The 72089-nt window shown below is 31.8% G+C and overlaps 1 protein-coding gene across 1 annotated transcript; it reads right to left on the bottom strand.

Annotated features, from left to right (window-relative positions):
* Positions 1-35968: 35968 nt before the first annotated feature.
* On the bottom strand, positions 35969-45867 carry LOC138695239 (cytosol aminopeptidase-like). The gene is made up of 3 exons (XM_069819692.1): positions 44891-45867; positions 41749-42189; positions 35969-36261 (listed from the first exon to the last, which is right to left on the bottom strand). The coding sequence occupies exons 1-3, from the start codon at positions 45824-45826 to the stop codon at positions 36010-36012; spliced, it is 1629 nt and encodes a 542-aa protein (XP_069675793.1). The 5' UTR covers positions 45827-45867; the 3' UTR covers positions 35969-36009.
* Between the last annotated feature and the right edge of the window lie 26222 nt (positions 45868-72089).

Below are 72089 nucleotides of genomic sequence, written 5' to 3'. Positions count from 1 at the left end.
GGAGCGCACGGGTACGGCTAGTGAAGAAATGAAGTTGTTCTTTCAACAACGCTTAACATACTACATTGGTATAATTTCGCAATACCACATTTTTGGGCATGGACAATAATATTTTGAGAGATATTTTAGAATGAATACAGTGTTATTAATATTGGGCTTACGTATATTCACATACATTAGGAACATGACAAAAGTCACATAAAATTGCTTTTTGATAACGCATAAAATTCATTATCCCCTCTATTGCATAAATGTGTGTCTGTCTATATACAGGGACATCACTTTATTTTTACCAACATTTTTAACATTAAGCTGGCTATACTCGGAAACACTGTTGCCCCCTTCCATTAAAGGAGTTTGATGTTACTAGTGCAATATGTAAACAAATCATTTTACTAAGTATAGGAGGAGAGAAAAGTAGTGTATCCATTTATGTTGTAGGGAAATGCGATATTATGATTTTCAGCTTGATCATCACTTTTACGAAATTTATCGAAATACAGTAGAGTAGTAATTTTTTTTTTTCTAAAACTCAACTTTTCATGCGGCTATGTTCGTTATGTAATGTGTACTTTATTTAGCATATTAATTATTGATGTTAACATACAATATAGAGAGTGCATTTAAATTGGGGGGTCATAAGTAAAGGGATGTAAGTGCACATAAGTTATATCCCTTTGCCACTAAAATTTTAGATACTTTAGCTTGCACTGGATGCACTTAACTCATGTTATTACAAATGTCACTAGCATTCCTTTGCTTCTAGCCACCTCAATTCAAAATAAGCTAATCTGAATTTTTAAACAAGTTGCTGAAAATGGTTGCCGTTCATTACAATGCAGGCTTCAATTCTTTACCGCATATTATTAAAAACATTTTGAAGCATATTCTCTGAAATTGAATTTATCGTTTCTTGAATATAATTTTTTAGTATGATATTATTAATATAGGTTCTTTCTTCTATAGAAAACGCAATCATATTTATGAAACACACTATACACTGCAGTGTTTACTTGACTGCTTGAAGACTTCGAATGGAACAGCGGCCGTAAGTTTGTGTGTCTGACGGGAGCAAGGACATTAGTGAAGGGGTGAGAGTGAAGTACATTCAGAAATGCAGGTACAATAAAAATGCAAGTAAAAATAAAATGATGTCCCTGTATATATATATATTTTCACTTAAAAGCAAGTTACGTAATTATTGACAATGTGAAAAACACGGAGTTTCTAAATGAATGTCTGGAACTTTGAACGACTATCCTTGAGATTTTTATTTTCATACGGTCATTATTATGGTACTTGTGAGGTAAGTGCTGACGCCTCGTGCTTAAATCTTTCCACTCGCGCAATAAAGATCCATACGTAATTTCATCAATGACCATAACCAAAAAGTTATGTTTTATAAAAGAAAATATGTTGAAAATAAGTCCTCATGTAATCACATATCATGGCATGGATTTTAGAATCGATACGTGTACTAGGCAGGTCATGATGTAGGAGGCCATGATCAGTGAACAATGGTATCTAAGGCGTTGGATAAATAACAAATTATAATTAATTATATAATTTTAATGTATATATATATATTTTTTTTTCATTTTAAATGTGTATTTTCATCTTTTTGAAGTTTCAGGGATTATTTAGAAGTGTTCACGGGACTAATGTCATTAAAATAATTTCACATTTTACTTCTGTAAACTTAAGAGGAATTTTAAAACGTAATTAATCATCGCGTGTTGTTATAAATTCCTATAAAACCAACTTCGCAGGTTCAAGTCATCTCGCCTCCCAAAAGGTAAATTATTACAAATTAAAAAAAAAATACATATTACATATGGATGCAATGCACAAATTACAACGTAGTAGATAGAGAAAAGAGAAGGAGATTGAGTGTATGCATATTTAAGAAATGGTAATAAAGTGTAGGGCTCTGAGTTCTGCAGGCACACCTGGCCTACGTCTGTGTTCATGATACAACGGAGTGGGCTATGGAAATTCAGCTCTCCTTGGCAACGGTTTTGTTGTGAATTTTTTTGTATCTTTTCTGACGAGAAATAAAAACTGTTCTTGAGTTTCATTTACTCAGTATATTGTGTTCTAGCTACAATATTGGTGACCCCGACGTGATATGAACACGCACGAAGATACAGAGCAAAGTTCTTTACCAACTAGTAGTGGTGACACACAACGTATTGAGGAGCCTCCTACATTCTAAAAGGACGATCCAGATCTGTGGTTTGCAGTAGTGGAAAATGCTCTCAGTTTCGCAGGGATTACTCGAGATCAAGCAAAATTCCAATATATTGTAAGTAACGTTGACCATACGTTTATTCCAATTATAGCTGATTTAATTAAATCCCCACCAGCCACGGGCAGGTATGACGCTATTAAAACACGTATCATTGCCGCTTCTGCTGAACCAATCAACAAAAGACTCAATAGATTATTGAGCGGCATACCTATAGGTGAGAAATAACGGCGGGTCGTCATCCGATACCCAACGAAGTAAACTTTACAAACAGAAGAAAGATAAAGTTTGCTACTATCATTTTAAGTTTGGAGCTAACGCGAGACGATTTGTACAGCCTTGTTGCTGGAGCTTAGAGAAAAATTCGGGAAACTAGTGACGTCGTCTGGAGTCGAGGCGGTCCATGACGAGAGATTTAAAAATCGTGCCAGTTGTGACTGCAGAACTCAGAGCCCTACAAAAGAAGTAGAGGTAGTGACATCTAGTAACTAATATATTAACTTCTTGAGTAATTGAATAGTTCAATGGAAAAGTATACGTGTGTACCCGGGTACTGGGAAAATACTAATGAACTGTGAGATAAAGTTCAAACTGTGAGGTAAAGTCTTTATCTCACTAGTGGAATAAAGTAATGTTGAATAAAAGCCTACTTTACAAACGCAAAAGTATTTAGTAAAGGCATGTTTTTCGTTATGGTCATGGATAAAAACATCTTTCGTTTTGTCAGTTAATACTATCACTCCGATTATATCTTGCAAGAGCTTTTTCACACAAATTATTCTTGTTCCATTGCATAATTTTGGTAGGTCAATATTTCGCAATATATATTTTTATTGGGTTATTTTACGACGCTGTATCAACATCTAGGTTATTTAGCGTCTGAATGATATGAAGGTGATAATGCCGGTGAAATGAGTCCGGGGTCCAGCACCGAAAGTTACCCAGAATTTGCTCGTATTGGGTTGAGGGAAAACCCCGGAAAAAACCTCAACCAGGTAACTTGCCCCGACCAGGATTCGAACCCGGGCCACCTGGTTTCGCAGCCAGACGCGCTGACCGTTACTCCACAGGTGTGGACGACTTTTATATGTAAGATTTATTCCTCCGTTAGACAGCCATCTTACGTACTGTACATTTTGTGTATTGTCGTATAGTTTATATTTAATGTTACCTGTATGAGATTCAGGCATGCGATATTTTGTATAATAGGCTTATATACACGATATTAAAACAATATTGCATATCGACGGCTAAAAAGTAATACCTCGTATCTGTACATTTGCAGACAAAAAAAAAATCTGTTTTAGAAAATATTTTCGTAAAATAAACTTCTTTATATATTTCTGCTTTGCAAGAAATTTTCGAGAACAAAATATTATGAGTGCACAGTCCAATTTTGTGAACACAATAATAATGTAGTTAATCTAAATAATAATGTAGTTTAGAAAACAGTCGTTCACAAATATAAATGTTGAGCCAAACATAGCAATCATTTTCACAGCAGCTTGTGTAGTCTGAGATCATTAAATTAAGTGTCATTAGGTAGATAAAATTCCAAGCTAGGTAAAGAATGAAAAAAACATACTCTCTATGTAACAACAAATTCGCAACATTTGTATAATTTATATCTCTCACGTATTCTACGCGTAGCCTAAAATTACTATATAAACGCCAACTATATAGTGTTGTGAATGTCAGGATGGTCTTGCTAGGGTTCTAGCGACGTTTCGTGAAAATGACGCGTTGGGACGTAATACTTAGGAACGATCGATATTCATTGAGTAGGTGTGCTCTGTAGGACGGAATTCCTACTGTGAATATGTATTGGTAGCCCTGCTCCTTAGAACGTATTTCACTGTGGTAAATATCCATCTCTGAGTAGCCCCTGTTCTCTAGAATGTTGTAATTCTTGGAGGAGTTTGTCACCGAAGTCTACTATACACTATACACTATACGCTATACATATACACACAAAACATATGGCCTTGGTGATATTCATCTCTCAGTCTCATTGAGATGTTATAAGCGTTAATCCTCCATCTCTGTTAGACATGTCTGAGGTAGCTGGCGCTTTTCACGGATCTTAGCGGAAGCCAAGTATAGACGACTTGTTCACCCTTGACCATTTTTTGCATTGTGTATGATGAATGACTGTCCGAAAATCATGTCACACTACTAAGGCCGGGACTACGATCGACGTTAGTTTGCGTTACGTTACATTGCATTCATCTGTACGTTGAATTTCTACCGAACGTTCAGAGGGTGTGTATTATGATCGACGTTCGTGACAACTATCACGCTCTGCCGGCCATAATGCGTACTGAAATGCACACGTCAGTCAGTCAGTCAGCTGTTTATGATAAACATTGAATTTTATGGTAACTTTGAGACAAATAAAATAGGTCTACCGGTATTACAAAAATATTTTACGACAAAATAATATAGAATGACAATAATAATAATAATAATAATAATAATAATAATAATAATAATAATAATAATAATAATAATAATAATAATAATACTTACTTACTTACAAATGGCTTTTAAGGAACCCGAAGGTTCATTGCCCCCCTCACATAAGCCCGCCATCGGTCCCTATCCTGTGCAAGATTAAGCCAGTCTCTATCATCATACCCCACCTCCCTCAAATCCATTTTAATATTATCCTCCCATCTACGTCTCGGCCTCCCTAAAGGTCTTTTTCCCTCCGGTCTCCCAACTAACACTCTATATGCATTTCTGGATTCGCCCATACGTGCTACATGCCCTGCCCATCTCAAACGCCTGGATTTCAAGTTCCTAATTATGTCAGGTGAAGAATACAATGCGTGCAGTTCTGTGTTGTGTAACTTTCTCCATTCTCCTGTAACTTCATCCCGCTTAGCCCCAAATATTTTCCTAAGCACCTTATTCTCAAACACCCTTAACCTATGTTCCTACCTCTAAGTGAGAGTCCAAGTTTCACAGCCATATAGAAGAACCGGTAATATAATAATAATAATAATAATAATAATAATAATAATAATAATGATAATAAAAAAACATATACCGGTAGTTGGAAGACTGTTGTACCTTGAAACACTTTTCACCTTTTTTTTTTTAATTTTGAGAAATGAAATATTTCAAATGAAAAATGCTTGAAATAATTATTGAAGTTTCCTTTACAACTTTACTTTACAAGATTTTATTTCTTGATTTTGTGTTATAAAACATAATATCATTGAACGAAATGTGTTTAAACCTGTACTAAAAAAATTGTTTCGTCCACAGAACTCACACTTTGCAATAAATGAAACCGAAATTACGACCAGAGCTACTGAGAGACTTTCTCTACAATCTACTTCAGTTCGAGTCCTCTAGGTAGCAAAAAAAAAAAAAGTTATACTATACTGAAGGTACATAGTCTTCCCTACTAAATAGCTGCACTAGTGCGAATTACGAATATACTATTTGTGAGGTAAAAGCCCCTTTATTTTGAGTTAAAATAAAATAACGTATCTAAAATAATGTAAATAAATTATTAAAAAGATAAAAAAAAATAGGTTTACCCTAGGCTCGAACCAGAGCCCATCTACACCACGAGCAGTCTCTTTACCATTACACTACGGAGATATAGAAAATGCAATTGTTGAATTACGTGCTATGAAGGCTTTCATGTTTGCTGCCTATAATGTTTAATCTTAAACAAAATGTGTTTTATGCCATATACAGGAAATGTATTCACGTGACGTGAGATATTCAATCAAAGATCGTTTCTCGTATTATGCAATTTTTAATTAATATGATTTTATTTAATATTTCAGTAGCAATATGGCGCATCTACAACTAAAGAAGAGGTGAAAATATATGAAGGGCTTCTGTTTGGTGATTGGTTGACGTTCAGGTTACGTTTCTTTGCGTTTGTAAAAGCTTGTCCTTGGCAATGTTGAATCAACGCCGTCAGCGTTCTTTCATTCTAACGTTGATCGTAATGAAATACACGGACAAATAATAGACACACTGAAAAGTGTTTTAATAAACTTAGTTTAGGACTATGCAGTAAAAGTAAAATTAATAAACTCACGTTTACTATCCTTGGAGTTTTTTTTTACTTGGTTACATAACGACGCTGTATCAACTACGAGGTTATTTAGCGATCATGAAATTGGTGATAGTGAAATGATATTTGCGAGATGAGGCCGAGAATTCGCCGTAGATTACCTGACATTTACCTTACGGTTGGGGAAAACCTCGGAAAAATCCCAACCAGGTAATCAGCGCAAGCGGGAATCGAACCCACGTCCGATTGCAACTCTGGATCGGCAAGCAAGCACCTTAGCCGACCGAGTTAAGCCGCTGGCTCTCCTTGGAGTTTCCTCGAACATTTTTAGTCGTTTTTTTCTTCAAATATTATATGGTTGCAAAAATAGTTATGTTTCTTGGCTGCCTTATAAATATTATTTAAATCTTCATAGCCATTGGTATTGTGTAAGACTCACTTTCATAAATCTTTACATTAAAATGTCTTACACACTTTTTTTTATGTTCGTAGTGATATTCAGTATACTGGTTTTGAAGGGCCTGCTTTAATTACGTCTTCTTTTTCACAGAACGTTAAATTCTGGAAGCTCCTTACCTTCAATTTGTCGATTATACAACAATTTGTTTCCATATTTGATGCATTGCGACAATGGCCCTCTGCAAGTTGGATATGATCGAGCCATATCGTCCATATATCTTGGTTGCAGTCTCGAGTGCTGGCGATGTAAAATCTCACAAGATCCTGTACTTGGTCAGTTCTTACGAGTATGTGGAATTTTTATATTATGAGTTGAAATCTAGAAGCAGAAAAGATGTCTTACAAAGTAATGCCAACGAATATGAAAACATTAACTTATTGCAAACAGATAAAATTCTCTTTTACTTTCTACATCAACTGAATAACGTGAGTGTATGATTACAATCTTGTGTTTTTATTTTCGTTTCCATGGAGATATTATATTTGTATGATTGCAATGAAGCAAATCCACATATCGGAAACAAACTTATCTTGCCGTTTAGTTTTCGTTGCCTTAGCAACATTATTTATAGGTTAGTTTCTGTCAGATGCGTTTCCAATTCACTGAAAGCTAAAGCAAGGAGATGCACTATCACTTTTACTTTTTAACTTTGCTCTAGAGTATGCCATTAGGAAAATCCAGGATAACAGAGAGGGTTTGGAATTGAACGGGTTACATCAGCTGCTTGTCTATGCGGATGACGTGAATATGTTAGGGAAAAATCCACAAACGATTAGGAAAAACACGGGAATTTTACTTGAAGCAAATAAAGAGATAGGTTTGGAAGTAAATCCCGAAAAGACAAAGTTTATGATTATGTCTCGTGATATAATATTATACGAAATGGAAATATAAAAATTGAAAATTTATATTTTGAAGAGGTGGGGAAGTTCAAATATCTTGGAGCAACAGTAACAAATATAAATGATACTCGGGAGGAAATTAAACACAGAATAAATATGGGAAATGCCTGTTATTATTCGGTTAAGAAGCTTTTATCATCCAGTCTGCTGTGAAAAAATCTGAAAGTTAGAATTTATAAAACAGTTATATTACCGGTTGTTCTGTATGGTTGTGAAACTTGGACTCTCACTTTGAGAGAGGAACATAGGTTAAGGGTGTTTGAGAATAAGGTGTTTAGGAAAATATTTGGGGCTAAGAGGGATGAAGTTACAGGAGAATGGAGAAAATTACACAACACAGAACTGCACGCATTGCATTCTTCACCTGACATAATTAGGAACATTAAATCCAGACGTTTGAGATGGGCAGGGCATGTAGCACGTATGGGAGAATCCAGAAATGCATATAGAGTGTTAGTTGGGAGGCCGGAGGGAAAAAGACCTTTAGGGAGGCCGAGCCGTAGATGGGAAGATAATATTAAAATGGATTTGAGGGAGGTGGGATATGATGATAGAGACTGAATTAATCTAGCTCAGGATAGGGACAGATGGCGGGCTTATGTGAGGGCGGCAATGAACCTGCGGGTTCCTTAAAAGCCAGTAAGTAAGTAGCAACGTGATTAAAACGAAGAGAAATGCATAATATTATACACATTGCATACAAACAACTCTTCTGCATTTGTTTTATTTCCCATAGCAACGTGGCAGTATGATTTCCAGCAAAATAAGACATCTTCATATCTCAAACGAATTTGCTTCTTTCTTTTCGTTTCCATAGCCATCTGTATGATTGTAAGGAAAAGTGACAGGTGCGTATCTGTAGCAAACTTTTTTCCTGCTTTTGTTTCTGTCTCCATAGCAACGTGATTGTGTGACCGAAAGGAAAATAAGACGCGAGCATAATTATATATGAAACCAAGTCTCGTGTTTTTGTTTTTCTGCCCATAGTAGCTGCAGTCTGTTTGAAAATTTATTGTTGTTCTTTTCTAATATGCCAGTCTGCAGTAGTTTTATTGCCTGTAATTGTTGTTATTATTATTTAAATATCACGTGACGTTTAATCTCTCTCGATAATTGACGAACTTGTTTTAGTACTTGCGGTAATTTTTTCGGAAAATACTCTATGAACATCGTACAAAGAATATCGGTGCTGTTGCAGAATCCTGTTCGAAAAAGGGAAAAAACACGCTTCCTATCCGTTAACTCAACAAAAACGGGACGCAAAATAGTTTCCATTATACAGGGTGGGTCAAAAGTCGCTTTCCCCAAACACTTCCTTACATTTAATTATATTCAATTTACATTTGAATACACATTCCTTTACAGATTCTATTCAAAATGGAAGCCCTGTTTCTCGATACACAATTCACAACGCTTAGACACTGATTCACAGATGGCAGAACATAACTCAGGATTTTGATAGATTTTCACAAATGACTGTTCGATCATCTGTCGCAACTGATGCAGATCCTGCGGTTTCTGAACAAAAAAATATAATTTTTCAGGATACCCCACAGAAAAAAATCACATGGTGTCAGGTCGCATGATCTTGGTGGCCATTTTGTCGTGTCACGACGGCCAATCCATTCATGGAATTTCTGGTTCAAGAAGTCCCTCACTCCTACACCAAAATGAGGTGGTGCTCTATACTGTTGCCATATCAACTGCATATCGGCAAAACGAGAACTATTTTCAAGACATGACGTCGGAAAAACAGTTGACGCAGAAATATGATTGTCAACCCACCACTTATTATACCAGATACTCGTTTGTTCAAGTTATGACATCTGTGTACGTGTACAAGTGTCAAACCTAAGAACGAATATTGGGGAAAGCGACTTTTGACCCACCTTGTACTTTTACTCATCAATATAATACATATTTTTAAATAAGAGGGCCTATTATCTTCTAGTATAATATTCGAAGATAGAATTATCAGTATAAGTATATGGCCATCTCGTTACCCCGACTTAATTCCTTGTGATTTATAATTTGGGAACTTTGAAAGCTAAACTGCAGAAATACTCCACGTGCATATGCTCCTAATCTCATTATGTAATTATTTTCGATATCTTTCAAATTTATTTCACTTGACAACGTGCAAAACATCGACCCCATTGCAATTAATTGCAAGTGATTTTTTTTTTTAATGTCCCGGATTTCGAAGTTTCTAGAGCAGTGTACATTAACGTAGAACGTACATTAAGAAATAAATTTGCGAAATATTCCGCGATACCCATATTAAAACGCGCTTTGAAACAACATGCGTGTTGTGAGACTCAAACCCTGGACCTTATGGGACTAGTGTGTCAGGGTCAGCATTGTTTTAGCGTTTTAGATTTGTTATATGTACTGTGTGTGCGAAATCAAATGTGATTCTGCGGGGTTGCATAACTTTGTATTAAGGAGCCTCAGATGAATCACCCGGTATATGAATTGATACACGTATGAAGGAAGTTATGCAGTAGTAGTTGTTTCAGATACAAGTAATCGAAATTGCTGCGAACTGTACTGCTTGGGAACTCCGGTGTCACAGTGTAATTTGATTGTCACTAGAAGTGACAACTTCACTGTCGCATGTCTTAATGTCCGTGCTGTGACGCAACGTCTTCCGGCCACGCAAGCGCAGAGACATCACTTTTATGACATGTTGTCTCACTTTGCTGTGTCATCATTTCTGCAATGTACTGATGAGTTCTCCTGCAGAATAAAGTCAGTAGTAAATCTGAAATACTTTTATTAATATATTTATTTGTCGTTGTCATCTTGCACGACCTGAAGTGATTGGACTTAAAACATTTAGTTCTTGCTGTATGTATATATATGATTATATATTTACTTATTTATATATTTCTATTCACTTATGTATTTACTCATTTATTTACTTATTTGTTGTATATTTCTTCATTTATTTAGTTATGTATTTATTAACTTATTTATTTGTTCATATACTCGTATTTACCTATTAATATATTTCGACAATATTTATCAGTTTCTTTAATAGTTGATTTATTTACTCTGTTTCTTTATTCAGTTATTTGTTTATTTATCCACACACATATTTGTTTATTTATTTATATATTTATTTACCTATTTTTCCACTTATGCATATATTCACTTATTTAATCAATAACCTGGTTGTATATTCTTCCAATCATATATTTATTTATTCTTTAAATTATATTTTTTTCACAGATATATTTATTTATTTAGGTATTTATTGATTCGTTTATTTTCTATATTTATTTACTTGTTTACATATTTATTTAAATAGTTATGTATATTTAATTATTTATTTTAATATTTGTTTACGTATTTATTTTCATATTTATTTACTTATTTACATACTTATCTACTTGGTTACATATATTTATTTATTTATTTTCATATTTATTTCCTTATTTACTTGGTTAGATATATTTTACTTATTTATTTTCATATTTATTCACTTATTTGCATACTTATTTACTTGGTTACATATATTTACGTATTTATTTTCATATTTATTTACTTATTTACATACTTATCTACTTGGTTATCTTAAAGATTTGAAGAACAACGAGAAAAGGTTCAGAAAAGAATTAACCAAATTTCTACATACTCATACCTTCTACACAATTGATGAATTGTTTATGCTTGTGAATTGAATTATTCTACTTAAATGACATATACAATTTTATATAGCTCAACTAAAATATGTTTTTATATTGACTTAATCTGTTTACTATGTATTGTATTTTTTGTTTAGCATAACTGATGAATTGTATGTACTGTATAGGTCAACTGATGAATTGTTTAAGCTTATAAATTGAATTAATCTACTTCATATGAATTGTATAGCTTAACGAAAATAAGTTTGTAAATTGAACTAATTTGATTGTATATGTTTGTATAGTTTGGCTGATGAATTGTATATGTTCTTGAAATGATTACTAGTCTGTGTAGCTCTACTGATGAATTTTATATAGACCTACTGTAAATTGAATGGTAATATGTATAGCTCAACTGATGAATTGTTTATGATTGTAAATTGAATTTATCTACTTGATATTAATTGCACAAATTTGTATAGCTTAATGAAAGTATGCTACTTTGTATTGTATATATTTGTATAGATTTGGCCGATGAATTGTATATGCTTTAAATTGAATAGTAATCTATATAGCTCTACTGATAAATTGTTTGTGTTTGTAATTTGAAGTAGTTTGCATGATATGTATTATCAATTTCTGTGTATCACAACTGGTTGAATTGTTTATGCCTTAAATTTAATTAAATTGTTTTGTATTATAATATAGCTCAACTTATGAATGATCGTTTGCGTTTGTAAATTTAATAATCTGATTGGCTATGTATTGTATACTTTTAGTAGAGCCATCGATGTAGCTCAGTCGGCAGACTCGCTGGGCTGCTGATCCGGAGCTGCGTTCGGGCGTGGGTTGGATCCCCCTTTGGACTTTGGTTTCTTCGGAGGTTTTCCCCAGCCGTGGGACTGAAGCCGGATGGTCTATGGCGAGTCCTTGGGATCAACCCTTTTGATTTGATTACCTGGTTGGGTTTTTCCGAGGTTTCCCCCACCGAAAAGGCAAATGCCGGGTAATATTTTGGCGAATCCTCGGACCTCATCTCATCTCACTACATCTCGCCAAAATGTAAAAAAATGTAAAAAAATTGTACAAAATTGTAAAAAGTGTAGAAAATTACTAAATTGTAAAACTATAAAAATTTGTAAAAATTGTAATTGTAATATTATAAAATGTTGACATGTTCCACATCTTAAAGCTTCATTGCTCATGTAAGATCTATGGAATAAAATAAATGAATGAATGAATGAATGAATTTATTTTCATATTTATTTCCTTATTTACTTGGTTAGATATATTTTACTTATTTATTTTCATATTTATTCACTTATTTGCATACTTATTTACTTGGTTACATTTATTTATTTATTTAATTATTTATTCATTTATTTTCATATTTATTTCCTTATTTACTTGGTTAGATATATTTTACTTATTTATTTTCATATTTATTCACTTATTTGCATACTTATTTACTTGGTTACATATATTTATTTATTTATTTTCATATTTATTTCCTTATTTACTTGGTTAGATATATTTTACTTATTTATTTTCATATTTATTCACTTATTTGCATACTTATTTACTTGGTTACATATATTTACGTATTTATTTTCATATTTATTTACTTATTTACATACTTATCTACTTGGTTACATATATTTATTTATTTATTTATTTATTTTCATATTTATTTCCTTATTTACTTGGTTAGATATATTTTACTTATTTATTTTCATATTTATTCACTTATTTGCATACTTATTCACTTGGTTACATATATTTACGTATTTATTTTCATATTTATTCACTTATTTGCACACTTATTTACTTGGTTACATATATTTACGTATTTATTTTCATATTTATTCACTTATTTGCATACTTATTTACTTGGTTACATATATTTACGTATTTATATTCATATTTATTCACTTATTTGCATACTTATTTACTTGGTTACATATATTTACGTATTTATTTTCATATTTATTCACTTATTTGCATACTTATTTATTTGGTTACATATATTTACGTATTTATTTTCATATTTATTTACTTATTTACATACTTATCTACTTGGTTACATATATTTATTTATTTTCATATTTATTTCCTTATTTACTTGGTTAGATATATTTTACTTATTTATTTTCATATTTATTCACTTATTTGCATACTTATTTACTTGGTTACATATATTTACGCATTTATTTTCATATTTATTCACTTATTTGCATACTTATTTACTTGGTTACATATATTTACGTATTTATTTTCATATTTATTCACTTATTTGCATACTTATTTACTTGGTTACATATATTTACGAATTTATTTTCATATTTATTCACTTATTTGCACACTTATTTACTTGGTTACATATATTTACGTATTTATTTTCATATTTATTCACTTATTTGCATACTTATTTACTTGGTTACATATATTTACGTATTTATTTTCATATTTATTTACTTATTTACATACTTATCTACTTGGTTACATATATTTATTTATTTATTTATTTATTTATTTATTTATTTATTTTCATATTTATTTCCTTATTTACTTGGTTAGATATATTTTACTTATTTATTTTCATATTTATTCACTTATTTGCATACGTATTTACTTGGTTACATATATTTACGTATTTATTTATTTTCATATTTATTTACTTATTTGCATACTTATTTACTTGGTTACATATATTTACGTATTTATTTTCATATTTATTTACTTATTTACATACTTATCTACTTGGTTACATATATTTATTTATTTATTTATTTATTTATTTATTTATTTATTTTCATATTTATTTCCTTATTTACTTGGTTAGATATATTTTACTTATTTATTTTCATATTTATTCACTTATTTGCATACTTATTTACTTGGTTGCATTTATTTATTTATTTATTTTCATATTTATTTCCTTATTTACTTGGTTAGATATATTTTACTTATTTATTTTCATATTTATTCACTTATTTGCATACTTATTTACTTGGTTACATATATTTACGTATTTATTTTCATATTTATTTACTTACTTATTTACATACTTATCTACTTGAATACATATATTTATTTATTTATTTTCATATTTATTTCCTTATTTACTTGGTTAGATATATTTTACTTATTTATTTTCATATTTATTTACTTATTTGCATACTTATTTACTTGGTTACATATATTTACGTATTTATTTTCATATTTATTTACTTATTTACATACTTATCTACTTGGTTACATATATTTATTTATTTATTTATTTATTTATTTTCATATTTATTTCCTTATTTACTTGGTTAGATATATTTTACTTATTTATTTTCATATTTATTCACTTATTTGCATACTTATTTACTTGGTTACATATATTTACGTATTTATTTTCATATTTATTTACTTACTTATTTACATACTTATCTACTTGAATACATATATTTATTTATTTATTTTCATATTTATTTCCTTATTTACTTGATTAGATATATTTTACTTATTTATTTTCATATTTATTTACTTATTTGCATACTTATTTACTTGGTTACATATATTTACGTATTTATTTTCATATTTATTTACTTATTTACATACTTATCTACTTGGTTACATATATATATATATTTATTTATTTATTTATTTTCATATTTATTTCCTTATTTACTTGGTTAGATATATTTTACTTATTTATTTTCATATTTATTCACTTATTTGCATACTTATTTACTTGGTTACATATATTTACGTATTTATTTATTTTCATACTTATTTACTTATTTGCATACTTAGTTACTTGGTTACATATATTTACGTATTTATTTTCATATTTATTTGCTTATTTACATACTTATCTACTTGGTTACATATATTTATTTATTTATTTATTTATTTATTTATTTATTTATGTATTTATTTATTTTCATATTTATTTCCTTATTTACTTGGTTAGATATATTTTACTTATTTATTTTCATATTTATTCACTTATTTGCATACTTATTTACTTGGTTACATATATTTATTTATTTATTTATTTATTTATTTTCATATTTATTTCCTTATTTACTTGGTTAGATATATTTTACTTATTTATTTTCATATTTATTCACTTATTTGCATTCAGGAAAATTCTTTGTCTCTTTTAACAACAGTAACAGAAATTCTGTGTCAGATTTAGTACGTTACGAAAGCTGAAATTAGTATCACATATATATGAAGTTCTTAATATGCATTTCAAAGTTAAATAATATAATTTACGTTATTACACCGACATAAAATTTCACACATTATTAATATGAAGTAGTGTCCGCCACTAGCAGAAGACAACAGACGAGAATGCGAAGTGAATCAGTGTATATTTTCACTTTGTCCAAGCCGTATACTGTATGGCTGGACAATATTGGCCAACTTACTTCAGCTGTGAGTTTGTTGTCCTTATACATTGCGATCCCTAGGATTCGCTTCGACAAAACCTCACCTAGGTACTATATCACCAACCACACAATAATTTTTGTGTGGGTATTTGCTTGGTTTCCGCACATAACCAATCCGCGGAAAGTCTAAAATTCCACATTCAGTATTCCCAACCTAACACACATAACAATTTCCCTCTTCTTACCGCTTAAGTGACATATTGATTTTACTGCTTTAGGCTTTTAACATATAATTTTTAGAGACGTTCAATATAGTAATAATTATAAATTGGAAACTTACCACTGCAATTTCACCTAAATTGCACTGTTAATTATTTTTTTTTTCCTCGCTGTTATTTATACTTGCTTTAACATCTTTGGTCATATCGCGAGTTAATCTTTGGTTGAAATCCGAAGGCCTGTGTACTATTGTTGAGACTGGTTCTATTGTTGTGAACTAGATGGCGACTGTATATGTATTACTGATTTGTTATGAATATGATTTCGGTGATGAATGAGGTCTGTGATTTTCAGGGATGTTGTGGCCCGAATTTCCTGGCATTTGCCTTACGGTTGAGGAAAAACCCTGAAAAACCTCAACCAGGAAATCCAACCCGACCGGGAATCGAACCCGTTCCCTCTGCGTAAGAGACCAGCATGCTGACCCCTATACCACAGAAGTGGTCTAATTATTGTTTTTAAATATTTGCAAAAAATAAGTAAACTCTGCAACTCCACTAAAGTTACTGCATTCGTGATGCAAGTAACATTAAGGAAGCCGTGAAAAAAAATCAACAAGATTCCAGACTCATCATGACGGCTACTTTGAACGAAGAAGATGTGGATCTAATATAATATAATATTGTTAAAATATTAAAATGAAAAATAAATCATTACATAACCTTACCGTTTGTTTTAAGTTCGCATTTATAGACTGGGGGAAAAAAGACAGACGTATATCACGGCCTGCTGGAGTATAGTAAACACAGAAAACATTTTAAAACAACAATGTTGAAGATAGGTATTTTTGGTTTGCAAATTTGCCGTCATTGAACGGAAACCAAGATAGAGATTTCATTACAACTAATTAGAAATTCCTCTTTCAGGTATGTAATGAACGATCTTCGCACAAAATAATGTACGATACACGAGCGGCATGTTTTCTTTCAATTCTCGGAAATTAAAAAAGCTCAACTACGTTTCGCTTTTTCAAACTTTTCCTCGAACATGAAAATTTCAACATACCGCTCTTGTAACGCATATTACTAATACAGCGCCATTAAAAACAGGCGATAAAAAGCTGCTTTTAATCCTATTATTCTTGTTTTATTCCATAATCCCAATGAATGATTCCCTTATCACTCCTTTCCGTATCCCAAAGAAGAGCGTTTCGAGCTGTTTTTAGAAAAATTTCCACACCACACATAGTTTATTAATAACGAAGGGTTTACTATTGAGGGAGAAGATACCTTTGTATGGGACCTGATCGCTAAACTGGTTGATGATGATTTATTGATGTCATGTGACCCCGGAGACGAGCTAATGAGTGAGGCCCGACCTCCGTGAAAACACGCGGCGAGCGGGCTAGGTCCGCACACAGACCCAGACTACGGTCGATTCCCTTTTGTTATTTCGCAACAAAGGTTACTAACAAAACACAAATCCATGACATGGCGAATCCACATTCAGAGCAGCTGTAATATTATCAGATATGTGCTATCAGCGCAAATACAGCCAATGCAAATTGCAACCATTGTACTGCCTGTATGTGCATTGCCATTTCCTTCCTCTACATTATGCAAACTGAATGCACTGCTTATCTGTTCCTATAGTAACGAACGTGCATTTTTATATCGCTGTGACAGAAGAGATTTCAATAAAACTGCATACTTTCAGCCAAATATTACAGAATAACTGTATTTTACAAATACCAATGAACTTGTACAATATCTATTTTAAAAGGAAAGATATATAAAGAATTACGATTACAAAAATCATCTTATATCGTCTATGAATAACCTCTGTAGTTTAAAAGGAACGTTAAATAAAGAATTACAATTACAATTATCATCTTATCGTCTATGAATAGCCTCTGTAGTTTAAAAGGAACGTTAAATAAAGAATTACAATTACAATTATCATCTTATCGTCTATGAATAACCTCTGTAGTCTAAAAGGAACATTAAATAAAGAATTACAATTACAATTATCATATCGTCTATGAATAGCCTCTGTAGTTTAAAAGGAACGTTAAATAAAGAATTACAATTACAATTATCATCTTATCGTCTATGAATAACCTCTGTAGTCTAAAAGGAACGTTAAATAAAGAATTACAATTACAATTATCATCGTATCGTCTATGAATAGTCTCTGTAGTTTAAAATTAACGTTAAATAAAGAATTACAATTACAATTATCATCGTATCGCCTATGAATAGCCTCTGTAGTTTAAAAGGAACGTTAAATAAAGAATTACAATTACAATTATCATCCTGTCGTCTATGAATAGCATCTGTAGTTTAATAGGAACGTTAAATAAAGAATTACAATTACAATTATCATCTTATCGTCTATGAATAACATCTGTAGTCTAAAAGGAACGTTAAATAAAGAATTACAATTACAATTATCATCGTATCGTCTATGAATAGTCTCTGTAGTTTAAAATTAACGTTAAATAAAGAATTACAATTACAATTATCATCTTATCGTCTATGAATAGCCTCTGTAGTTTAAAAGGAAAGTTAAATGAAGAATTACAATTACAATTATCATCTTATCGTCTATGAATAGCCTCTGTAGTTTAAAAGGAACGTTAAATAAAGAATTACAATTACAATTATCATCTTATCGTCTATGAATAACCTCTGTAGTCTAAAAGGAACATTAAATAAAGAATTACAATTACAATTATCATATCGTCTATGAATAGCCTCTGTAGTTTAAAAGGAACGTTAAATAAAGAATTACAATTACAATTATCATCTTATCGTCTATGAATAACCTCTGTAGTCTAAAAGGAACGTTAAATAAAGAATTACAATTACAATTATCATCGTATCGTCTATGAATAGTCTCTGTAGTTTAAAATTAACGTTAAATAAAGAATTACAATTACAATTATCATCGTATCGCCTATGAATAGCCTCTGTAGTTTAAAAGGAACGTTAAATAAAGAATTACAATTACAATTATCATCCTGTCGTCTATGAATAGCATCTGTAGTTTAATAGGAACGTTAAATAAAGAATTACAATTACAATTATCATCTTATCGTCTATGAATAACATCTGTAGTCTAAAAGGAACGTTAAATAAAGAATTACAATTACAATTATCATCGTATCGTTTATGAATAGTCTCTGTAGTTTAAAATTAACGTTAAATAAAGAATTACAATTACAATTATCATCTTATCGTCTATGAATAGCCTCTGTAGTTTAAAAGGAAAGTTAAATGAAGAATTACAATTACAATTATCATCTTATCGTCTATGAATAGCCTCTGTAGTTTAAAAGGAACGTTAAATAAAGAATTACAATTACAATTATCATCTTATCGTCTATGAATAACCTCTGTAGTCTAAAAGGAACATTAAATAAAGAATTACAATTACAATTATCATATCGTCTATGAATAGCCTCTGTAGTTTAAAAGGAACGTTAAATAAAGAATTACAATTACAATTATCATCTTGTCGTCTATGAATAACCTCTGTAGTCTAAAAGGAACGTTAAATAAAGAATTACAATTACAATTATCATCGTATCGTCTATGAATAGTCTCTGTAGTTTAAAATTAACGTTAAATAAAGAATTACAATTACAATTATCATCGTATCGCCTATGAATAGCCTCTGTAGTTTAAAAGGAACGTTAAATAAAGAATTATAATTACAATTATCATCCTGTCGTCTATGAATAGCATCTGTAGTTTAATAGGAACGTTAAATAAAGAATTACAATTACAATTATCATCTTATCGTCTATGAATAACATCTGTAGTCTAAAAGGAACGTTAAATAAAGAATTACAATTACAATTATCATCGTATCGTCTATGAATAGTCTCTGTAGTTTAAAATTAACGTTAAATAAAGAATTACAATTACAATTATCATCTTATCGTCTATGAATAGCCTCTGTAGTTTAAAAGGAAAGTTAAATGAAGAATTACAATTACAATTATCATCTTATCGTCTATGAATAGCCTCTGTAGTTTAAAAGGAACGTTAAATAAAGAATTACAATTACAATTATCATCTTATCGTCTATGAATAACCTCTGTAGTCTAAAAGGAACGTTAAATAAAGAATTACAATTACAATTATCATCGTATCGTCTATGAATAGTCTCTGTAGTTTAAAATTAACGTTAAATAAAGAATTACAATTACAATTATCATCGTATCGCCTATGAATAGCCTCTGTAGTTTAAAAGGAACGTTAAATAAAGAATTATAATTACAATTATCATCCTGTCGTCTATGAATAGCATCTGTAGTTTAATAGGAACGTTAAATAAAGAATTACAATTACAATTATCATCTTATCGTCTATGAATAACATCTGTAGTCTAAAAGGAACGTTAAATAAAGAATTACAATTACAATTATCATCGTATCGTCTATGAATAGTCTCTGTAGTTTAAAATTAACGTTAAATAAAGAATTACAATTACAATTATCATCTTATCGTCTATGAATAGCCTCTGTAGTTTAAAAGGAAAGTTAAATGAAGAATTACAATTACAATTATCATCTTATCGTCTATGAATAGCCTCTGTAGTTTAAAAGGAACGTTAAATAAAGAATTACAATTACAATTATCATCTTATCGTCTATGAATAACCTCTGTAGTCTAAAAGGAACATTAAATAAAGAATTACAATTACAATTATCATATCGTCTATGAATAGCCTCTGTAGTTTAAAAGGAACGTTAAATAAAGAATTACAATTACAATTATCATCTTATCGTCTATGAATAACCTCTGTAGTCTAAAAGGAACGTTAAATAAAGAATTACAATTACAATTATCATCGTATCGTCTATGAATAGTCTCTGTAGTTTAAAATTAACGTTAAATAAAGAATTACAATTACAATTATCATCGTATCGCCTATGAATAGCCTCTGTAGTTTAAAAGGAACGTTAAATAAAGAATTACAATTACAATTATCATCCTGTCGTCTATGAATAGCATCTGTAGTTTAATAGGAACGTTAAAAAAAGAATTACAATTACAATTATCATCTTATCGTCTATGAATAACATCTGTAGTCTAAAAGGAACGTTAAATAAAGAATTACAATTACAATTATCATCGTATCGTCTATGAATAGTCTCTGTAGTTTAAAATTAACGTTAAATAAAGAATTACAATTACAATTATCATCTTATCGTCTATGAATAGCCTCTGTAGTTTAAAAGGAAAGTTAAATGAAGAATTACAATTACAATTATCATCTTATCGTCTATGAATAGCCTCTGTAGTTTAAAAGGAACGATAATAAAGAATTACAATTACAATTATCATCTTATCGTCTGTGAATAACCTCTGTAGTCTAAAAGGAACATTAAATAAACAATTACAATTACAATTATCATATCGTCTATGAATAGCCTCTGTAGTTTAAAAGGAACGTTAAATAAAGAATTACAATTACAATTATCATCTTATCGTCTATGAATAACCTCTGTAGTCTAAAAGGAACGTTAAATAAAGAATTACAATTACAATTATCATCGTATCGTCTATGAATAGTCTCTGTAGTTTAAAATTAACGTTAAATAAAGAATTACAATTACAATTATCATCGTATCGCCTATGAATAGCCTCTGTAGTTTAAAAGGAACGTTAAATAAAGAATTACAATTACAATTATCATCCTGTCGTCTATGAATAGCATTTGTAGTTTAATAGGAACGTTAAATAAAGAATTACAATTACAATTATCATCTTATCGTCTATGAATAACATCTGTAGTCTAAAAGGAACGTTAAATAAAGAATTACAATTACAATTATCATCGTATCGTCTATGAATAGTCTCTGTAGTTTAAAATTAACGTTAAATAAAGAATTACAATTACAATTATCATCTTATCGTCTATGAATAGCCTCTGTAGTTTAAAAGGAAAGTTAAATAAAGAATTACAATTACAATTATCATCTTATCGTCTATGAATAGCCTCTGTAGTTTAAAAGGAACGTTAAATAAAGAATTACAATTACAATTATCATCTTATCGTCTATGAATAACCTCTGTAGTCTAAAAGGAACTTTAAATAAAGAATTACAATTACAATTATCATATCGTCTATGAATAGCCTCTGTAGTTTAAAAGGAACGTTAAATAAAGAATTACAATTACAATTATCGTCTTATCGTCTATGAATAACCTCTGTAGTCTAAAAGGAACGTTAAATAAAGAATTACAATTACAATTATCATCGTATCGTCTATGAATAGTCTCTGTAGTTTAAAATTAACGTTAAATAAAGAATTACAATTACAATTATCATCGTATCGCCTTTGAATAGCCTCTGTAGTTTAAAAGGAACGTTAAATAAAGAATTACAATTACAATTATCATCCTGTCGTCTATGAATAGCATCTGTAGTTTAATAGGAACGTTAAATAAAGAATTACAATTACAATTATCATCTTATCGTCTATGAATAACATCTGTAGTCTAAAAGGAACGTTAAATAAAGAATTACAATTACAATTATCATCGTATCGTCTATGAATAGTCTCTGTAGTTTAAAATTAACGTTAAATAAAGAATTACAATTACAATTATCATCTTATCGTCTATGAATAGCCTCTGTAGTTTAAAAGGAAAGTTAAATGAAGAATTACAATTACAATTATCATCTTATCGTCTATGAATAGCCTCTGTAGTTTAAAAGGAACATTAAATAAAGAATTACAATTACAATTATCATCTTATCGTCTATGAATAACCTCTGTAGTCTAAAAGGAACATTAAATAAAGAATTACAATTACAATTATCATATCGTCTATGAATAGCCTCTGTAGTTTAAAAGGAACGTTAAATAAAGAATTACAATTACAATTATCATCTTATCGTCTATGAATAACCTCTGTAGTCTAAAAGGAACGTTAAATAAAGAATTACAATTACAATTATCATCGTATCGTCTATGAATAGTCTCTGTAGTTTAAAATTAACGTTAAATAAAGAATTACAATTACAATTATCATCGTATCGCCTATGAATAGCCTCTGTAGTTTAAAAGGAACGTTAAATAAAGAATTACAATTACAATTATCATCCTGTCGTCTATGAATAGCATCTGTAGTTTAATAGGAACGTTAAATAAAGAATTACAATTACAATTATCATCTTATCGTCTATGAATAACATCTGTAGTCTAAAAGGAACGTTAAATAAAGAATTACAATTACAATTATCATCGTATCGTCTATGAATAGTCTCTGTAGTTTAAAATTAACGTTAAATAAAGAATTAGAATTACAATTATGATCTTATCGTCTATGAATAGCCTCTGTAGTTTAAAAGGAAAGTTAAATGAAGAATTACAATTACAATTATCATCTTATCGTCTATGAATAGCCTCTGTAGTTTAAAAGGAACGTTAAATAAAGAATTACAATTACAATTATCATCTTATCGTCTATGAATAACCTCTGTAGTCTAAAAGGAACATTAAATAAAGAATTACAATTACAATTATCATATCGTCTATGAATAGCCTCTGTAGTTTAAAAGGAACGTTAAATAAAGAATTACAATTACAATTATCATCTTATCGTCTATGAATAACCTCTGTAGTCTAAAAGGAACGTTAAATAAAGAATTACAATTACAATTATCATCGTATCGTCTATGAATAGTCTCTGTAGTTTAAAATTAACGTTAAATAAAGAATTACAATTACAATTATCATCGTATCGCCTATGAATAGCCTCTGTAGTTTAAAAGGAACGTTAAATAAAGAATTACAATTACAATTATCATCCTGTCGTCTATGAATAGCATCTGTAGTTTAATAGGAACGTTAAATAAAGAATTACAATTACAATTATCATCTTATCGTCTATGAATAACATCTGTAGTCTAAAAGGAACGTTAAATAAAGAATTACAATTACAATTATCATCGTATCGTCTATGAATAATCTCTGTAGTTTAAAATTAACGTTAAATAAAGAATTACAATTACAATTATCATCTTATCGTCTATGAATAGCCTCTGTAGTTTAAAAGGAAAGTTAAATAAAGAATTACAATTACAATTATCATCTTATCGTCTATGAATAGCCTCTGTAGTTTAAAAGGAACGTTAAATAAAGAATTACAATTACAATTATCATCTTATCGTCTATGAATAACCTCTGTAGTCTAAAAGGAACATTAAATAAAGAATTACAATTACAATTATCATATCGTCTATGAATAGCCTCTGTAGTTTAAAAGGAACGTTAAATAAAGAATTACAATTACAATTATCATCTTATCGTCTATGAATAACCTCTGTAGTCTAAAAGGAACGTTAAATAAAGAATTACAATTACAATTATCATCGTATCGTCTATGAATAGTCTCTGTAGTTTGAAATTAACGTTAAATAAAGAATTACAATTACAATTATCATCGTATCGCCTATGAATAGCCTCTGTAGTTTAAAAGGAACGTTAAATAAAGAATTACAATTACAATTATCATCCTGTCGTCTATGAATAGCATCTGTAGTTTAATAGGAACGTTAAATAAAGAATTACAATTACAATTATCATCTTATCGTCTATGAATAACATCTGTAGTCTAAAAGGAACGTTAAATAAAGAATTACAATTACAATTATCATCGTATCATCTATGAATAGTCTCTGTAGTTTAAAATTAACGTTAAGTAAAGAATTACAATTACAATTATCATCTTATCGTCTATGAATAGCCTCTGTAGTTTAAAAGGAAAGTTAAATGAAGAATTACAATTACAGTTATCATCTTATCGTCTATGAATAGCCTCTGTAGTTTAAAAGGAACGTTAAATAAAGAATTACAATTACAATTATCGTCTTATCGTCTATGAATAACCTCTGTAGTCTAAAAGGAACATTAAATAAAGAATTACAATTACAATTATCATATCGTCTATGAATAGCCTCTGTAGTTTAAATGGAACGTTAAATAAAGAATTACAATTACAATTATCATCTTATCGTCTATGAATAACCTTTGTAGTCTGAAAGGAACGTTAAATAAAGAATTACAATTACAATTATCATCGTATCGTCTATGAATAGTCTCTGTAGTTTAAAATTAACGTTAAATAAAGAATTACAATTACAATTATCATCGTATCGCCTATGAATAGCCTCTGTAGTTTAAAAGGAACGTTAAATAAAGAATTACAATTACAAATATCATCCTGTCGTCTATGAATAGCATCTGTAGTTTAATAGGAACGTTAAATAAAGAATTACAATTACAATTATCATCTTATCGTCTATGAATAACATCTGTAGTCTAAAAGGAACGTTAAATAAAGAATTACAATTACAATTATCATCGTATCGTCTATGAATAGTCTCTGTAGTTTAAAATTAACGTTAAATAAAGAATTACAATTACAATTATCATCTTATCGTCTATGAATAGCCTCTGTAGTTTAAAAGGAAAGTTAAATGAAGAATTACAATTACAATTATCATCTTATCGTCTATGAATAGCCTCTGTAGTTTAAAAGGAACGTTAAATAAAGAATTACAATTACAATTATCATCTTATCGTCTATGAATAACCTCTGTAGTCTAAAAGGAACATTAAATAAAGAATTACAATTACAATTATCATATCGTCTATGAATAGCCTCTGTAGTTTAAAAGGAACGTTAAATAAAGAATTACAATTACAATTATCATCCTGTCGTCTATGAATAGCATCTGTAGTTTAATAGGAACGTTAAATAAAGAATTACAATTACAATTATCATCTTATTGTCTATGAATAACCTCTGTAGTCTAAAAGGAACGTTAAATAAAGAATTACAATTACAATTATCATCGTATCGTCTATGAATAGTCTCTGTAGTTTAAAATTAACGTTAAATAAAGAATTACAATTACAATTATCATCGTATCGCCTATGAATAGCCTCTGTAGTTTAAAAGGAACGTTAAATAAAGAATTACAATTACAATTATCATCCTGTCGTCTATGAATAGCATCTGTAGTTTAATAGGAACGTTAAATAAAGAATTACAATTACAATTATCATCTTATCGTCTATGAATAACATCTGTAGTCTAAAAGGAACGTTAAATAAAGAATTACAATTACAATTATCATCGTATCGTCTATGAATAGTCTCTGTAGTTTAAAATTAACGTTAAATAAAGAATTACAATTACAATTATCATCGTATCGCCTATGAATAGCCTCTGTAGTTTAAAAGGAACGTTAAATAAAGAATTACAATTACAATTATCATCTTATCATCTCTGAATAGTCTCTGTAGTTTAATAGGAACGTTAAATAAAGAATTACAATTACAATTATCATCGTATCGTCTATGAATAGTCTCTGTAATTTAAAAGGAACGTTAAATAAAGAATTACAATTACAATTATCATCGTATCGTCTATGAATAGCCTCTGTAGTTTAAAGGGAACGTTAAATAAAGAATAACAATTACAATTATCATCTTATCGTCTATGAATAGCTTCTGTAGTTTAATAGGAACGTTAAATAAAGAATTACAATTACAATTATCATCTTATCGTCTATGAATAGCCTCTGTTGTTTAAAAGGTACGTTAAATAAAGAATTACAATTACAATTATCATCTTATCGTCTATGAATAGCTTCTGTAGTTTAATAGGAACGTTAAATAAAGAATTACGATTAGAATTATCATCTTATCGTCTATGAATAGCCTCTGTTGTTTAAAAGGTGCGTTAAATAAAGAATTACAATTACAATTATCATCGTATCGTCTATGAATAGTCTCTGTAGTTTAAAATTAACGTTAAATAAAGAATTACAATTACAATTATCATCGTATCGCCTATGAATAGCCTCTGTAGTTTAAAAGGAACGTTAAATAAAGAATTACAATTACAATTATCATCTTATCATCTCTGAATAGTCTCTGTAGTTTAATAGGAACGTTAAATAAAGAATTACAATTACAATTATCATCGTATCGTCTATGAATAGTCTCTGTAATTTAAAAGGAACGTTAAATAAAGAATTACAATTACAATTATCATCGTATCGTCTATGAATAGCCGCTGTTGTTTAAAAGGTACGTTAAATAAAGAATTACAATTACAATTATCATCTTATCGTCTATGAATAGCCTCTGTTGTTTAAAAGGTACGTTAAATAAAGAATTACAATTACAATTATCATCTTATCGTCTATGAATAGCCTCTGTTGTTTAAAAGGTACGTTAAATAAAGAATTACAATTACAATTATCATCTTATCGTCTATGAATAGCCTCTGTTGTTTAAAAGGTACGTTAAATAAAGAATTACAATTACAATTATCATCTAATCGTCTATGAATAGCCTCTGTTGTTTAAAAGGAACGTTAAATAAAGAATTACAATTACAATTATAATCTTATCGTCTATGAATAGCCTCTGTAGTTTAAAAGGAACGTTAAATAAAGAATTACAATTATAATTATGATCTTATCGTCTATGAATAGCTTCTGTAGTTTAAAAGGTACGTTAAATAAAGAATTACAATTACAATTATCATCTTAACGTCTATGAATAGCTTCTGTAGTTTAATAGGAACGTTAAATAAAGAATTACAATTACAATTATCATCTTATCGTCTATGAATAGCCTCTGTAGTTTAAAAGGTACGTTAAATAAATAATTACAATTACAATTATCATCTTAACGTCTATGAATAGCTTCTGTAGTTTAATAGGAACGTTAAATAAAGAATTACAATTACAATTATCATCTTATCGTCTATGAATAGCCTCTGTTGTTTAAAAGGTACGTTAAATAAAGAATTACAATTACAATTATCATCTTATCGTCTATGAATAGCCTCTGTTGTTTAAAAGGTACGTTAAATAAAGAATTGCAATTACAATTATCATCTTATCGTCTATGAATAGCCTCTGTAGTTTAAAAGGAACGTTAAATAAAGAATTACAATTACAATTATCATCTTATCGTCTATGAATAACCTCTGTAGTCTAAAAGGAACATTAAATAAAGAATTACAATTACAATTATCATATCGTCTATGAATAGCCTCTGTAGTTTAAAAGGAACGTTAAATAAAGAATTACAATTACAATTATCATCCTGTCGTCTATGAATAGCATCTGTAGTTTAATAGGAACGTTAAATAAAGAATTACAATTACAATTATCATCTTATCTTCTATGAATAACCTCTGTAGTCTAAAAGGAACGTTAAATAAAGAATTACAATTACAATTATCATCGTATCGTCTATGAATAGTCTCTGTAGTTTAAAATTAACGTTAAATAAAGAATTACAATTACAATTATCATCGTATCGCCTATGAATAGCCTCTGTAGTTTAAAAGGAACGTTAAATAAAGAATTACAATTACAATTATCATCCTGTCGTCTATGAATAGCATCTGTAGTTTAATAGGAACGTTAAATAAAGAATTACAATTACAATTATCATCTTATCGTCTATGAATAACCTCTGTAGTCTAAAAGGAACGTTAAATAAAGAATTACAATTACAATTATCATCGTATCGTCTATGAATAGTCTCTGTAGTTTAAAATTAACGTTAAATAAAGAATTACAATTACAATTATCATCGTATCGCCTATGAATAGCCTCTGTAGTTTAAAAGGAACGTTAAATAAAGAATTACAATTACAATTATCATCTTATCATCTCTGAATAGTCTCTGTAGTTTAATAGGAACGTTAAATAAAGAATTACAATTACAATTATCATCGTATCGTCTATGAATAGTCTCTGTAGTTTAAAAGGAACGTTAAATAAAGAATTACAATTACAATTATCATCGTATCGTCTATGAATAGCCTCTGTAGTTTAAAAGGAACGTTAAATAATGAATTACAATTACAATTATCATCTTATCGTCTATGAATAGCTTCTGTAGTTTAATAGGAACGTTAAATAAAGAATTACAATTACAATTATCATCTTATCGTCTATGAATAGCCTCTGTTGTTTAAAAAGTACGTTAAATAAAGAATTACAATTACAATTATCATCTTATCGTCTATGAATAGCTTCTGTAGTTTAATAGGAACGTTAAATAAAGAATTACAATTACAATTATCATCTTATCGTCTATGAATAGCCTCTGTTGTTTAAAAGGTACGTTAAATAAAGAATTACAATTACAATTATCATCTTATCGTCTATGAATAGCCTCTGTAGTTTAAAAGGAACGTTAAATAAAGAATTACAATTATAATTATGATCTTATCATCTATGAATAGCTTCTGTAGTTTAATAGGAACGTTAAATAAAGAATTACAATTACAATTATCATCTTAACGTCTAGGAATAGCCTCTGAAGTTTAAAAGGAACGTTAAATAAAGAATTACAATTACAATTATCATCTTATCGTCTATGAATAGCCTCTGTTGTTTAAAAGGTACGTTAAATAAAGAATTACAATTACAATTATCATCTTATCGTCTATGAATAGCCTCTGTTGTTTAAAAGGTACGTTAAATAAAGAATTACAATTACAATTATCATCTTATCGTCTATGAATAGCCTCTGTTGTTTAAAAGGTACGTTAAATAAAGAATTACAATTACAATTATCATCTTATCGTCTATGAATAGCCTCTGTTGTTTAAAAGGTACGTTAAATAAAGAATTACAATTACAATTATCATCTAATCGTCTATGAATAGCCTCTGTTGTTTAAAAGGAACGTTAAATAAAGAATTACAATTACAATTATCATCTTATCGTCTATGAATAGCCTCTGTAGTTTAAAAGGAACGTTAAATAAAGAATTACAATTATAATTATGATCTTATCGTCTATGAATAGCTTCTGTAGTTTAAAAGGTACGTTAAATAAAGAATTACAATTACAATTATCATCTTAACGTCTATGAATAGACTCTGTAGTTTAAAAGGAACGTTAAATAAAGAATTACTATTACAATTATCATCTTAACGTCTATGAATAGCTTCTGTAGTTTAATAGGAACGTTAAATAAAGAATTACAATTACAATTATCATCTTATCGTCTATGAATAGCCTCTGTAGTTTAAAAGGTACGTTAAATAAAGAATTACAATTACAATTATCATCGTATCGTCTATGAATAGCTTCTGTAGTTTAAAAGGTACGTTAAATAAAGAATTACAATTACAATTATCATCTTAACGTCTATGAATAGACTCTGTAGTTTAAAAGGAACGTTAAATAAAGAATTACAATTACAATTATCATCTTAACGTCTATGAATAGACTCTGTAGTTTAAAAGGTACGTTAAATAAAGAATTACAATTACAATTATCATCTTAACGTCTATGAATAGCTTCTGTAGTTTAATAGGAACGTTAAATAAAGAATTACAATTACAATTATCATCTTATCGTCTATGAATAGCCTCTGTAGTTTAAAAGGTACGTTAAATAAAGAATTACAATTACAATTATCATCTTATCGTCTATGAATAGCCTCTGTAGTTTAAAAGGAACGTTAAATAATGAATTACAATTACAATTATCATCTTATCGTCTATGAATAGCTTCTGTAGTTTAATAGGAACGTTAAATAAAGAATTACAATTACAATTATCATCTTATCGTCTATGAATAGCCTCTGTTGTTTAAAAAGTACGTTAAATAAAGAATTACAATTACAATTATCATCTTATCGTCTATGAATAGCTTCTGTAGTTTAATAGGAACGTTAAATAAAGAATTACAATTACAATTTTCATCTTATCGTCTATGAATAGCCTCTGTTGTTTAAAAGGTACGTTAAATAAAGAATTAGAATTACAATTATCATCTTAACGTCTATGAATAGCCTCTGTAGTTTAAAAGGAACGTTAAATAATCATTATTTTTTATTGAGATTCTGAATTATTTAATTTCTTATATCCGATAACCAATGAGGTTATTTTCTGCTGTATCCATTCTTTCGTGTCCTTTGAAATTTATGATATTTAATTGCTTGAAGATTTACGCAGAGCAGCTCTTCCTTTAGATATTATCGCCGCTCTCTTCTTTGCTAGACTCTTCATAATTCTGTGGCCCCCTCTGGAACGATCTGGTTGTGCGTCGGAATTGTAGGGCTTGTCTCTTTATGAAAGACGCTTCTTCGCTGTTTCGAGAAGTGCTCCAAGAGAGAGGAAAGCTCTTGTACTCGACCTTACAAGCTTTGGAGTAAGCAAACAGATCGGTGATTATCTCGTTCTTCATTGTGGCTCTTGGAAATTTAAATGCTGTGTCACCTTCCTACGGAAACATTAAACAGCCCGTTGGAAATGACCTAGTCACCTTGAAAACGTGTCTCGGTATTTCTTCCAATACAGAATTTTACATCAGTTGCACAACACAATGGACTTTCTTTTGTTTCAATGCATTAGTTTGTAGTTGCTATGGAAACGGTGTAGCAAAATGATTGTGAAGTAATGGTACCGATATCCTTGTCTTTCCCTATTCTTATTTTCCCCTCTTCTTATTGTATTCTATTTGTTTTCTTTACCTTTCCATTGTTCTTCTTGTCTTCCCCTGCCTTCCCCCATTTTTTCTTCCCCTCGTTCTCCTTGTCTTCCCCTCGTTCTCCTTGTCTTCCCCTCGTTCTCCTTGTCTTCCCCTCGTTCTCCTTGTCTTCCCCTCGTTCTCCTTCTCTTCCCCTCGTTCTCCTTATCTTCACCTCGTTCTCCTTGACTTCCCCTCGTTCTCCTTTGCTTCCCCTCGCACTCCTTGTCTTCCCCTCGTTCTCCTTGACTTCTCCTCGTTCTCCTTGTCTTCCCCTCGTTCTCCTTGCATTCCCCTCGTTCTCCTTGTCTTCCCCTCGTTCTCCTACTCTTCCCCTCGTTCTCTTTATCTTCCCCTCGTTCTCTTTATCTTCCCCTGGTTCTCCTTGTCTTCCCCTCGTTCTCCTTGCCTTTCCCTTGTTCTCCTTATATTCTCCTTGTTTTTCCTGCCTTTCCCCCTGTTCTCCTTGTCTCCCCTCGTTCTGCTTGTCTTCCCCTCGTTCTCCTTCCCTACCCCTCGTTCTCCTTGTCTTCCCCTCGTTCTCCTTCTCTTCCCCTCGTTCTCCTTCTCTTCCCCTCGTTCTCCTTATCTTCCCCTCGTTCTCCTTGTCTTCCCCTCGTTCTCCTCGTCTTCCCCTCGTTCTCCTTGTCTTCCCCTCGTTCTCCTTCCCTTCCCCTCGTTCTCCTTCTCTTCCCCTCGTTCTCCTTATCTTCACCTCGTTCTCCTTGACTTCCCCTCGTTCTCCTTGACTTCCCCTCGCACTCCTTGTCTTCCCCTCGTTCTCCTTGACTTCTCCTCGTTCTCCTTGTTTCCCCTAGTTCTCCTTGCATTCCCCTCGTTCTCCTTGTCTTCCCCTCGTTCTCCTTCTCTTCCCCTCGTTCTCCTTATCTTCCCCTCGTTCTCCTTGTCTTCCCCTCGTTCTCCTTGCCTTTCCCCTGTTCTCCTTATATTCTCCTTGTTTTTCCTGCCTTTCCCCCTGTTCTCCTTGTCTCCCCTCGTTCTCCTTGTCTTCCCCTCGTTCTCCTTCCCTTCCCCTCGTTCTCATTGTCTTCCCCTCGTTCTCCTTCTCTTCCCCTCGTTCTCCTTATCTTCCCCTCGTTCTCCTTGTCTTCCCCTCGTTCTCCTCGTCTTCCCCTCGTTCTCCTTGTCTTCCCCTCGTTCTCCTTCCCTTCCCCTCGTTCTCCTTCTCTTCCCCTCGTTCTCCTTATCTTCACCTCGTTCTCCTTGACTTCCCCTCGTTCTCCTTGACTTCCCCTCGCACTCCTTGTCTTCCCCTCGTTCTCCTTGACTTCTCCTCGTTCTCCTTGTTTCCCCTAGTTCTCCTTGCATTCCCCTCGTTCTCCTTGTCTTCCTCTCGTTCTCCTTCTCTTCCCCTCGTTCTCCTTATCTTCCCCTCGTTCTCCTTGTCTTCCCCTCGTTCTCCTTGCCTTTCCCCTGTTCTCCTTATATTCTCCTTCTTTTTCCTGCCTTTCCCCCTGTTCTCCTTGTCTCCCCTCGTTCTCCTTGTCTTCCCCTCGTTCTCCTTCCCTTCCCCTCGTTCTCCTTGCCTTTCCCTTGTTCTCCTTATATTCTCCTTGTTTTTCCTGCCTTTCCCCTGTTCTCCTTGTCTTCCCCTCGTTCTCCTTGTCTTCCTCTCGTTCTCCTTCTCTTCCCCTCGTTCTCCTTGTCTTCCCCTCGTTCTCCTTATATTCTCCTTGTTTTTCCTGCCTTTCCCCTGTTCTCCTTGCCTTTCCCTTGTTCTTCCTGCCTTTCTCCTGTTCTCCTTGTCTTCCCCTCGTTCTCCTTGTCTTCCCCTCGTTCTCCTTGCCTTTCCCTTGTTCTCCTTATATTCTCCTTGTTCTTCCTGCTTTTCTCCTGTTCTCCTTGTCTTCCCCTCGTTCTCCTTGTCTTCCTATCCTTGTCCTTCTCTTTTTTCTCGTGTTCTTCTACTATTTTCTTTGTTCGCCTTCTAGTCCCAATTTCCTTTTATCCCTCTTGTTTGCCTTCTATTCTCCTTCTCCTTGTCTTCCCCTTGTTCACCTTTATTCCCCTTGTTCTTCTTGTATTTTTAATTTTTTATCCTTCATTCCCCTTGTTCTTCTTGTATTATCCTGAGCTTCCCTTTACTTTCCTTTTTCTTCCTGTATCCCTGTTGTTCTCCCTTTATCCCCCTTGTTCTCTCTTTATTCCCCTTTTTTCCCTTTTTAATGTACGCGCTGTCCGTGTGCCGTCCTTGTACGTAAAGGTATGCAGCACAGTGCAGTTATAGATCTCTTGATTCTTGTTCTCCCATGAATTCTAATCCATTCTCTTCTTCTTCTTCTTCCAATCTTCCTTGCGTGTTTCCTGACTCATCTTCACTTCGTTCTAACCCATCCTCAACTTCTTTCAACCATTCTTCTGTATATCCTAACCCACCCTGTGTTTTTTTCTAAATGTTGCTCCTCCCGTTGCAACTCATAATCTTTTTCTAAAAACGTTTTTGATTTCTAACACATTCGTGTTTCTTCCACATTTCAACTGCCTTTTCGAACCCTTGCCCCTCATAGGCCTATTGTCATCCGTTATGACAAATTCCACTTGGGCTAAAAAAAAAATTTTTAACCTTCATGCACGACATGAAGCATCGATTAATTATCTACCCCTGTTTTGCTGGCAATATACTTATCTACAATTAAAAACATAACTAGGCAACCAAAACTCGAAAACTACATATAATAACACTCTGTTAACTAAATCCTGTCCACTCTGCACGCAGTAGCTGTTATGTTTTTAATCCGTGTTTCTCATTTGTTTTGTGCATCGGGTTTTTATAAAATTCTGTTAATTATTATTTTTTTAATATCCGGATTTGTTCGGTTTAGTTATACTATTTTATTTATTCGTTATGGAATTAAATTTTGATGTTCTTTTTTTTATATTTACATCGAACGCAATACGCAGATATTAAAGCGGATGTTCATATAGAGGAGGCTTTCAAACATGGCGCACAAAAGCATTTGAACAGGGATTTTTAATTAAATTCGAAATGTAAACATCGGTTCAAAGTGATTCAGTTGTCTGCTCCAAGCCTTGCATCTCAAATAGAGCAGAAAAACTTTTAAATTCAATTCATTTTGAAGAGTAGAATTAATACGTTTTTTTATACTGGAAATGTCTGTCTTTTTTTTTTTAAACCAATCAGTTAGTTAGCCTGGTTCATATGTAAACCTGGTGATATTTTGTATTTGCATATGCAATAATTCTACTATCTGTGCTGTAAGTAGGTTTTTTTATGCTACCGCCTTCAGTTGTTTATATTTCTCTATTACCATCTTTCGTCTTTTGTTTCTGTGATTGTATTTTGTTCACTGTTAATATTATTCAGTAGTAGCCGTACCCGTGCGCTCCGCTGCACCTGTTAGAAATAAATATAAAGTAATTACATAGTTAAAATAGGACATTTGATGCAGGGAACATTCGTGTTTGATAGAAGGATAAATCGTTTAATATGTTACTTAATTTAAATTGTATTAAAAAAATTAAAATTCGATCATTTTGATCCAGAGATCACTCATTTCGTCATAAAAATTATTTTAGGAAATACAGAAAACGAATTTACAGAATAGCCTATCAAGTTTTCTGTCCATAAGAAGCTATTTCAATCTTACCTGGCCTCGATTCACTCAGAAGTTACTGTAATAACATTATAGCATTATGTCCATCTAGAGAAATTACACTTTCCAATGGTGAATTAATAATTAATTATACAAATCGGTTAATTTAGCTTCTGATATTACTTCATACAAACACAGAAACATTCTCTGTAGGCTATGTTTCATAGCTTTCGATTGTTGTTGTCCGAGGCCCCTTATAGACGAAGTCATTTGTTTTTTATTTCATTGCACCGCCTTAGATGGCGTTATTGTAATTTTGAAACTCATTTATCTCATTAAATATCAGTCCTATGGAAATTTTGAATAGAATAAAACTTATCGGAAATTATTTTTAAAGAAACTTTTTTATGTAATATTTTTCATGAAAATTAATAATAAGGGAGATATTTCGATTTATTTACTTCAAACCCCCTTATAACCACCCTTTTAAATAAAATTTTTTGAATGCCATATAGCCTAAAATCTAAGTTACAACGAACTTAATTTATATTCCAATTTTCATATAAATCGGTTCAGCCATTATCGCGTGAAAAGGTAACATACATCCAGACAGACAGACAAAAATTAAAAAAAAAAAGCGATTTTCGGTTTCAGGGCGGTTAATTATAATTATATGTTAGGACCAATTATTTTTGGAAAATCGAAAATTATCAGAAAAATTTCGGCTACAGATTTATTATTAGTATAGATGACTATATTCATCTTCAGGCCAGGAAGCTACTGTAACTATGGCAACATGAAATGCCTTTATTTTTTTCCCCATAAGATTAACATTAGGCTATCTTATTGGTATGATTTTGAGTATATCGTCTTTCATTTGTTTTCATGTAAACGTCTTATATTTCGGTAGATAGGAGGAAAATGTATTGGCTATGAATAAAAGTGACTGACATTCTGAAGGATTTATATAATTTATTTTGCGACACAAACAATATATCACAGAGTTACTTCCGCTGCCCACAATCTTTGCAGACTAGCTGCGATATGAACTCCACCAGGGTGCGGGTGGGTCGACCAGACATCCCCTGCCTGAGGTAGGACTCGTCCACCCCGTTGGCATACATGACTCCGAAGTTGTCCAGGTGAATCCACTCACCGCACGGCACGAACTGGCGCAAGAAGGCCGCGGCTTTGCAGGCACCGCCTCCGCGCCCCGAACCCACGTTCCTTACGTCCACCGACCTGCTTACTGTTACCTGCAGAATTAGATTAGTTTTAAGACTCGAACCGTCAGCTTTCACGTAGAAGTACGCCTTTCTTCTCACTAGGTAAGGGTGAAACTCCTTGTCGCGCTTCTGTTCTCCTTGTTGTAATTGTACTCATATATCTCCTTGTTCTCCTTGTGTTTTCCTGATTCTACTTGTATTCCCTTAGTTATAATTGTATTCCCCTTGTTCTCCTTCTATTCCTCCATGTATTTCCCTTGTCATTTCTTTTTTCGCACCACTTTGCGTAATCTAATCTAATCTAATCTAATCTAATCTAATCTAATCTAATCTAACATAATCTAATCTAAATCTATCACTTCCAGTCCAATATAATCTGATATACTTATCCCTTTTTTCTTCCCCGGGCTAATCTAATCTAATCTAATCTAATCTAAACCTGTCACTTCCAGTCCAATATAATCTGATATACTTATCCATTTTTTCTTCCCCGGGCTAATCTAATCTAATCTCAATTTGTCACTTCCAGTCCAATATAATCTGATAGCCTTATCCCTTTTTTCTTCCCCGGGCTAATCTAATCTAATCTAATCTAATCTAAATCTGTCACTTCCAGTCCAATATAATCTGATATACTTACCCCTTTTTTCTTCCCCGGGCTAATCTAATCTAATCTAATCTAATCTGATATACTTACCCCTTTTTTCTTCCCCGGGCTAATCTAATCTAATCTAATCTGATATACTTACCCCTTTTTTCTTCCCCGGGCTAATCTAATCTAATCTAATCTAATCTGATATTTATCCATTTTTTCTTCCCCGGGCTAATCTAATCTAATCTAAATTTGTCACTTCCAGTCCAATATAATCTGATATACTTATCCCTTTTTTCTTCCCCGGGCTAATCTAATCTAATCTAATCTAATCTAATCTAATCTAATCTAATCTAATCTAATCTAAATCTGTCACTTCCAGTCCAATATAATCTGATATACTTACCCCTTTTTTCTTCCCCGGGCTAATCTAATCTAATCTAATCTAATCTGATATACTTACCCCTTTTTTCTTCCCCGGGCTAATCTAATCTAATCTAATCTAATCTGATATACTTACCCCTTTTTTCTTCCCCGGGCTAATCTAATCTAATCTAATCTGATATACTTACCCCTTTTTTCTTCCCCGGGCTAATCTAATCTAATCTAATCTAACCTGATATACTTACCCCTTTTTCTTCCCCGGGCTAATCTAATCTAATCTAATCTAATCTGATATACTTACCCCTTTTTTCTTCCCCGGGCTAATCTAATCTAATCTAATCTGATATACTTACCCCTTTTTTCTTCCCCGGGCTAATCTAATCTAATCTAATCTAATCTAATCTGATATACTTATCCATTTTTTCTTCCCCGGGCTAATCTAATCTAATCTAAATTTGTCACTTCCAGTCCAATATAATCTGATATACTTATCCCTTTTTTCTTCCCCGGGCTAATCTAATCTAATCTAATCTAATCTAAATCTGTCACTTCCAGTCCAATATAATCTGATATACTTACCCCTTTTTTCTTCCCCGGGCTAATCTAATCTAATCTAATCTGATATACTTACCCCTTTTTTCTTCCCCGGGCTAATCTAATCTAATCTAATCTGATATACTTATCCATTTTTTCTTCCCCGGGCTAATCTAATCTAATCTAAATTTGTCACTTCCAGTCCAATATAATCTGATATACTTATCCCTTTTTTCTTCCCCGGGCTAATCTAATCTAATCTAATCTAATCTAATCTGATATACTTACCCCTTTTTTCTTCCCCGGGCTAATCTAATCTAATCTAATCTAATCTAATCTGATATACTTACCCCTTTTTTCTTCCCCGGGCTAATCTAATCTAATCTAATCTAATCTAATCTGATATACTTACCCCTTTTTTCTTCCCCGGGCTAATCTAATCTAATCTAATCTAATCTAATCTGATATACTTACCCCTTTTTTCTTCCCCGGGCTAATCTAATCTAATCTAATCTGATATACTTACCCCTTTTTTCTTCCCCGGGCTAATCTAATCTAATCTAATCTAACCTGATATACTTACCCCTTTTTCTTCCCCGGGCTAATCTAATCTAATCTAATCTGATATACTTACCCCTTTTTTCTTCCCCGGGCTAATCTAATCTAATCTAATCTGATATACTTACCCCTTTTTTCTTCCCCGGGCTAATCTAATCTAATCTAATCTAATCTAATCTGATATACTTATCCATTTTTTATTCCCCGGGCTAATCTAATCTAATCTAAATTTGTCACTTCCAGTCCAATATAATCTGATATACTTATCCCTTTTTTCTTCCCCGGGCTAATCTAATCTAATCTAATCTAATCTAATCTAATCTAATCTAATCTAAATCTGTCACTTCCAGTCCAATATAATCTGATATACTTACCCCTTTTTTCTTCCCCGGGCTAATCTAATCTAATCTAATCTAATCTAATCTGATATACTTACCCCTTTTTTCTTCCCCGGGCTAATCTAATCTAATCTAATCTAATCTGATATACTTACCCCTTTTTTCTTCCCCGGGCTAATCTAATCTAATCTAATCTGATATACTTACCCCTTTTTTCTTCCCCGGGCTAATCTAATCTAATCTAACCTGATATACTTACCCCTTTTTCTTCCCCGGGCTAATCTAATCTAATCTAATCTGATATACTTACCCCTTTTTTCTTCCCCGGGCTAATCTAATCTAATTTAATCTGATATACTTACCCCTTTTTTCTTCCCCGGGCTAATCTAATCTAATCTAATCTAATCTAATCTAATCTAATCTGATATACTTATCCCTTTTTTCTTCCTCTTTGTACAGAGAATGGACCCGAAGGCTTGCACTGCAGTCTTAGGCTTATTGTGCTTATCACTCCTATTCTGTGAATGATTGGGTAGCCGAAAGGCCGCGCTCTTGTACAAGTACGCCGCACCGTGAACTGAACCTGGGTTATTGTAGGGATGATGATATGTGAATTAATGATGGTGAAATGATTCCGAGGTTCAACGCCGAAAGTTACCAGCAATTCTGCTTCAATCAGTTGAGGGAAAACCCCGGAAAAAACCGCAACCAGGTAACTTGTCCCAATCAGAATTCGAACCTGGGCCCTTTCGTTCTACTGTCAGACGCGTTGACCGTTACTCCACAGTGGTGGACAATTAATCCACTTACATTACTTCTAACTTAATTTAGTATTATCCTATTGATTGTTACTTCTAATCTAATCTATCGTAATGTAATATAATCTATTCTAATGTAACCTAATGTAATGTAATGTAATCTATCGTAATGTGTTGAAATCTAATCTAACGTAATATAATTTAATCTGGTCCATCATAAAGTAATGTAATCTATTCCAATCTAACCTAATGTAATGCAATCTAATCTAATCTAATCCATCGTAATGCAGTGTTATCTACTCTAACCTAATGTAATGTAATTTAATCTAATCTTATGTAATGTAAAGAAATCTAATCTAACCTAATGTAATGCAGTCTAATGTCTATCGTAATGTAATGTAGTCTATTCTAATCTAACATAATGTAATGTAATCTGATGTAATCTAATCTAATCTAATCTAATCTATCGTAATATAATATAATCTAATCTATCATAATGTACTGTAATCTAATTTAGTCTAACCTTATGTAATGTAATCTAATCTATCATAATATAATGTAATCTAATCTAACCTAATGTAATGTACCCTAATCTAATCTATCGTAATGTAATGTAATCTAATCTTTCATAATATAATGTAATCTAATCTAACCTAATGTAATGTACCCTAATCTAATCTATCATAATGTAATGTAATCTATTTTAGTCTAACATTATGTAATGTGATCTAATCTATCGTAATGTAATGTAATCTAATCTATCGTAATGTAATGTAATCTATTTTAGTCTAACCTTATGTAATGTGATCTAATCTAATCTAATCTAATCTAATCTATCGTAACGTACTGCAATATAATCTAGTCTATCGTAATGTAATGTGATCTAATTTAGTCTAACCTTATGTAATGTAATCTAATCTTTCATAATATAATGTAATCTAATCTAACCTAATGTAATGTACCCTAATCTAATCTATCGTAATGTAATGTAACCTAATCTATCATAATGTAATGTAATCTATTTTAGTCTAACATTATGTAATGTGATCTAATCTATCGTAATGTAATGTAATCTAATCTATCGTAATGTAATGTAATCTATTTTAGTCTAACCTTATGTAATGTGATCTAATCTAATCTAATCTAATCTAATCTAATCTATCGTAACGTACTGCAATATAATCTAGTCTATCGTAATGTAATGTGATCTAATTTAGTCTAACCTTATGTAATGTAATCTAATCTTTCATAATATAATGTAATCTAATCTAACCTAATGTAATGTACCCTAACCTAATCTGTCGTAATGTAAGATAATCTAATCTATCATAATGTAATGTAATCTATTTTAGTCTAACATTATGTAATGTGATCTAATCTATCGTAATGTAATGTAATCTAATCTTTCATAATATAATGTAATCTAATCTAACCTAATGTAATGTACCCATATCTAATCTATCGTAATGTAATTTAATCTAATCTATTATAATGTAATGTAATCTATTTTAGTCTAACATTATGTAATGTGATCTAATCTATCGTAATGTAATGTAATCTAATCTATCGTAATGTAATCTAATCTAACCTAATGTAATGTAATATAATCTAATCTATCGTAACGTAATGTAATATAATCTAGTCTATCGTAATGTAATGTAATCTAATCTATCATAATGTAATGTAATCTATTTTAGTCTAACCTTATGTAATGTGATCTAATCTATCGTAATGTAATGTAATCTAATCTATCGTAATGTAATGTAATCTAATCTATCGTAATTTAATGTAATATAATCTATCGTAATGTAATGTAATCTAATCTAGCCTAATGTAATGTAATATAATCTAACCTAATGCATTGTAATGTAATGTAATCTAATCTAGTCTATCGTAATGTAATGTAATCTAATATAATGTAGTTTTGCCTCATAAATTCTTTAATGTGATTTTAACCCCTCGTCCACACCTGTGGAGTAATGGTCAGCGCGTCTGGCCGCGAAACCAGGTGGCCTGGGTTCGAATCCCGGTCGGGGCAAGTTACCTGGTTGAGGTTTTTTCCGGGGTTTTGCCTCAACCCAGTACGAGCAAATGCTGGGTAACTTTCGGTGCTGGACCCCGGACTCATTTCACCGGCATTATCACCTTCATTTCATTCAGACGCTAAATAACCTAAATGTTGATACAGCGTCGTAAAATAACTCAATAAAATAAAAATATTTTACTTGTCTTCTACTAATTTCTACTGTGATATCTTATAATATTTTACTATTATGATTCCCTTAACTCCTAATCTAATATACTCTAATGTTATCTAATGTAGTCTTTAATATAATATGAGCTACTGTCTCACCTGCTTGTTGTAGTAGTCCCACAACGGGAAGCGCCACACGCGGTCCCCAGTATGCACACCGGCCAACCTGATCTGCTCCCACAATGCATCAGAGTTTGTGAACACCCCTGTGGCCGCCCTGCCTAGCGCCCTGTTCATGTCCTTGCTCAGGGTGCCGATATCCACGACGAAGCGCGGCCAGAAGTTCTGTGCGTAATACAGAGTGTCCGCCATCAACAACCGACCCTCGCAGTCCGTGTCCTCGACCAGGACGTTCTTGCCGCTCATGGTGGCCACCACGTCGCCAGGCTTCATGGCTTGGCAGCCAGGCGTGTTCTCACATAGAGGAATCAGCCCTCTGATGTTGATTGGCAGCTGGAGGTGAGCTATGGCTCTGGTCGTGGCTATCACACAAGCCGCCCCTGACATGTCACCCCGCATGAGATCCATATCTCCTGGTTCCTTAAGGGGAAAGGAATTATTAGATTTTGGGTGAAAACATTTTGGTTTATATAATACTCTTCCTATTTAGTTTATTATCCACTTTTGTTTCCTTCAAATTGTATACCAGACGTGACTACAGGGTGATCCGTTTTGGAAGACATAAAATAAAAACGTGATAAAATGAGAACTGTTGCTATTTATAATTAAATTATTAGGTTTTGGGTGAAAACATTTTGGTTTATATAATACTCTTCCTATTTAGTTTATTATCCACTTTTGTTTCCTTCAAATTGTATACCAGACGTGACTACAGGGTGATCCGTTTTGGAAGACATAAAATAAAAACGTGATAAAATGAGAACTGTTGCTATTTATAATTAAATTATTAGATTTTGGGTGAAAACATTTTGGTTTATATAATACTCTTCCTATTTAGTTTATTATCCACTTTTGTTTCCTTCAAATTGTATACCAGACGTGACTACAGGGTGATCCGTTTTGGAAGACATAAAATAAAAACGTGATAAAATGAGAACTGTTGCTATTTATAATTAAATTATTAGATTTTGGGTGAAAACATTTTGGTTTATATAATACTCTTCCTATTTAGTTTATTATCCACTTTTTTTTTCCTTCAAATTGTATACCAGACGTGACTACAGGGTGATCCGTTTTGGAAGACGTAGAATAAAAACGTGATAAAATGAGAACTGTTGCTATTTATAATTAAATTATTAGATTTTGGGGTGAAAAAATTTTGGTTTATTTATTACTCTTTCTATTTATTTTTGTCTCCCTAAAATGGTATACCAGACGTGACTACAGGATGATCCATTTCGGAAGACATAACATAAAACGTGATAAAATGAGAACTGTTGCTATTTATGAATAATTTCAAGGAAAAATTGTTCCGGGGCCGGGTATCGATCCTGGGACCTCTGGTTGAACGTACCAGCGCTCTTTCCAACTGAGCTACCCGGGAACTCCACCCGACACCGTCTCAACTTTTCCCTTTTATATCCACACAACTCGCATGGGCTGACGAAACGCCAGAGACCCACATTGAGTGCACACAATCTCTGTGTGACTTGGAATTGTGGTTTTCTGTTAACGTACATTAACGTATATATTATGCACATCTAGTCCTTCAGGTAAGGCTCCCTGTAAAGCAGATTTGAATAATTTCAAGGAAAAATTGTTCCGGGGCCGGGTATCGATCCCGGGACCTCTGGTTGAACGTACCAGCGCTCTTTCCAACTGAGCTACCCGGGAACTTCACCCGACACCGTCTCAACTTTTCCCTTTTATTGCTATTTATAATTAAATTATTAGATTTTGGGCGAAAAAATTTTGGTTTATATGTTACTCTTCCTATTTATTTTATTATTTAGTTTTGTCTCCTTAAAATTGTGTACCAGACATGACTACAGGGTGATCCGTTTTGGAAGACATAAAATAAAAACATGATAAAATGAGAACTGTTGCTATTTATAATTAAATTATTAGATTTTGGGTGAAAAATTTTGGTTTATCTAATACTCTTCCTATTTAGTTTATTATTCACTTTTGTCTCCTTAAAATTGTATACCAGACGTGACTACAGAGTGATCCGTTTTGGAAGACATAGAATAAAAAACGTGATAAAATGAGAACTGTTTCTATTTATAATTAAATTATTAGATTTTGGGTGAAAACATTTTGGTTTATATATTACTCTTCCTATTTATTTTATTATTCAGTTTTGTCTCCTTAAAATTGTATACCAGACATGACTACAGGATGATCCGTTTTGGAAGACAAAATAAAAAGGTGATAAAATGAGAACTGTTGCTATTTATAATTAAATTATTAGATTTTGGGTGAAACAATTTTGGTTTATATATTACTCTTCCTATTTATTTTATTATTTAGTTTTGCCTCCTTAAAATTGTATACCAGGCATGGCTACAGGGTGATCCGTTTTGGAAGACATAAAATAAAAAAATGATAAAATGAGAACTGTTGATATTTATAATTAAATTATTAGAATCCCGGCCACCAAGTCACTCAATTGAGTGCGTCTCTTGTATAATGACAGTTGACTTAATATATGTCAACATATATATCGAATTTGAAGTCAGGCCACAAAGGGGAAAACACTAGAGGAGAGGTATTCGACCCGGTGCTAAGTATTGAACTTCGGCGTAGCTCAGTGGTTAGAGTACTTGGTATGTAGAACCAAAGACCCGGGTTCGATCCACGGCGCCAGAGAGAATTTTTCTCCTCTAATAACCATTGTTCTATAAATGGCGTTCCTATGTTTGTCATTAATTTTCTTTTCGCAAACTACACTTTGTAAACAAGAACTCAGCAATTTTAAAATAACAAATAATCAACAATACATTTTTGTAGATATACAGGGTGTTTTATGAAGAATAGTAAATATTTTAGGGGGTGATAGTATGAACTGTTCTGAGTAAAAAAAATCATAAAAACACGTGTCCAATTTTTATTGCGTACAGAGATACAGCTGTTAAAAAATTCCATATAATATATGTCAAATTTTTATTGGGTATCTCTGTACTAAATACAAATTAGACACATGTTTATGTGGACATTTTTACTCACAACAGTCCATACTATCATCCCCTAAAATATTTACTATTCCTCCTGAAACACTCTGTATATATAATACTTTTTGAGGTATTTAACATGGGTAATATATGACTTCTGATCTCACCTTAAGACACAAGCCGCCACTGTCGAATGTGACGCCACTGCCCACCAGTACCACAGGCCTCTCGTCGTACGCTGTCCCATAATAGCTGAGTTCCAAGAATACAGGAGGTTCACAAGAACCCTTTGCAGCGCTGAGGAACGCACCCATCTTCTGTGTCTCAGCCCAGCCTTGAACCTTGACCTCCACGTTAATGCCAGACTGACACAGGATCTCTACAGCGTTCAGGGCGAATGTAGTGGGCGTCATGATGTTCGCAGGGGTGTCCATAAGCTGTCGTGCCAGGTTTTGGGCAGCTGCTTTCTGAAGACCGATGTGCCAACTTGTACAGTCTGAGCCATCATGGAGTTCCAGTTGTGGTATAGGAATCTGCTTTGATTTGTGTTTCAGTTCTTGGTAAATCCACACCGCAAGAGCTGAACCCTCAGCTGCGGATTCTGCGTGATCGAAGCTATCAACGTATATTCTCTGAATCCTCAGTCCTTGAAGGGCTCTGGATCCTGCACCAGCTGCATTTCTTATAAATTCCTTCCCTTCGTCCCGCTCCTCAATTTCGTTGTATCCAGCACATTCTGAGCCCATCCCAACCACAGAAATGGCGTTAAATTCCTCTTCAATACCAAAAAGAAGCCTTACTTCTCCCCTAGCAGGAAGGGGTCCAGATAATTTAAGCATATGAGTTAGCCTGCCATTGCTGACTCTGTTTATCTTCTGTCCTGACTTTGTAAATTTCAGATCGGCGTATCGTAGGTCCTCCGAACTTTCGTACACACCGATTACCAGACCTTTGGTTAACTTGGGATCACCAGCACAAAAATCTTCTTCTGAAATGTTTGCAGCAGCGGTCAATGGGTTGTAAGTCAAAAATCTTAAATGTTCGCCACGAAAAATTCGAAGATTATCACGAGAAACCAAATTTAACACTTTCCTCGTGATCATTGTGTAAGAAATACAAATAAAACTCTTTGAAAGACTGTAATATGAATAATTACAAGAACTAATATTGAACAAATTCGCGTTCACCATGGAAACTCTGAATCTTGTTACGCAATACACCACTTCAATTGTCTCATCTGTTGCTAGGACACACATCTTTCTGATTTTCATTAACTTACGAGTATTGCAAGCAGGCCTATATGGAATACTTTATTATACAACGGATAATATGCAGAAATATTTTATTTTTAAATGGAATCTACGAACCATAATTAATAATAATAATAATAATAATAATAATAATAATAATAATAATAATAATAATAATCATCATAATGAAAACGATAATAATAATAATTTTACATATTTATTTATTACTTATTTATTTATTCATTTATATTATTTATGGCAGTGTTCATATCTTAGGCCTTCTCTTCCATTTAACCAGGTCTACAATCTATACTAATAATAAATCTGTAGCCAAAACTTTTCTGGTAATTTTCGATTTTCCAAAAATAATTGGTGTTAAAATGTATTATTTACCATCCTGAAACCGAAAATCGCTTTTTTGAAAATTTTTGTATGTCTGTCTGTCTGTCCGTATGTTTGTTACCTTTTCACGGGATAATGGCTGAACGGATTTCGATGAAAATTGGAATATAAATTAAGTTCGTTGTAACTTAGATTTTAGGCTATATGGCATTCAAAATACGTTATTTAAAAGGGGGGGTTATAGGGGGCCTGAATTAAATAAATCGAAATATCTCGCTTATTATTGATTTCTGTGAAAAATGTTACATAACAAAAGTTTCTTTAAAATGATTTGTGATAAGTTTTATTCTTTGAAAAATTTTGATAGGACTGATATTTAATGAGATAAATGAGTTTTAAAATTAAAATAACTGCCATCTAAGGCGGTGTATTCAAATAAAAAACAAATGACTTCGTCTATAAGGGGCCTTGGACACAACAATCGAAAGCTATGAAACTTAGCCTAAAGACAATGTTTCTGTGTTTGTATGAAGTAATATCGGAAGCTAAATTAACCGATTTGTATAATTAATTATTATTTCATCATTAGAAAGTGTAGTTTCTCTGGATGGACATAATGTTATAATGTTATTACAGTAACTTGTGAGTGAATCGAGGACAGGTAAGATTAAAATAGCTTCTTATGCACAGAAAACTTGATAGGTTATTCTGTATATTCATTTCCTGTATTTCTTAAAATAATGTTTATGAACATATTCATTTTTATCTCAGAGAATTAACGAACAACGAGAGTGTATTGATTTAGTTTGCAGTAATAGTACGTTAGCTTAGCAATGCATTATTTTATAATTCAAATTTTAACTATGCTCAATTGAATCGTGTTAAAACACATAAAATACATATGCAATAAATGCAATGCAAAAAAATTGGGTAATGAGCCAAGCAGATTATGTTGCGCTGTTGTAAAATTGTAAAAGTTGTTCCTCCTGAGATTCAAGAGCTCCCACAACAAATTAAAAACTTTCTAATTCGAGTACATCCGTTATCAACACACTTTTTACATAATATAATATAATATAATATAATATAATATGTCCACACCTGTGGAGTAACGGTCAGCGCGTTTGGCCGCGAAACCAGGTGGCCCGGGTTCGAGTCCCGGTCGGAGCAAGTTACCTGGTTGAGGTTTGAGGCCTTTTCCGGGCTTTTCCCTCAACCCAATACGAGCAAATGCTGGGTAACTTTCGGTGCTGGATCCCGGACTCATTTCACCGGCATTATCACCTTCATTTCATTCAGTCGCTAAATAACCTAGATGTTGATACAGCGTCGTAAAATAACCCAATTAAAAAATAAAAAAATATAATATAATATAATATAATATAATATAAACATAATAATAAATATGTATCCAAAATTTTTCTGTTAATTTTCGCTTTTCCAAAAATAATTGGTAATAACAAATAAGAAACATGTTAAAGAAATTATCATTACACCAAATGAGTGGTCTCTGGATCAAAATGATCGCATTTGAATATTGTAAATACAATTTAAATTAAGTCACATAATAAACAATTTATCCTTCTATCAAACACGAATGTTCCCTGGATCAAACGTCCTATTTTAGTTATGTAATTACTTTATATTTATTTCTAACGGGTGCAGCGGAGCGCACGGGTACGGCTAGTATAATACAAATTACATAACTTACCATAATAATATTAATAATAATAATAATAATAATAATAATAATAATAAATGGGAAATGCCTGTTATTTTTCGGTTGAGGAGCTTTTGTCATCTAGTCTGCTGTCAAAAAATCTGAAAGTTAGAATTTATAAAACAGTTATATTACCGGTTGTTCTGTTTGGTTGTGAAACTTGGACTCCCACTTTTAGAGAGGAACAGAGATTAAGGGTGTTTGAGAATAAGGTTCTTAGTAAAATATTTGGGGCTAAGAGGGATGAAATTACAGGAGAATGGAGAAAGTTACACAACACAGAACTGCACGCATTGTATTCTTCACCTGACATAATTAGGAACATTAAATCCAGACGTTTGAGATGGGCAGGGCATGTAGCACGTATGGGCGAATCCAGAAATGCATATAGAGTGTTAGTTGTGAGGCCTGAGGGAAAAAGACCTTTGAGGATGCCGGGACTTAGATGGGAGGATAATATTAAAATGGATTTGATGGAGGTGGGCTATGATGATAGAGACTGGATTAATCTTGCTCAGGATAGGGACCGATGGCGGGCTTATGTGAGGGTGGCAATGAACCTCCGGGCTCATTAAAAGTCAGACGTATATAATAATAATAATAATAATAATAATAATAATAATAATACGTTATTGAAGTTAATTAGTAATATCGATATATCTCAGTACATTAGAAATCTAAAGATAATCAGGGCTATTTAGAAATTTATCATTTATAAAGTAAAATTATTTACATATTTAAATAGGCACTATAATCACCATTTAACATATTAAGAGAAAATAAATTTAGTTAAATAATCTGAAAGCAAAGATCAAATTATCGCATGTTACTTATGAGTTTAATTCAGATAACAGGTACATTATTTGGCTCATTTTGTGTGACCTAAGATAAAATAGTAGTAATTTCAATGTTTTAGCGTTCCTTATAAACTACACAGGCTATTTATAGACGATAAGATGATAATTGTAATTGTAATTGTTTATTTAACGTTCCTTTTAAACTACAGAGGCTATTCATAGACGATAAGATGATAATTGTAATTGTAATTCTTTATTTAATGTTTCTTTTAAACTACAGAGGCTATTCATAGACGATAAGATGATAATTGTAATTGTAATTCTTTATTTAACGTTCCTTTTAAACTACAGAGGCTATTCATAGACGATAAGATGATAATTGTAATTGTAATTGTTTATTTAAAGTCCCTTTTAAACTAAAGAGGCTATTCATAGACGATAAGATGATAATTGTAATTGTAATTGTTTATTTAACGTTCCTTTTAAAATACAGAGGCTATTCATAGACGATAAGATGATAATTGTAATTGTAATTGTTTATTTAACGATCCTTTTAAACTACAGAGGCTATTCATAGACGATAAGATGATAATTGTAATTGTAATTGTTTATTTAACGTTCCTTTTAAAATACAGAGGCTATTCATAGACGATAAGATGATAATTGTAATTGTAATTGTTTATTTAACGTTCCTTTTAAACTACAGAGGCTATTCATAGACGATAAGATGATAATTGTAATTGTAATTCTTTATTTAACGTTCATTTTAAATTACAGAGGCTATTCATAGACGATAAGATGATAATTGTAATTGTAATTCTTTATTTAACGTTCCTTTTAAACTACAGAGTCTATTCATAGACGATAAGATGATAATTGTAACTGTAATTCTTTATTTAACGTTCCTTTTAAACTACAGAGACAATTCATAGACGATAAGATGATAATTGTAATTGTAATTCTTTATTTAACGTTCCTTTTAAACAACAGAGGCTATTCATAGACGATAAGATGATAATTGTAATTGTAATTCTGTATTTAACGTACCTTTTAAACTACAGAGGCTATTCATAGACGATAAGATGATAATTGTAATTGTAATTGTTTATTTGACGTTCCTTTTAAATACAGAGGCTATTCATAGACGATAAGATGATAATTGTAATTGTAATTCTTTATTTTACGTTCCTTTTAAACTATAGAGGCTATTCATAGACGATAAGATGATAATTGTAATTGTAATTCTTTATTTAACGATCCTTTTAAACTACAGAGACTATTCATAGACGATAAGATGATAATTGTAATTGTAATTCTTTATTTAACGATCCTTTTAAACTACAGAGTCTATTCATAGACGATAAGATGATAATTGTAACTGTAATTCTTTATTTAACGTTCCTTTTAAACTACAGAGACAATTCATAGACGATAAGATGATAATTGTAATTGTAATTCTTTATTTAACGATCCTTTTAAACTACAGAGTCTGTTCATAGACGATAAGATGATAATTGTAATTGTATTTCTTTATTTAACGTTGCTTTTAAACTACAGAGACTATTCATAGACGATAAGATGATAATTGTAATTGTAATTCTTTATTTAACGTTCCTTTTAAATTACAGAGGCTATTCATAGGCGATAAGATGATCATTGTAACTGTAATTCTTTATTTAACGTTCCTTTTAAACTACAGAGGCTATTCATAGACGATAAGATGATAAGTGTAATTGTAGTTCCTTATTTGTGGTCCAGTTTCAACTGTAAAGTACTTACAGGCCTCTGCATGTCCAGTAGGCCTACTGATGTGTTCAGAATGAACCTTCTTGAGTGTTAGAGGGCATTTACAGTAACTGTCCAACCGCCTGGAGAATTTCTCCACAAAGGAAATAAACGAAATGACGGTGATGCCGTATCAAAGGCTGTCGCATTGTGTTCGGGTCACGTTAGCTCTGTTAGATCGAGTCTGCATTAAGGAGAAAGCGGGGTGCCACTCCTATTACAGGGAGCGCTGAGTTTACCGTGTTAGTACGTTCCTTTTACACGTCTTGGAATCTGGAGTGCATTCTCTTCATCCTCCTGCTACAGTCAACCGCACGAAAGAAGGCGAAAATCAGCGCATAAGAGAGAGAAAGAGACTGTTGCTATAGCGACGTGGCCAGAATTAGCAAGGGGAATGTATGCTTTTCAAGTTAAAAAATCCTTTTGGGGGAAGCATGAGGAAGGTTACTATGTAGGTACATATAAATCGTCAACTTCGAGGAAATGTATAAATTGCTTTGGATTTATTTTAGTGGGACGATGTGAAGAGCAGATATATTTTTATATATCGTTTATTCAACAACACGGCTACTAGACCGGTTCAATATAAAGCAAATTTGAAGCTGGTTGAGATAATTATTTTCAAATATTTATTGTTTTGTTTTTCTGTAATATGCATAGTTCATCAGCTTGTCAGCATCATGATATCCATACCTCAATGAAATAATTCAATTTATTATACCGAAGTAAACATAAATAAATAAATAAATAGCCACCGGCGTAGCTCAGTCGGTTGAGGCGCGGGTTCGATTCCCGCTTGAGCTGATTGCCTGGTTGGGATTTGTACGATATATTCTCCAACTGTAAGGCAAATGTCAGGTAATCAATGGCGAATTCTCGGCCTCATCTCGCGAAATATCAGCTCGCTATCACCAACCCCATAGATGCTACATTACCTCGTAGTTGATACAGTGTCGTTAAATAACCGAGTAATATAAATAAATAAATACAATCAATGAGTGAATACGTAAATAATTCAGTAAATAAATAAATAAATACATAAATAAATAAATACAATAAATGAATGAGTACGTAAATAATTCAGTAAATAAATAAATAAATAAATACAATAAATGAATGAGTACGTAAATAATTCAGCAAATAAATAAATAAATAAATAAATAAATACAATCAATGAGTGAGTACGTAAATAATTCAGTAAATGAATAAATAAATACATCAATAAATAAATACAATAAATGAATGAGTACGTAAATAATTCAGTAAATAAATAAATAAATATATAAATAAATAAATAAATAAATACAATCAATGAGTGAGTACGTAAATAATTCAGTAAATAAATAAATACATAAATAAAAAAATAAATAAATACAATAAATGAATGAGTACGTAAATAATTCAGTAAATAAATAAATAAATAAATAAATAAATAAATAAATACAATCAATGAGTGAATACGTAAATAATTCAGTAAATAAATAAATACATAAATAAATAAATACAATAAATGAATGAGTACGTAAATAATTCAGTAAATAAATAAACAAATAAATAAATAAATAAGTACAATAAACGAATGAGTACGTAAATAATGCAGTCAATAAATGAATAAATAAATATATATAAATGAGTACGTAAATAATTAAGTAAATAAATAAATAAATAAGTAAATAAATAAATAAATGAGTACGTAATTAATTAAGTAAATAAATAAATAAATAAATAAACTTACTTACTTACTTACTTACAAATGGCTTTTAAGGAACCCGAAGGTTCATTGCCGCCCTCACATAAGCCCGCCATCGGTCCCTATCTGAGCAAGATTATTCCATTCTCTATCATCACATCACACCTCTCTCAAATCCATTTCAAAATTATCCTCCCGTGTACGTCTCGGCCTCCCTAAAGGTCTTTTTCCCTCCGGTCTCCCAACTAACACTCTATATGCATTTCTGGATTCGCCCATACGTGCTACATGCCCTGCCCATCTCAAACGTCTGGATTTAATGTTCCTAATTATGTCAGGTGAAGAATACAATGCGTGCAGTTCTGTGTTGTGTAACTTTCTCCATTCTCCTGTAACTTCATCCCGCTTAGCCCCAAATGTTTTCCTAAGCACCTTATTCTCAAACACCCTTAACCTATGTTCCTCTCTCAGCGTGAGAGTGCAAGTTTCACAACCATACAGAACAACCGGTAATATAACTGTTTTATAAATTCTAACTTTCAGATTTTTGGACAGCAGACTGGATGAAATAAATAATTAAATACATAAATAAATAAATAAATAAATAAATAAATAAATAAATAAATAAATAAATATTTACTTACATTGAATTATAATTTTACCTGCTTCAATGATATCTGGTAGCACTTGACAACAATGAAAAAAGGGCCATATTAGCTTTTAGAATATGATTTTCATGAACTGCACAATGAATAAAATTGTATCACGATATGCCCGGGGATTGAATCGGGGTCGCACGTGTAGAAGAGCGGTAAACTATCTCCTGAGCTAGATATTCGGCTGAATGAAATACAGCCTATTTGTGAACATGATGTGTGAGTAGCATTAGCTATAATTACGAAATTCAGTACCCCTATGTGCAGGACTAGCGTTTTCACTAACCATACCCCTATCATAACAGTAGTAAACCTGCCCCTATCAATAACAACAGCTATGAACCTGATATATTCCACGTAGTAATTCCATAACCGTCTAAGTTTTTAAAGTCTTATACACGCACAGCTCGTGTTTCACTCACTGAATAAATTGTGTTCCTAGCATGACGTCATTTGTTATTATATCCTTCCTTATTTATCAGGTGTAACTGATTCGTCATCGTTTCCAAGGAAGCCGTATTATATTTTGTAACTATGTCATAACTAGAGTTTTGTACACTTAAACATTAACTTCCTTCATTGCAAAACATGTTACCTTCAACTGTTTATCATTATGGCGACAGGCATGTGGAACATACGTGCAGAAGGCCGTGATTACTCAGTTCTATGTGCGTTTTAAGGCGATTCATTTGTCAGCGCTAAAATGTACCACATTTTTCTGTGGTTATTCCTAATAGAAATGTTTATGGTATAATTATCAGACATTTAGAGGGCTTTTACTCAGGATATATCCGTTTCCCCTTACCATTCTACCAACATTCTCTACGCTGGAGTGAAATTTTGATGTGTAGTATGTGTTGCTGATGGTGATATGGGTATAGATTTGGGTTCAGGTACCTGGGGCTTATGAGGTACTCATCTAGGGATAGGATCTAACTCCGTCAGGGATGAGGCAGGTTGGTTCGCTTGTTAGCATCGGTTTCAAGCAATCCTACGCTTGCCGCCTGTCATGTTTGGAAAATTTTTCGTAAATAGGGCGCAAAATGGGTCAATTTGAGTCTAAATGCGTAAATAGATTAACATATTTACAGTTATAATAAACACAGAACATTAAAGAATAAATACATAAATTTATATGTAAAAATACATAAACAATAAGTAAAAATAAATAATGAATACTTAATTACATAAATAAGCAAGTAAAAAACAGTACTGTAGTGCTTTTTGTTTGATATTCACGCATATATGTAATACATCCGGGAAAAAATGACATCTAAATACACAACTAGTAACTCAGTTTCTTAATATTGTAGTTTCAGAGGAATTTATTAAATTAAATATTAAAATGTAACTTCATTTGTTTTATTTATCATTTCACATTTTTTCTACAGTCAATTGTTTATCATTTCTGTTGTACAAGGTGCAGCAAAATGCATGGCACATTTACATAATACAACGCTGCATAGCAACGGCGGCTTTGGAATTGTTTGTTTATTCCAGGAGACCTGCCATTTCATTTGCGATGAAACAGTAGTGCATACAAATACGCATTCAGGTTGTGGAAGCTTTTATTCCTTTAAATAGTGCAATCGCATTTCAGCGTTTCATTGTGTTCCTGATAGACGAACAATTGTGCGATGGGTCCAGTCTTGGAGAGAAGATGAAAAAGTGGAAAACGTCCAATTCACCGGCAGATGAGAATAAAATTCTATGCACAACTTCAAGAAATGATTGCTGAGAACAACGATATTCACCTAATTTGCTTTAGCATCGAGTTTCAAGAGACCGTAAGAAAAATGTCAGGTAATCTATGGCGAATCCTCGGCCTCACATCGCCAAATATCATCTCACTATTAGCAATCCCATCGACGATAAATAACCTAGTAGTTGATACATCGTCGTTAAATAACCAGGAAAAAAATATATGATAGAATAAATAGAGCAGTAAATAAATGACTAAATAAATAAGTGAATAACTATATGATTGAATAGGTAAATAAATAAATAAATAAATAAATAAGTAAATAAGTAATAAATAAATGAGAAAATAAATAAATAGACAAGTAAATAAATGTCTAAATGAATAAGTGAATAACTAAATGATTGAATAGGTAAATAAATAAATAAATAAATAAATGAGAAAATAAATAAATAGACAAGTAAATAAATGTCTAAATGAATAAATGAATAAATAGATAAGTAAATAAATGACTAAATGAATAAATAAATAAATAGGCAAGTAAATAAATGTTTAAATGAATAAATAAATAAATAAATAAATAAATAGGCAAGTAAATAAATGTCTAAATGAATGAATAAATAAATAGGCAAATAAACAAATGTCTAAATGAATAAATAAATATATAAATAAATAAATAAGTAGATAAATAAATGAGAAAATAAATAAATAGACAAGTAAATAAATGTCTAAATGAATAAGTGAATAACTAAATGATTGAATAGGTAAATAAATAAATGAGAAAATAAATAAATAGACAAGTAAATAAATGTCTAAATGAATAAGTGAATAACTAAATGATTGAATAGGTAAATAAATAAATGAGAAAATAAATAAATAGACAAGTAAATAAATGTCTAAATGAATAAATGAGTAAATAGATAAGTAAATAAATGTCTAAATGAATAAATAACTTAATAAATAAATGAGAATAAATTAATAGACAAGTAAATAAATGTCTAAATAAATAAGCGAATAACTAAATGATTGAATAGGTAAATAAATAAATAAATGAGAAAATAAATAAATAGACAAGTAAATAAATGTCTAAATGAATGAATAAATAAATACACAAGTAAATAAATATCTAAATGAATAAATAAATAAATAAATTAGAAAATAAATAAATAGACAAGTAAATAAATGTCTAAGTGAATGAATAAATGAATGAATAAATGAATAGACAAGTAAATAAATGTCTAAATGAATAAATAACTTAATAAATAAATGAGAAAATAAATTAATAGACAAGTAAATAAATGTCTAAATAAATAAGTGAATAACTAAATGATTGAATAGGTAAACAAATAAATAAACAAATAAATGAGAAAATAAATAAATAGACAAGTAAACAAATGTCTAAATGAATGAATAAATAAATAGACAAGTAAATAAATGTCTAAATGAATAAATAAATAAATAAATTAGAAAATAAATAAATAGGCAAGTAAATAAATGTCTATATGAATGAATAAATAAATAAATAAGTAAATAAATAAATAAATAAATATACAAGTAAACAAATGTCTAAATGAATGAATAAATAAGTAAATTAATAAATAAATAGACAAGTAAATAAATATCTAAATGAATAAATAAATAAATATGTAACTAGACAAGTAAATAAATGTCTAAGTGAATGAATAAATGAGTAAATATATAAATAAATACACAAGTAAGTAAATGTCTAAATGAATGAATAAATAAATAAATACATACATGAATACGAGTAAATAACTAACTGAATGAATGAAGGAATAAAATTTTCTTCGCTTCATTTCACTTCAACAGCAAGTAGCGGCTACGTTTGGAGGCTGGTAACATTGATAACTGTCTAGTATAACCTTCAAAAATGACAACAATGACTAGCAAATTTTTATCCGAACAGGGATTCAGGGACAAGATTCCTTGGCGCTCTCAATATCTACATGTGTCCTTATTCCTAAGTACCTTTTGAAATGATGAATATTCCAGACCTTTCTGTCTTATTCGAAATCCCATCGCCTTCTGCGGGCTTTGAACCTGTGAACTTCAGCACGTATGCAGTCACTGACGCCTAGCTGCGAAAGGCTGTCGACCCTAGCCTTGTTACATAAGGCCTACGTTACGCTGTCTTGTGGAGAAACGAGAGACATCTCTGCGACTATCTGGAAATACTCCACGTGGTTACCAGGGTTACATGTCATTGCCGATAGCTTTTGTCTTTTCTAATACTGTGGATATAACTGAATGCTCTTATCTAAGGTCACAAGTACGTTCTTTGTCGTCATTTGTTTATCATTTCTTTCTTTTCTTTTAATTTTTTTCTCGTCTTCCAATGTTGTTTTCTTTATCATTGCATGGAGCATAAAAGAGAAATTATTGAGTTGTTTTGAACATTCTGTGTACAGCGTTTTTCCGTGAAATATTGTACGGATTTTGTTGATATTCAGTATCTGTGAGTCAGTTTATCGGGAATGATATAATAGGCTATGGTACAACCTCACTAATTCAGAATAAGATCTTAAGTTGAATAATTTGATTTACCATCACACTTTTTACTCTTTGCATATACTTCTGTCTTCATTATGTGAAATATTGATCTCAAAGCGTCACGAGTGAAAAAAGAAGACCTGTGGGAATTACCGACAATTCCGATGTAGTGAATTCTTAGTAAAACGTACCATAATAATAATAATAATAATAATAATAATAATAATAATAATAATAATAATAATAATATTAATAATAATAATACAATAATAATAATAATAATAATAATAATAATAATAATAATAATAATACAGCAGAGTCCGTAAAGGCCAGTTTCTATCTGATGCGTTTCCAATTCACTGCGGGCTAAAGCAAGGGGATGCACTATCACCTTTACTTTTTAACTTCGCTCTAGAATATGCCATTAGGAAAGTCCAGGATAACAGAGAGGGTTTGGAATTGAACGGGTTACATCAGCTGCTTGTCTATGCGGATGACGTGAATATGTTAGGAGAAAATCAACAAACACGGAAATTTTACTCGAAGCAAGTAAAGCGATCGGTTTGGAAATAAATCTCGAAAATATAAAGTATATGATTATGTCTCGTGACCAGAACATTGTACGAAATGGAAACATAAAAATTGGAGATTTATCCTTCGAAGAGATGGAAGAATTCAAATATCTTGGAGCAACAGTAACAAATATAAATGACACTAAGGAGCAAATTAAACACAGAATAAATATGGGAAATGCGTGTTATTATTCGGTTGAGAAGCTTGTATCATCCAGTCTGCTGTCAAAAATCTGAAAGTTAGAATTTATAAAATAGTTATATTACCGGTTGTTCTGTATGGATGTGAAACTTGGACTCTCACTTTGAGAGAGGAACAGATATTAAGGGTGTTTGAGAATAAGGTTCTTAGGAAAATATTTGGGGCTAAGAGGGATGAAGTTACAGGAGAATGGAGAAAGTTACACAACGCAGAACTGCACGCATTGTATTCTTCACCTGACATAATTAGGAACATTAAATGCAGACGTTTGAGATGGGCAGGGCATGTAGCACGTATGGGCGAATCCAGAAATGCATATAGAGTGTTAGTTGGGAGACCTGAGAGGAAAAGACCTTTGGGGACGCCGATACGTAGATGGGAAGATAATATTAAAATGGATTTGAGGGAGGTGGAATATGATGATAGAGAGTGGATTAATCTTGCTCAGGATAGGGATCAATGGCGGGCCAGTAGGTAAGTAAGTAGTAAGTGTCTTTTTGTTGGAAAGGAACTGGCCACCCTGCCCCATTATCTCCCGGTCCAGTTGCCTCATGATTGATGCCTTGTTGTTGTCACTTGTCGGATCCAGACCTGTCTTCGGACAGTCGACTACACAAATTCCTTTTTGTAAACATGAATCTATTATTGTGTGCCGTGTCATTAACTTTAAAAAACTGGCTATATTTCTGGAACACAGTATTGTTATTGTACGACACCTTCATAGCTTGAAGCTTTTCATTGAAGCTTTCAAAATTCGCAGCGCTTGTTTATTGCAGCTGGGCATGCGTGGTACCGCCTCGCGGTGTAGACAGTGTTACAGACGGTGGGAGGTGGGGAGGGTGGGAATATCCCGCTCCCCGTTGGCTGCCGCTCCCAGAGTAGCATTGCACCCGGTTCCGTGAGGTCGATTGTTTTTCGCTCCGCTCCGTGTATCGTGTGAGTGTTTTGTGTTTTCTAATGCGCCTCTTTGCATTGGATGCGTCCACCAGTATTTCTTACTGTTTGTGCGTCTGTAATACGTCTGTGTAGTGCTGTCGAGTGTTATTAAGGCCATTAAAATCTTCGCTACTATGAAATAATTGATATCCCTGATCTTCAGTGCTTTAGAACCGTAAGAGTGACAGCTTTACCTTATTATATCTCGGCCTGTGTTTGGAATACATCAGGAACATCTATTTGCAGTTTACAAGTAAGTGCCTTCATTTGTTTGATCAAATGTGTTGCTATGTTACCGTGCTTAGATACGGGAATTCATCGATCAGCTGTGTTGCGGCAGTCACTTTTTCTTTGCTTTCTTCTTTTTTTTCGTCCTTGTTTTGTTTTTTATTCTCAAGTTATGTAATGTTACATACGTATAGAGAAATTTAAGACAATATCAATTGTAAAAATGCATTTTAGATTAGGGTAGACCTACGCACGTACTTAGACCTATTCAAATTATGGAATCTTCGATCGCGCTATTCACCACACACGGCACTGATGTTTGATTTGTGTTGTGTTATTTGATAATGAAAATGAAAGCGATTGGTTTCAATTCAAAACTTCCCAATGTAAATAACTATTTCTATTGAGAGGGTCAGAAGCAAAGGGGTTTAAATGCACTTAAGTTATTTTTTTTTAGAAAATATTTTGAAAGTGCTTAAGTTTTCGTAAATTCCGTGAATTTTTTTATTTCAATTTAGTGTCACTTGTACCCGTTTGCTTCTGACCGTCTCAATTTAACTTAAAAAACGTGTCAATTTAGATATTGAGGGAGAAGTTTAAAACAAGGGTTAATTACATTTTAGGTTTCACCTCTTTACCTCCATATCTCCCCTCTGAAATTTCAAATAGCACCTCTATATTATGATACTTAAATCTGAAAGAGTATTCAATTGTTTATATATCTCGTTCATTTGTTCTCACATCTTTTGTTTTCTATCGTCACTTAGCAACCTGGATTGTAGTTTAGAACTGAAGAGAATAAAACTATTGTTGATTACAGATTATTTCAGACAGTAACACAAATTAATATTAAGAAATATTATGGTTATATATTATAAACCTATTCTTTAAACATTTAAAACAAGATAGCTGATATTAAAACCGAAAATTTGGGTTTGCGTTATTTATTGTATGGTTTTCATACCATGTATTGCTCTATAGATGAGTTCCTAAATAGACTATAGGCCTATGACTGTCTAGCAACAATAGAGCGCATTTTGCACATGTAATTTGGTAAATTTACTTAATTAAATTTAGGACATTACTCAAAATAAACTGTTTTCATTCTATAACCAACTGACAATATCAGTCCAGGTTGCCAGGCGACGATAGGAAACAAAAGACGTGAGGACAAATGAATGAGATGTATAAAAAATTGAATACTCTTTCAAAACTAAGTATCACAACAAAGGGTTGCTATTTCGAATTTCAAAGCGGGTTGATTCGCAAGGGGTTGAAACTTAAAATATAATTAAGGCTGGTTTTTAACTACCCTCTCAATATCAAATATGAAGTGTTTTTTGTTTAGATTAAATTAAAAAAATAGTTATTTAGAGTGGAAAATTTTTAAATGAAAGCCCGGCAAATCTGGAAAGATAAATTTTATTAGCGGGTTTCGCAAGGTTGAGGATTAGTAATAGATTTTTTGGTTTTTTCATGCTTTTAGCTTGCCTTGCATATGAGCTATTCCATCTCAAATCGACCGAAATATAGAGAAAATTGACCTTACAATTTCTACATACAATGAAACTTTCTTTGTACGTAGAGAACTGTGATACAATGCTTTGTGCAAAGTTTGAGGCATCAGAACTTCATAGTGTTTAAATTAAAAATATTTAAATTTATCGTATTTTCATAAAATTAGCAACTTTAAACTGTTGTAGCTCCGAAACCCTTTCACCCAATGATCAAAATCATGGTTTATTTTGATGCTGAGAAATTAAAGTTTGAATTGACATATAAACAGATTTTCTTACTTTTTATTGAAATGGAGAAATTTAGATTTTTCCTCATTAAGACGCCTTTGTCAAGGAAAAAATATTTTTAAAATATATAGTTAGATTCCGCATTGAAAGTACAAATAAACACATATTTTTTACTGATGGTATGTTGATAAGAAATTATTGAAAATATCAAATAAAGAAAATAAATAGTACGCGCGTGAACTAACCAGCTGACTGTGAGGCGGGAGCTAGCCGAGGCAAGCAAGGCCAGGAGACAAACATGTGATGTTTCGTCTAGTAGCACATAGCTGGGCTAGCTTTATCACAAGTTTTCATAAACACAGGAGTAAAATGACGCCCAACGCTCGCTTATCTTCAGCTCTCGGCCAGTGCGTGCGGTACTGCGCCGTTCAAGTCCAGGCGTGTGAAAATATAATCTATTTAATAACCTCGAAACTTATTGTCATACCTCTAAGCAAACAATGCCGAATCCCTCTTAATAATGCAAGGTTTTTTCTCGATATTTTTTTTACATTTTTACAAATGGGCAAAAAGCCTAAAAGTGAGTAAAATCATATTATCTGTCTCTCTGTATACAATAAAAATAAGGATTACTTCTTAACATAACCTACCAAATGTCAGCTTCAAAATAAGCTCTCGTTCAATGTTCTGCAGTAAATGGTTCCAGAGTTCTGAGCGCTGAAAGAGGCTTGTTTTTATAAAATACGCTAAATTTGTCGCTCAATAATACGAAAACCGTTTGACTTTCGATAGTATATTTTTGAAAATGCACTCCCCTCAGCACCTAGTATAAATAGGGAAAAAATTAGAGTATATAAAAATTGCGAGGTTCTTTTACTGATCGATTTCATATGGAATAGCCCATATACACTTTTTCAGTGGCACCAACTTTTGAAAAACATTGGGTGGACAGAATATTTGAGTTTTAAGTTAAAATCAATAAATATCATAAATAAAACCGATAACAATACTAAAACGACAAATCATTGGGTGGGCTTTGGCCCCACAGGCCCATATAAGTTGGCACCACTGCGACTTTTGGTAGATGGATATATAAATGCATTTACTCTGGACCGAAAAAAAAAAAAAAGAATCCTTTCTCTCGTATTGCAACATAATGGTTCTACCACAGAGTTACGTGACAATTTCGCGTGAAAATGTCTGAGACAATTTTCGATTGGGTATATAAAGAACGAAGATATTTGGGGGGCTGATTGAGTATGTTATAGCTGTCGGTGTGGTCACATCGTGCCTTTAGAGTGGTGTGCTACAAATTTGAAGTTAATTTCAATGATATGAATGGTTTTTTTTTATCTCTTGTGTAATGCGTAACGGTATCAAAGATTTACATTTAATTTATATGAAAACATAAGAACAACGCTCAGAAAATGTCATACAAATCAAGCAAATGTTTTCATTTGTTTCTAAAGTTGTTGCTATGACGATGGTTTTTCCTGATATGTACAAAAATTCATCAGTTATCCTAGCCTATATTGTAGCCGGCATTTATTTTTCATTTACTCTTTTTTTTTTATCTTGAATTTTAGCGTGTTTCGCATTTGGTTATATGAACGTAGTTCTGTGAAATGAAATGTAAATCCAATAAACATTTGATTGCAGTAGTGTGTTTGAAATTCAATTACAGACGTAATATCACGCAGAGCGTTGCTATTTTTATTAGCCTTGTATTTCGAATTGTTAACAGAGTTGTCAGAATTATCAAGTAGTATTGTTTTCATTTGTTTCTAAAGATGTTACCATATTGTGTTTATTCATATTTACGGGAATTTCGTCTATCGTTTCTGTTTCAGCTATAATTAAGATTTTTACTTCTTTTGTTTTATTTTGTTTTTTTTTTTTAATCTTGAATTGGACCGTGTTAACGCTTCTGAATTAAACATCAGTAGCTTTAGTTGAATGCAAATTAAATCTAAAAGCATAGTTGATTGGAGAAAGAGTAGGGTGTTCGAAATTCGAAGTTCAATTTCCATAAACAATTATAATATCGCTTTGAAGTAGCCTATTCCAGACACAGAAAAGAAAAATTGTAATTTATTGATAAAAAGGTTTCTTCTAACGTTACTCGTGGTACCATGGGAACTAAAATGTAAGATAAACTTCGTACCTCGTGGTTTTACATACTGCCTCTATATGGCGAAAATAGGAGTGAGACAAGTGAGCAAGAAGCTTGGAGCTCACATAGACACTTCCTCTCAGTCCTATTATATGAAATAACGCGTTATCGCGCAGTTAGGCTAATTAAAATTCATCCATCCACAAGCATTCATAAACATCGCTAAGGTTTTGCTATAAATTGTACGTTGCTATGGAGATCATTTGTCATCTGTCTGATGGCAGTTACTTTTCTGTATTCTTTTGTTTCATACTATGTTACGAATTCATATGAAAAATTGCCTATATTATGTATTTCTTAGTACATATTGATAAAATTGTGTAAATAAATTTGACATTCGTGATTTATAAAAGTACATGTACACTACTTGTACCTAACAGCCGTTGTAGATTTCCATCAGTAGTACACAAGTAAGAGTTTCATTTGTTTGGCTCGGTTGCTGCCTGTTTATACATAGCGACCTCAGGCCATCGATCAGCTGGGCACGGCAGTCCGTTTTTTCTATATTCCTTGAATTGTGTCGTGTAAGCTATTGACCGGCAAGTCAGTTAACAGTTATGCGTGAAAGAAACAAGAACAAAAATGTGCAAAGAAGCGATGATTCTCACCTTTTATTTTTCTGGAATCTGTGCTGCTCCTTGTTTCTGTTCTAAATTTCTTGCTTATTTATTTTCATTACATTACTTCAGTTTTCGTTCACTCAATTTACTTTATTTCCTTGATTTTCATTTTTATTATTTTTCTCTCTTTCCACCATTTTCGTTTATTTACATAATTTTTCTTTCTTTCCTTAAATTTTATTCATTTCAGTAATTTTTCTTTATTTCCTTCAAATTTTCTTTTTTCTTTCCTTTATTTTTTATTCCATTTTCTTTATTTCCTTAATTTCTATTCACTTCCTTCATTTTTATTTCTTTTCCCAATTTTCATTTATTTAATTTAGTTTCTTTATTTTCTTCCAATCATTATTGTGTCTTTGTTCCTTTAGTGTATATTTCCTTCATCTCGATTTCTTTCCTTCATTTTTCTTTTTTCCCGCAATTTTTCTTCCTTTATTCCACTTTTCTTTACTCTATTTTCTTTCTTTCTTCCTTTCATTTTTCCCTTTTCCTTCGCTTTTAACTTTTTCTTTCATTTTTCTTTTTTTCGTTGATTTTTCCCTTCATTTTTCTTTTTCCTCTTAATTTTTTCACTTCATTATTATTTTTCCATTCTCTTCTCTTTTTCTTTTTTTGTCTTTTTCCTTCATTTTTGTCCTTCACTTTCTTTTCCCATTCTCTTTCTTTTTTCCCTTTATTTTGCTATTTTCTCTTCATTTTTCATTTTTTTTTCTTTTTCCATCCTCAGTCTTTTCCCCTTCCATTTTTATTTCCCTTGTCTTCCTTTTTCATTTTTCTTTTTCCATTTTCTTCTTTTTTCTTTTCTTTTTATATTTTCCCTTCGTTTTTCTTTTATTTTTATTTTTCCCCTTCATTTTTCTTTTTCCATTCTCTCCTTTTTCCTCCTTCATTTTTCTTTTTGTATTTCTTCCTTTTTCCCCTTTATTTTTCTTTTTCCATTCTCTTCCTTTTTTCATTTATTTTTCTTTTTCATTCCCTCCCTTTCATTTTTATTTTTCCTTTCTCTTCCTTTTTTTCCTTTATTTTTCTAGTTTGTCTTAATTTGTTTCCTTTCATTTTTCTTTTTTCATTCCCTCCTTTTTCCCCTTAATTTTTTTCTCCATTTCTTCCTTTTTCCCCTTAGTTGTTCTTTTTCCATTCTCTTCCTTTTCTCCTTTCATTTTTCTTTTTCCATTCTCTTCATTTTCTCCTTTCATTTTTCTTTTTCCATTCTCTTCCTTTTCTCCTTTCATTTTTCTTTTTCCATTCTCTTCATTTTTTCCTTTCATTTTTCTCTTTTTTCTCTTCCTTTTTTGCCTTCATTTTTCTCTTCATTTTTCTTTTTCCATTCTCTTCCTTTCCCCCTTCATTTTTCTCTTTTCCCTTCATTTATTTCTTTCATTTTTTCCATTCTCTTCCTTTTTTCCTTCATTTTTATTTTTCCCTTCATTTTTTATTTTTCTTCGATTTTCCTTTCCACCCGTCAGTTCTCTTTATTTTCTTCAATTTTTTTCTCTTCTTAATTTTCTTAATATCATTCATTTTTCCTTCATATCTCCTTCTTTCCTTAATTCTATTCCTTCCCCTACACTTTCCTTTCGTTTTTCTAATTTCGCTCATACTGTAGTACGAAAAAATAACGCAGTTGTTTAAAGTTACAAAAGTGGTGACCTGAACTGTGTGGTATGTGACAAACCCTGATTCCTTCAGTGTAATGCCTTTTGTATGTAATCCAGAAAGCAGAACTTCAATCTTATTATTTTGTCGCATATTAAATAATTTCCTTTATGTGCCTCTTTCGAACAACACTTCAAGAAAATAAACATAAACAGTAATATCATAAAGGAGCTGATTTGTTACGAAACGCGTAAAACGTGGAACGAGAGCGCATGCGCCAGTTCCTGACATTCATTTTCGTTTCCAAGGTTTAAGATAATGCGTCACATCTCATTCCGTGTAAATACGCAAGGCTGGAGATCTCTGTCAATGGGAGAGCCTGTTGGTTTTCGCGCGGTGGGGTGTCTACCAGCCTGTTCTTCCCTGTTTGTATAGAACACTTGTTTCGGGATATTTCTTCTGAAATGTTTTTTTTTTTTTTTTTTTTTTTTGCGAGGTTCGTTAATGGTTTGTAACGTATTCCATTGGAGATGGGTAAAAAGTTGCGCATTCTTTCGTCTTCTTTTTTATTATCCGGAAGTGACATTGTTCGATAAGTACGAAGGAAAATTGCTAAGTTTTTTCTTAAGCGGAAGTTATTAAATTCACTGATGTGAAATTTAGTCAGTTTCCTGAGCAGTGGCATGGGTTACAAAAATATGAAAAAGAAAACATTGGAATTATGGGAGATTTAAATATATAATATGTAAAATAGATCCTGATATCTGAACTGCTGGAACTAAATGGGTTACTTACTGTATGTGTTCAACAGAGGAGAAAACTGCAAGTTTACAATCCAAGATACAGGGTGTACCGTAAGTAGCTGGGAATAAGTGTTGCAAATACAGGAAACGAGATAACGATTGGAAGTAACATAAACTGGATTAGAAGACGTAAAGAAAGACTTTAAAAAGCGACGAAAAGTTAAAACGACTATGATAACTTTTTTAAATTGGTTTGTTTTAAGACGTTGTATCAACTGCTGCGATTACCAGCTCTGAGTGAAATGAAGGCGATAATGCCAGCGAAATGAGTCCAGGGTCCAGCGCCGAAAGTTACCCAGCATTTGCTCTTAATGGGTTGAGGGAAAACCCCGGAAGAAACCTCAACCAGGTAACTTGTCCAAACCAGTATTTGAACCCGGGACCGCTCGTTTTACGGTCGGGCATACTAACCGTTACTCCACAGCGGTGGATTGGTAAGGGTTAGAAGAAGTAGAGGAAAACTTGGAAGAAGCAGTAAAAGGATTAGAAAAAAAGAGAAAGAAGGAAAAATTTGGAAAAGAAAAATCAGAAAAAATAAAGCATTATTATTATTATTATTATTATTATTATTATTATTATTATTATTATTATTATTACTTACTTACTTACAAATGGCTTTTAAGGAACCCGAAGGTTCATTGCCACCCTCACATAAGCCCGCCAGCGGTCCCTATCCTGTGCAAGATTAATCCAGTCTCTATCATCATACCCCACCTCCCTCAAATCCATTTTAATATTATCCTCCCATCTACGTCTCGGCCTCCCTAAAGGTCTTTTTCCCTCCGGTCTCCCAACTAACACTCTATATGCATTTCTGGATTCATATATATTATTATTTATTTTTTTTATTTATTTTTTTTTAACCGAAGTACATATGATATTTCCATGCAGATATTCTGCGTCATCATACGATGAAAGAGTAATGGAACGGAGAAAAATTCTCTCCGGCGCCGGGATTTGAACCCGGGTTTTCAGCTCTACGTGCTGATGCTTTATCCACTAAGCCACACCGGATACAACTCCGACGCCGGTTAGAATCGTCTCAGATTAAGCTCCAACTCTTGGGTTCTCTCCAGTGGCCGCCCTCTGCACTACGTCATAGATGTCTATATATGATATGCGTAAATCACTTCGTGATTTAAGACGGCGCTTATTCCTTCGGATCCCGGCCAACCAGTCACTCATATCGAGTGCACCTCAGCACATGTGTGGACTTCGGTCCTGCGTTCATAGACATCTATGACGTAGTGCAGAGGGCGGCCACTAGAGGGAACCCAAGAGTTGGAGCTTAATCTGAGACGATTCTAACCGGCGTCGGAGTTGTATCCGGTGTGGCTTAGTGGATAAAGCATCAGCACGTAGAGCTGAAAACCCGGGTTCAAATCCCGGCGCCGGAGAGAATTTTTCTCCGTTCCATTACTCTTTCACCGTATTTCTGGATTCGCCCATACGTGCTACATGCCCTGCCCATCTCAAATTATAATAATAATAATAATAATAATAATAATTATTATTATTATTATTATTATTAAAAATGAAGGGAAAGGGTTCCAAAAGGCAGTTGAAGTGTTGCAATAAACACGGATTATCTTAGACGACAGAAACATTTTTACAAGAAGATCATGAGTTGCAACGGGAAGAAGAAACATGTAGAAAAAAACTGAGGGTGGGTTAGGATAAACAGAAGAATGGTTGAAAGAAGTTGATGATGGGTTAGAAGGAAGAGAAGATGAGTTAGGAAACACGCAAGAAAGATTAGAAGAAAAAGAGAATGGATTAGAAGACATGGAAAAACAAAAATCGAAAGGTGTATAGCTGTGCCATGCTGCATACCTTTACGTAGAAGGACGGTTCACGGACAGCGCGAACAATAAGGGGAAAAGGGGAATAAAGGGAGAACAAGGGGAATACAAGGAGAACAAGGGAAATAATACAAGAACAAGGGGAAAACAAGGTGAAGGAGAGGAAGACAAGGAGAACAATGGCAAGGTTAAGAAAACAAGGGGAATATAAGGAGAACAAAGGGGAATATAAGAAGTGGGGAGTCCACACCTGTGGAGTAACGGTCAGCGCGCCTGGCCGCGATAGCAGGTGGCCCGGGTTCGAATCGCGGTCGGGGCAAGTTACCTGGTTGAGGTTTTTTTCGGGGTTTTCCCTCAACCCAATACGAGCAAAAGCTGGGTAACTATCGGTGCTGGACCCCGGACTCATTTCACCGGCATTATCACCTTCATCTCATTCAGACGCTAAATAACCTAAGATGTTGATACAGCGTCCTAAAATAACCCAATAAAGTAAATAAAGAAGAGGGGAAGACATGGGGATCAAGGAAAGGCGAGGAGAAGGAGGGGAAGACAAGGAGAACAAGGGGAAGACAAATAGAACTAGGAGACGTTAAAGGAAACTGAGGGAGGCAAGGGGAAGAGGGGAAGAAAGAGGAGGAGGGGAAGACAAGGAGAACTAGGAGACGTTAAAGGAAACGGAGGGAGGCAAGGGGAAGAGGGGAAGAAAGAGGAGGAGGGGAAGACAAGGAGAACGAGGGAAATGCGAGAATAGCAAGGGATATTTCATTTTTATGTTATGGTGAATTTCCAAGTTCTTCCTCCATACGTAGTGAGGAAATAGTCAAAGTTTTACGAAAACAGATAATTTGCTAGGAGCAGATTGAAGATTTATAAGGAGCAAAGTGTTAGGAGAAGAAACATGTGATGTGGACTGGAAACGTATTGGATAATCATTGCGAAAGAATTCCAAGTGCGCCAGAGATTTGAACAGGTACTGTGATGAGTCATCGACATTCCAGGACTTGATTTTGAGTACTCAGTTCAAAGATAAGCACATTTTTGCTGGAATACACAACTAACAGCGATAAGATATCAAGAACTCTTGTTTGTTTCGAGCCTGAATTTGATCTCGCATATATTACGAAACGTCGTGCAGGTATGCATAGCCGTGTTTTGTTATCGCAGTAGAAGTCAAATCTTAAGCATGTCAGGCATTTACGCTCGCATTCTTGATTTCTGAACGCGACTGTTACATCACCTAACAACTCGTAATATCTGTGTCAAAAATTCCCACGTGCGAAATAATTGCACAACTAATGGGCGACCGTCATTTGTCATGTTTCTATAGCAACGGAAGTGAAGTCTGCTTTTAGATCCACACATATTCTAGCAAGCCATTAGCCTAATGACTGTGGCGTCGGTTTCCGTTCAGAAAGGCACGATTTCAAGTCCCTGCTGTCATTAAGTCTAGTAGCAGGTGGCGGTGGGGGAGAGGGGTTGACTGATGTTTATGTATATAGCGTCATTTTTCAACTATAATATTATGTTGTGAAATTAATTTATAATGTTATATTTTCTTTCGTGAGTTAATGTTTAGAAATGAGATTATTTTACAAATGTAATAACTGTATAACCTTATAAACGAGTTTCATAAGCTATTTTATACAACAGAATTATAACAGAGTTAATAAAGATGAAATAGGCAAATAAGGTATGAAATTCCTAATAAATTACTTTGAAAAACAAACGTCTGGAGTATGAGTATTGTCCAGTATATGCCGGCATTAGGTTTTATAACAAATTGTCCATTAACTGTAGGACTTTACCACTAAATAAATTTAAAACTGGTATTAAAAATATTATAGCTGACAAATTTAATGCTTTTATGCTCGACCATGCCGAAATGTAGTAATTATACACCTGGTAGCAGTCCTTTAATGCATGTCATTAAAGTACACCTATTCATTAAAGTTCAGGTTTTCGATTATTCTCGGATATGCAATCGAAAGACAACTAGCAGGCTAGAAATCCAATACTGTCGCAGTAGGTTATGTTCTTTTACTATAATAATTAGCGTTAATTGTAAATAATATTCAAATAAATTCAATTTGTCATCTCGTTTTTCAATGTCGAATTCAATTCCAAGGTTATATCAAGTTTAACGTTTATTTTACTCTCTACATTATATCAAGGTCGTCGACATTCGTTGCCCGGAAAAAATCAATACTTCCGCGTCTGCGCACATCTCACAATTTACGAGATTGCACAAGGTCAGTTTGCTCCCCAGTCATATAAGAATAACATGAATACTTATGAATAATTTCAAGTTAGAAATATGGTCGAGCATAAAAAGTCTTATGAAACTTGCCTATAATGGTAATTAAGACGCTCGTTTCATAAACATCCTCGCGTCTTAATTACTACCATTATAGGCTCGTTGCATAATGTACCATTATTTCATGCTGGAATTTTTTTTAAACTATATTACTGTTTTATTGATAATGTCTAGGCAAATATGGTTGCTCATAAATAACATAGCAATAGCTAAATAAATAATAAACAAATAATAAATAAATCAAATATAAATAAATGAATAAATAAATACTATATAAATATGAAGGTACTATATAAATAAATAAACAAAAAGGTAGCCTAAGTAAATAAATACATACTACACAAATACATAGGTACTAAATAAATCAATAATAAATAAATAAAAATATAAGTAAATAAATAAATGCTACACAAATACATAGGTACTAAATAAATCAATAATAAATAAATAAAAATGTAAGTAAATAAATAAATGCTACACAAATACATAGGTACTAAATAAATCAATAATAAATAAATAAAAATGTAAGTAAATGAATAAATGCTACACAAATACATAGGTACTAAATAAATCAATAATAAATAAATAAAAATGTTAGTAAATAAATACATACTACACAAATACATAGGTACTAAATAAATCAATAATAAATAAATAAAAATGTAAGTAAATAAATAAATGCTACACAAATACATAGGTACTAAATAAATCAATAATAAATAAATAAAAATGTAAGTAAATAAATACATACTACACAAATACATAGGTACTAAATAAATCAATAATAAATAAATAAAAATGTAAGTAAATAAATAAATACTACACAAATACATAGGTACTAAATAAATCAATAATAAATAAATAAAAATGTAAGTAAATAAATACATACTACACAAATACATAGGTACTAAATAAATCAATAATAAATAAATAAAAATGTAAGTAAATAAATAAATACTACACAAATACATAGGTACTAAATAAATCAATAATAAATAAATAAAAATGTAAGTAAATAAATAAATGCTACACAAATACATAGGTACTAAATAAATCAATAATAAATAAATAAAAATGTTAGTAAATAAATACATACTACACAAATACATAGGTACTAAATAAATCAATAATAAATAAATAAAAATGTAAGTAAATAAATACATGCTACACAAATACATAGGTACTAAATAAATCAATAATAAATAAATAAAAATGTAAGTAAATAAATACATACTACACAAATACATAGGTACTAAATAAATCAATAATAAATAAATAAAAATGTAAGTAAATAAATAAATGCTACACAAATACATAGGTACTAAATAAATCAATAATAAATAAATAAAAATGTAAGTAAATAAATAAATGCTACACAAATACAAAAATACTACGAAAAATAAATAAAGAAATGAATCATAAACAAATAATAAATAAATAGTAAAGAATAATAAATAAATAAATAAAAAGGTAAGTAAATAAATACCGTACTACACAAATAATAAATACATAAAATATAAATACATACTACATAAATACATAGGTACAACGTAAATAAATAATAAATAAATAAATATTAAATAAATAAGTTAATGAATAAATAATTAAATGAATAGATCTATAAAAAAATATTACACAAATACATAATTACTAAGTAAATGAATAAATAAACAGATAACAAATAAATACAATATGAATAAAAAATATTACACGAAACATATACACTACATAAATAAATAAATAAATAATAAATAAATGAATGAATAAATAAATAAATAAGAAATAAATAAAAAAGAAATAAATGAATAGATCTATAAATAAATACTACACAAATATATAGTACATATATAAATACGTAATTACATAAATAAATAAATAAATATGTAAGTAAATAAGTAAATAAATAAATAAGTAAATAAATT

The sequence above is a fragment of the Periplaneta americana genome, chromosome 2 (genome assembly GCF_040183065.1).
Source record: "Periplaneta americana isolate PAMFEO1 chromosome 2, P.americana_PAMFEO1_priV1, whole genome shotgun sequence".
Taxonomy (NCBI): Eukaryota; Metazoa; Arthropoda; class Insecta; order Blattodea; family Blattidae; genus Periplaneta; species Periplaneta americana.
Note: the sequence above shows the minus strand (reverse complement) of the source record. Positions and strands in the feature narration are given on the sequence as shown.

Excerpts from the sequence above, each read along its gene's own strand:
- LOC138695239 (XM_069819692.1), bottom strand. The coding sequence starts at position 45,826 with ATGATCACGAGGAAAGTGTTAAATTTGGTTTCTCGTGATAATCTTCGA. Across the intron at positions 42,190-44,890 it reads GTGGCGGCTTGTGTCTTAAG|GAACCAGGAGATATGGATCT; the intron begins GTGAGATCAGAA and ends TTTCCCCTTAAG. Across the intron at positions 36,262-41,748 it reads GGGACTACTACAACAAGCAG|GTAACAGTAAGCAGGTCGGT; the intron begins GTGAGACAGTAG and ends CTAATTCTGCAG.